Genomic DNA, 65,000 nt, shown 5'->3' with positions numbered 1-65,000 from the left:
CACTTAGTGTTTTAAGGCCGAAAAACACGATGATCCTTCGGTTTTCTACTGAAGAGACTGTCTTGAATATTTCCCTCACTCTAAATACGTTGAGGGAGCAGGAAAGAATAACAGCAAACAATGCCTTCCTGTAACAAGTATGGTCTTTGAAACATGACTGTTTGGCTGAAACAAAACTTTCTTGGCAGAGCACGATGCTGGGTCGGGATTATCGGACTGCAGCTTTCGAGCTGCGGTCTGGTTCGCCGATCTGGAACAAGTTCCGTAAAGAACTTCGTGTTCTCACATCTAATCAGATTTAATTATAATGCTGAACCAAACCTGCGCTGTAAACCTAACCGCCATAACCTCAACGATTGAAAACCTTGCCGATTCGACTCGAGTACTGTGAAATTTAAGGCCGAGCTAAACCTTAACCATCACAGACGCAACCATCGGAAAACTTGCTGGCTCAACTCGAGCACTGTTAAATTTAAGGCTGAATTAACCCACACCCTAACCTTAGCCATCACAGATGCAGCTATCGGAAAACTTGCTGGCTCAACTCAAGTACTGCTAATTTTAAGGCTGAATTATAACACACCTTAAACTTAACCATCACAGACCCAGTGATTGCAGTCTAACGATGACACTTACCGTCTTTGGGACAAGGCAGTCTGGCTGAAACAGGACTTCATGGCGGAACGCGATGCTGGGTCGGGATCGTCGGACTCTGAATTTTGAGCTGTGGTCTGGTGAGTACTGCTAAATTTAAGGCTGAACCAAACCACACCCTAAACTTAACCGTCACAGACCCAGCGGTTTAAAAACCTAGCCGGTTTAATTCTAACACAGCTAAATTTAAGGCTGAACTAAAGCACACCCTAAACTTAACAGTCACAGACCCAGCGGTTTAAAAACCTAGCCGGTTTAATTCTAATACAGCTAAATTTAAGGCTGAACTAAAACACACCCTAAACTTAACCATCATAGACCCAGTGATTATAGTCTAACGATGACACTTACCGTCTTTGGGACAAGGCAGTCTGGCTGAAACAGGACTTCATGGCGGAACGCGATGCGGGGTCCGGATCGTCGGACTCTGAATTTCGAGCTGTGGTCTGGTGAGTACCGCTTCATTTAAGGCTGAACCAAACCACACCCTAAACTTAACCGTCACAGACCCAGCGGTTTAAAAACCTAGCCGGTTTAATTCTAACACAGCTAAATTTAAGGCTGAACTAAAACACACCCTAAACTTAACCGTCACAGACCCAGCGGTTTAAAAACCTAGCCGGTTTAATTCTAACACAGCTAAATTTAAGGCTGAACTAAAACACACCCTAAACTTAACCATCATAGACCCAGTGATTATAGTCTAACGATGACACTTACCGTCCTTGGGGACAAGGCAGTCTGGCTGAAACAGGACTTCATGGCGGAACGCGATGCTGGGTCGCGATCGTCGGACTCTGAATTCCGAGCTGTGGTCTGGTGAGTACTGCTAAATTTAAGGCTGAACCAAACCACACTCTAACTTAATCGTCACAGACCCAGCGGTTTAAAAACCTAGCCGGTTGAACTCAAAACACTGCTAAATTTAAGGCTTAACTAAACCACACACTGTATCTAGCCATCACTGACCCAGCGTTTAAAAAAAAAATAAAAAAAAAAAAAAAAAAAAAAAAAAAAAAAAAAAAAAATTAAAAAAAAAAAAAAAAAAAAAAAAACAAAACACATTGAATCTTTTAATTGGATCACTCCTTCCCGGTTCTCCTTTTCTCCGCCAGGGGAGGAGGAAGAGGCGGGACAGGGGGGCAAACCCAAGCCCAGACAGGCTTGGTGGGAGGTGCATGGCCCAGACAGGCCTAGTCACCTCCTGGTTTGCTTTAAATTGAAACTCTTGGACCTTTAATGGTTTTCTTTCCGGGGGTTTTTATATCTTTATATATTTTTATAGTCTTAATATTTGTTTTTTATTTTTTATTTTTAGATTTATATTTATATGTATGATATTATGGACATGTTAATTTTAACATACTCATACCTTTAGTGGTAAGCTGAAAGATCTTTTCCTATTTTTCTTCCGACTAACTTTAAAATACTGATATTACTAATAGAAAGATAAAGAAAGAGGTATTGGATTACTAATTTTCAAATAGGAAGAGTGTATCTAAAACCCCCTGGGAGTAAGCCTAGAAATGTGTTTGGAGCAGCAATTTTGATACTTATTGAGCTTGATAAAACTTACTTTCAAAATATAGGAAGTACGTGGAGCCAACCGTTTTAATGCCTTCTGATTCACTTCAAGAGGTAACTATTAAACCTTAATTAGTAATGTGTTAATGATTAATAGAGTAATATTAGCATTAGCACGCTAACGTAAGTGAATTAATATTACCTACAGAACAATTAAGTGACAGAGATCAGAATCCAGGCTTTAAATTAATTAAAATGCTATTTAAATCCCCAGAAAAATAGGCCTTGAAACGTTATTGGAGCAGGAATCCGCATATTTAATTAGCTGTCAAAGAAGCTGACTTTAAATGCTAAAAAGAGCTATTTATCAGTGATAATAACCTAAGAAAGCTGTACGGTCGTGTCCGACATATTTGGAGGAGCACAAGATGGGTCTAATCTCAAAAAATATTTTGATCATTTTGAACTCACCACCCTGTAACAGTGTATGCAAAAACACACAAATAGAAGGCTATTGCAACATCTTTCTCTCTCAGAAGTTGTCGCATCCAGCGGTTACCCTTGTGTGAGGGTGATGTCTGATTGGTTTGCCATAACTTTTAGGAGGGAGGTCTGGTAGAAGCTTGATGCCCCGCATCCGCCAGTCTCAACCTTCGACCTTTTAGGAGTATTCTAGGCCAAGTTTTCGATATTTCAGACCTACTTTGGTTTATTATACAGCAGAGTACATATGTTTTTTTCAGTCGCTCTAACATGCACTCCAAATAATTTCAAATCAACAGAATCAAATTAACATCTCTCCTAATCACTGGTTTAAGTGAAAAACCCCTTTTAACTCAATCCAGACCCCAACCATGCAATTGTGGATCTGGTCAGGCCCAAATAGCAATTGGATACAAGACACGCGCTTGGGGCTGATCGTCCAAGCGAGCCGGCCTCAGCGTGAGGGTGTATAGTGTTTAACGGCCGAAACACCCGATGATCCTGAGGTACACTACTGAAGAGGTTGTCTTGAACATTTCCCTCACTCTAACTGTTTTGGGGGAGCAGGAAAGAATAATGACCAAAATGTCCTACTATAACAAATATCGTCCTTGAAACATGGCATTTGCCTGAAACAAAACTTCTTGGCGTGTTCTCACATCTACTCGCAGCCTTCAAAAACCCAACCGGTTCAACTCGGGTACTGTTAAATCTATAGATGGACCAAACCGCGCTCTAAACCTAACCACCATAACCGCAGCATTTAAAAACCTAGCCGGTTCAACTCGAGGACTGCTATTTTTAAGGCTGGACCAAACCACACCCCTAAACTTAACCATCACAGACCCAACGATTATAATTTAACTATGACATTAACCGTCTTTGATAACATGGCAGTCTGGCTGAAACAGGACTTCATGGCGGAACGCGATGCTGGGTCGGGATCGTCGGACTCTGAATTTCGAGCTGTGGTCTGGTGAGTACTGCTAAATTTAAGGCTGAACCAAACCACACCCTAAACTTAACCGTCACAGACCCAGCGGTTTAAAAACCTAGCCGGTTTAATTCTAACACAGCTAAATTTAAGGCTGAACCAAACCACACCCTAAACTTAACCGTCACAGACCCAGCGGTTTACAAACCTAGTCGGTGTAATTCTAACACAGCTAAATTTAAGGCTGAACTAAAACACACCCTAAACTTAACAATCACAGACCCAATGATTATAATTTAACTATGACATTAACCGTCTTTGATAACATGGCAGTCTGGCTGAAACAATACTTTTTGGCAGAGCACGATGCTGGGTCGGGATTACCGGTCTGCGACCTTCGAGTTGTGGTCTGGTTCGCCGATCTGGAACAAGTTCAGTCAAGAACTTTGTGTTCTCATATCTACTTAGATCTAGATTGAGTGCTGGAACAAACTGCACTCTCAAGCTAACCGCCATAACCTCAGCAATTATGAACCCAGCCGGTTCAACTCGAGCACTGTGAAACTTAAGGGTGAAAAAATTCAGAGCCTAAATTTAACCAAAAACATAACTTTCACTTTTTTAGGCCCAATGCTTAGACAAGCACAGCTCCTAGACCGGAGATGATCTCATGCGATATGGTATAGTCTGACAAGCGTGGGCCCGTGCACCTTTCCCTCAGTCTCCCTATCCCAAACCGGCCTAGACGAGGGCTAGGTTGGGGGGAGCTGTTGTACTTTTCCAAACCTAACCCAAGCCAGAGCCATCGGACTAGACATACCATCTTACGTAAAAGATCCTATTATGGGCCTCTGTCATTGTTCTAATTGAATATCTTTGATTGAATCACTCCTTCCCGTGCCTCCTTTTCTCCGCCATTGGGAGAGGAGGAGATGGGACAGGGGGCAAACCCAGGCCCAGACAGGCTTGGTGGGAGGTGTGTGGCCCAGACAGGCCTAGTCACCTCCTGGTTTGCTTTAAATTGAAACTCTTAAACCTTGAGTAGTAATCTTTTGAGGGGTTTTTGTATTTTATTTATTTATTTATTATTATTATTATTATTATTATTATTATCTTTACATATTATATTTTTAGGTACATGATTATTAACATGCTAATTTTAACATACTGGTACCTTTAAATATAAATCTGTTAAATAGTTCATTCTATTTAATATTTACAGTTTTTTTCTATTTTTGATCTATATTATTAGCATGCTAACTTCAATGTACCAATATCTTTAAATAGTCATCTGTTAGCTTATTTAATTTTTTAGGATATTATCAAAATACTCGTTTTAACATATGATACCTTTTAATAGTAAACTTTAAAGATTTTGATATTTATTTCACAATATATATATATGTGTTTTATATTTTAAGTAATTTTAAACTAAGAAAAGTATACATAAAACCCCATGAAAGTAAGACTAGAAACGTGTTTGAAGCAGCAAATTTGCACACTTAGTGTTTTAAGGCCGAAAAACACGATGATCCTTCGGTTTTCTACTGAAGAGACTGTCTTGAATATTTCCCTCACTCTAAATACGTTGAGGGAGCAGGAAAGAATAACAGCAAACAATGCCTTCCTGTAACAAGTATGGTCTTTGAAACATGACTGTTTGGCTGAAACAAAACTTTCTTGGCAGAGCACGATGCTGGGTCGGGATTATCGGACTGCAGCTTTCGAGCTGCGGTCTGGTTCGCCGATCTGGAACAAGTTCCGTAAAGAACTTCGTGTTCTCACATCTAATCAGATTTAATTATAATGCTGAACCAAACCTGCGCTGTAAACCTAACCGCCATAACCTCAACGATTGAAAACCTTGCCGATTCGACTCGAGTACTGTGAAATTTAAGGCCGAGCTAAACCTTAACCATCACAGACGCAACCATCGGAAAACTTGCTGGCTCAACTCGAGCACTGTTAAATTTAAGGCTGAATTAACCCACACCCTAACCTTAGCCATCACAGATGCAGCTATCGGAAAACTTGCTGGCTCAACTCAAGTACTGCTAATTTTAAGGCTGAATTATAACACACCTTAAACTTAACCATCACAGACCCAGTGATTGCAGTCTAACGATGACACTTACCGTCTTTGGGACAAGGCAGTCTGGCTGAAACAGGACTTCATGGCGGAACGCGATGCTGGGTCGGGATCGTCGGACTCTGAATTTTGAGCTGTGGTCTGGTGAGTACTGCTAAATTTAAGGCTGAACCAAACCACACCCTAAACTTAACCGTCACAGACCCAGCGGTTTAAAAACCTAGCCGGTTTAATTCTAACACAGCTAAATTTAAGGCTGAACTAAAGCACACCCTAAACTTAACAGTCACAGACCCAGCGGTTTAAAAACCTAGCCGGTTTAATTCTAATACAGCTAAATTTAAGGCTGAACTAAAACACACCCTAAACTTAACCATCATAGACCCAGTGATTATAGTCTAACGATGACACTTACCGTCTTTGGGACAAGGCAGTCTGGCTGAAACAGGACTTCATGGCGGAACGCGATGCGGGGTCCGGATCGTCGGACTCTGAATTTCGAGCTGTGGTCTGGTGAGTACCGCTTCATTTAAGGCTGAACCAAACCACACCCTAAACTTAACCGTCACAGACCCAGCGGTTTAAAAACCTAGCCGGTTTAATTCTAACACAGCTAAATTTAAGGCTGAACTAAAACACACCCTAAACTTAACCGTCACAGACCCAGCGGTTTAAAAACCTAGCCGGTTTAATTCTAACACAGCTAAATTTAAGGCTGAACTAAAACACACCCTAAACTTAACCATCATAGACCCAGTGATTATAGTCTAACGATGACACTTACCGTCCTTGGGGACAAGGCAGTCTGGCTGAAACAGGACTTCATGGCGGAACGCGATGCTGGGTCGCGATCGTCGGACTCTGAATTCCGAGCTGTGGTCTGGTGAGTACTGCTAAATTTAAGGCTGAACCAAACCACACTCTAACTTAATCGTCACAGACCCAGCGGTTTAAAAACCTAGCCGGTTGAACTCAAAACACTGCTAAATTTAAGGCTTAACTAAACCACACACTGTATCTAGCCATCACTGACCCAGCGTTTAAAAAAAAAAAAAAAAAAAAAAAAAAAAAAAAAAAAAAAAAAAAAAAAAAAAAAAAAAACAAAACACATTGAATCTTTTAATTGGATCACTCCTTCCCGGTTCTCCTTTTCTCCGCCAGGGGAGGAGGAAGAGGCGGGACAGGGGGGCAAACCCAAGCCCAGACAGGCTTGGTGGGAGGTGCATGGCCCAGACAGGCCTAGTCACCTCCTGGTTTGCTTTAAATTGAAACTCTTGGACCTTTAATGGTTTTCTTTCCGGGGGTTTTTATATCTTTATATATTTTTATAGTCTTAATATTTGTTTTTTATTTTTTATTTTTAGATTTATATTTATATGTATGATATTATGGACATGTTAATTTTAACATACTCATACCTTTAGTGGTAAGCTGAAAGATCTTTTCCTATTTTTCTTCCGACTAACTTTAAAATACTGATATTACTAATAGAAAGATAAAGAAAGAGGTATTGGATTACTAATTTTCAAATAGGAAGAGTGTATCTAAAACCCCCTGGGAGTAAGCCTAGAAATGTGTTTGGAGCAGCAATTTTGATACTTATTGAGCTTGATAAAACTTACTTTCAAAATATAGGAAGTACGTGGAGCCAACCGTTTTAATGCCTTCTGATTCACTTCAAGAGGTAACTATTAAACCTTAATTAGTAATGTGTTAATGATTAATAGAGTAATATTAGCATTAGCACGCTAACGTAAGTGAATTAATATTACCTACAGAACAATTAAGTGACAGAGATCAGAATCCAGGCTTTAAATTAATTAAAATGCTATTTAAATCCCCAGAAAAATAGGCCTTGAAACGTTATTGGAGCAGGAATCCGCATATTTAATTAGCTGTCAAAGAAGCTGACTTTAAATGCTAAAAAGAGCTATTTATCAGTGATAATAACCTAAGAAAGCTGTACGGTCGTGTCCGACATATTTGGAGGAGCACAAGATGGGTCTAATCTCAAAAAATATTTTGATCATTTTGAACTCACCACCCTGTAACAGTGTATGCAAAAACACACAAATAGAAGGCTATTGCAACATCTTTCTCTCTCAGAAGTTGTCGCATCCAGCGGTTACCCTTGTGTGAGGGTGATGTCTGATTGGTTTGCCATAACTTTTAGGAGGGAGGTCTGGTAGAAGCTTGATGCCCCGCATCCGCCAGTCTCAACCTTCGACCTTTTAGGAGTATTCTAGGCCAAGTTTTCGATATTTCAGACCTACTTTGGTTTATTATACAGCAGAGTACATATGTTTTTTTCAGTCGCTCTAACATGCACTCCAAATAATTTCAAATCAACAGAATCAAATTAACATCTCTCCTAATCACTGGTTTAAGTGAAAAACCCCTTTTAACTCAATCCAGACCCCAACCATGCAATTGTGGATCTGGTCAGGCCCAAATAGCAATTGGATACAAGACACGCGCTTGGGGCTGATCGTCCAAGCGAGCCGGCCTCAGCGTGAGGGTGTATAGTGTTTAACGGCCGAAACACCCGATGATCCTGAGGTACACTACTGAAGAGGTTGTCTTGAACATTTCCCTCACTCTAACTGTTTTGGGGGAGCAGGAAAGAATAATGACCAAAATGTCCTACTATAACAAATATCGTCCTTGAAACATGGCATTTGCCTGAAACAAAACTTCTTGGCGTGTTCTCACATCTACTCGCAGCCTTCAAAAACCCAACCGGTTCAACTCGGGTACTGTTAAATCTATAGATGGACCAAACCGCGCTCTAAACCTAACCACCATAACCGCAGCATTTAAAAACCTAGCCGGTTCAACTCGAGGACTGCTATTTTTAAGGCTGGACCAAACCACACCCCTAAACTTAACCATCACAGACCCAACGATTATAATTTAACTATGACATTAACCGTCTTTGATAACATGGCAGTCTGGCTGAAACAGGACTTCATGGCGGAACGCGATGCTGGGTCGGGATCGTCGGACTCTGAATTTCGAGCTGTGGTCTGGTGAGTACTGCTAAATTTAAGGCTGAACCAAACCACACCCTAAACTTAACCGTCACAGACCCAGCGGTTTAAAAACCTAGCCGGTTTAATTCTAACACAGCTAAATTTAAGGCTGAACCAAACCACACCCTAAACTTAACCGTCACAGACCCAGCGGTTTACAAACCTAGTCGGTGTAATTCTAACACAGCTAAATTTAAGGCTGAACTAAAACACACCCTAAACTTAACAATCACAGACCCAATGATTATAATTTAACTATGACATTAACCGTCTTTGATAACATGGCAGTCTGGCTGAAACAATACTTTTTGGCAGAGCACGATGCTGGGTCGGGATTACCGGTCTGCGACCTTCGAGTTGTGGTCTGGTTCGCCGATCTGGAACAAGTTCAGTCAAGAACTTTGTGTTCTCATATCTACTTAGATCTAGATTGAGTGCTGGAACAAACTGCACTCTCAAGCTAACCGCCATAACCTCAGCAATTATGAACCCAGCCGGTTCAACTCGAGCACTGTGAAACTTAAGGGTGAAAAAATTCAGAGCCTAAATTTAACCAAAAACATAACTTTCACTTTTTTAGGCCCAATGCTTAGACAAGCACAGCTCCTAGACCGGAGATGATCTCATGCGATATGGTATAGTCTGACAAGCGTGGGCCCGTGCACCTTTCCCTCAGTCTCCCTATCCCAAACCGGCCTAGACGAGGGCTAGGTTGGGGGGAGCTGTTGTACTTTTCCAAACCTAACCCAAGCCAGAGCCATCGGACTAGACATACCATCTTACGTAAAAGATCCTATTATGGGCCTCTGTCATTGTTCTAATTGAATATCTTTGATTGAATCACTCCTTCCCGTGCCTCCTTTTCTCCGCCATTGGGAGAGGAGGAGATGGGACAGGGGGCAAACCCAGGCCCAGACAGGCTTGGTGGGAGGTGTGTGGCCCAGACAGGCCTAGTCACCTCCTGGTTTGCTTTAAATTGAAACTCTTAAACCTTGAGTAGTAATCTTTTGAGGGGTTTTTGTATTTTATTTATTTATTTATTATTATTATTATTATTATTATTATTATCTTTACATATTATATTTTTAGGTACATGATTATTAACATGCTAATTTTAACATACTGGTACCTTTAAATATAAATCTGTTAAATAGTTCATTCTATTTAATATTTACAGTTTTTTTCTATTTTTGATCTATATTATTAGCATGCTAACTTCAATGTACCAATATCTTTAAATAGTCATCTGTTAGCTTATTTAATTTTTTAGGATATTATCAAAATACTCGTTTTAACATATGATACCTTTTAATAGTAAACTTTAAAGATTTTGATATTTATTTCACAATATATATATATGTGTTTTATATTTTAAGTAATTTTAAACTAAGAAAAGTATACATAAAACCCCATGAAAGTAAGACTAGAAACGTGTTTGAAGCAGCAAATTTGCACACTTAGTGTTTTAAGGCCGAAAAACACGATGATCCTTCGGTTTTCTACTGAAGAGACTGTCTTGAATATTTCCCTCACTCTAAATACGTTGAGGGAGCAGGAAAGAATAACAGCAAACAATGCCTTCCTGTAACAAGTATGGTCTTTGAAACATGACTGTTTGGCTGAAACAAAACTTTCTTGGCAGAGCACGATGCTGGGTCGGGATTATCGGACTGCAGCTTTCGAGCTGCGGTCTGGTTCGCCGATCTGGAACAAGTTCCGTAAAGAACTTCGTGTTCTCACATCTAATCAGATTTAATTATAATGCTGAACCAAACCTGCGCTGTAAACCTAACCGCCATAACCTCAACGATTGAAAACCTTGCCGATTCGACTCGAGTACTGTGAAATTTAAGGCCGAGCTAAACCTTAACCATCACAGACGCAACCATCGGAAAACTTGCTGGCTCAACTCGAGCACTGTTAAATTTAAGGCTGAATTAACCCACACCCTAACCTTAGCCATCACAGATGCAGCTATCGGAAAACTTGCTGGCTCAACTCAAGTACTGCTAATTTTAAGGCTGAATTATAACACACCTTAAACTTAACCATCACAGACCCAGTGATTGCAGTCTAACGATGACACTTACCGTCTTTGGGACAAGGCAGTCTGGCTGAAACAGGACTTCATGGCGGAACGCGATGCTGGGTCGGGATCGTCGGACTCTGAATTTTGAGCTGTGGTCTGGTGAGTACTGCTAAATTTAAGGCTGAACCAAACCACACCCTAAACTTAACCGTCACAGACCCAGCGGTTTAAAAACCTAGCCGGTTTAATTCTAACACAGCTAAATTTAAGGCTGAACTAAAGCACACCCTAAACTTAACAGTCACAGACCCAGCGGTTTAAAAACCTAGCCGGTTTAATTCTAATACAGCTAAATTTAAGGCTGAACTAAAACACACCCTAAACTTAACCATCATAGACCCAGTGATTATAGTCTAACGATGACACTTACCGTCTTTGGGACAAGGCAGTCTGGCTGAAACAGGACTTCATGGCGGAACGCGATGCGGGGTCCGGATCGTCGGACTCTGAATTTCGAGCTGTGGTCTGGTGAGTACCGCTTCATTTAAGGCTGAACCAAACCACACCCTAAACTTAACCGTCACAGACCCAGCGGTTTAAAAACCTAGCCGGTTTAATTCTAACACAGCTAAATTTAAGGCTGAACTAAAACACACCCTAAACTTAACCGTCACAGACCCAGCGGTTTAAAAACCTAGCCGGTTTAATTCTAACACAGCTAAATTTAAGGCTGAACTAAAACACACCCTAAACTTAACCATCATAGACCCAGTGATTATAGTCTAACGATGACACTTACCGTCCTTGGGGACAAGGCAGTCTGGCTGAAACAGGACTTCATGGCGGAACGCGATGCTGGGTCGCGATCGTCGGACTCTGAATTCCGAGCTGTGGTCTGGTGAGTACTGCTAAATTTAAGGCTGAACCAAACCACACTCTAACTTAATCGTCACAGACCCAGCGGTTTAAAAACCTAGCCGGTTGAACTCAAAACACTGCTAAATTTAAGGCTTAACTAAACCACACACTGTATCTAGCCATCACTGACCCAGCGTTTAAAAAAAAAATAAAAAAAAAAAAAAAAAAAAAAAAAAAAAAAAAAAAAAATTAAAAAAAAAAAAAAAAAAAAAAAAACAAAACACATTGAATCTTTTAATTGGATCACTCCTTCCCGGTTCTCCTTTTCTCCGCCAGGGGAGGAGGAAGAGGCGGGACAGGGGGGCAAACCCAAGCCCAGACAGGCTTGGTGGGAGGTGCATGGCCCAGACAGGCCTAGTCACCTCCTGGTTTGCTTTAAATTGAAACTCTTGGACCTTTAATGGTTTTCTTTCCGGGGGTTTTTATATCTTTATATATTTTTATAGTCTTAATATTTGTTTTTTATTTTTTATTTTTAGATTTATATTTATATGTATGATATTATGGACATGTTAATTTTAACATACTCATACCTTTAGTGGTAAGCTGAAAGATCTTTTCCTATTTTTCTTCCGACTAACTTTAAAATACTGATATTACTAATAGAAAGATAAAGAAAGAGGTATTGGATTACTAATTTTCAAATAGGAAGAGTGTATCTAAAACCCCCTGGGAGTAAGCCTAGAAATGTGTTTGGAGCAGCAATTTTGATACTTATTGAGCTTGATAAAACTTACTTTCAAAATATAGGAAGTACGTGGAGCCAACCGTTTTAATGCCTTCTGATTCACTTCAAGAGGTAACTATTAAACCTTAATTAGTAATGTGTTAATGATTAATAGAGTAATATTAGCATTAGCACGCTAACGTAAGTGAATTAATATTACCTACAGAACAATTAAGTGACAGAGATCAGAATCCAGGCTTTAAATTAATTAAAATGCTATTTAAATCCCCAGAAAAATAGGCCTTGAAACGTTATTGGAGCAGGAATCCGCATATTTAATTAGCTGTCAAAGAAGCTGACTTTAAATGCTAAAAAGAGCTATTTATCAGTGATAATAACCTAAGAAAGCTGTACGGTCGTGTCCGACATATTTGGAGGAGCACAAGATGGGTCTAATCTCAAAAAATATTTTGATCATTTTGAACTCACCACCCTGTAACAGTGTATGCAAAAACACACAAATAGAAGGCTATTGCAACATCTTTCTCTCTCAGAAGTTGTCGCATCCAGCGGTTACCCTTGTGTGAGGGTGATGTCTGATTGGTTTGCCATAACTTTTAGGAGGGAGGTCTGGTAGAAGCTTGATGCCCCGCATCCGCCAGTCTCAACCTTCGACCTTTTAGGAGTATTCTAGGCCAAGTTTTCGATATTTCAGACCTACTTTGGTTTATTATACAGCAGAGTACATATGTTTTTTTCAGTCGCTCTAACATGCACTCCAAATAATTTCAAATCAACAGAATCAAATTAACATCTCTCCTAATCACTGGTTTAAGTGAAAAACCCCTTTTAACTCAATCCAGACCCCAACCATGCAATTGTGGATCTGGTCAGGCCCAAATAGCAATTGGATACAAGACACGCGCTTGGGGCTGATCGTCCAAGCGAGCCGGCCTCAGCGTGAGGGTGTATAGTGTTTAACGGCCGAAACACCCGATGATCCTGAGGTACACTACTGAAGAGGTTGTCTTGAACATTTCCCTCACTCTAACTGTTTTGGGGGAGCAGGAAAGAATAATGACCAAAATGTCCTACTATAACAAATATCGTCCTTGAAACATGGCATTTGCCTGAAACAAAACTTCTTGGCGTGTTCTCACATCTACTCGCAGCCTTCAAAAACCCAACCGGTTCAACTCGGGTACTGTTAAATCTATAGATGGACCAAACCGCGCTCTAAACCTAACCACCATAACCGCAGCATTTAAAAACCTAGCCGGTTCAACTCGAGGACTGCTATTTTTAAGGCTGGACCAAACCACACCCCTAAACTTAACCATCACAGACCCAACGATTATAATTTAACTATGACATTAACCGTCTTTGATAACATGGCAGTCTGGCTGAAACAGGACTTCATGGCGGAACGCGATGCTGGGTCGGGATCGTCGGACTCTGAATTTCGAGCTGTGGTCTGGTGAGTACTGCTAAATTTAAGGCTGAACCAAACCACACCCTAAACTTAACCGTCACAGACCCAGCGGTTTAAAAACCTAGCCGGTTTAATTCTAACACAGCTAAATTTAAGGCTGAACCAAACCACACCCTAAACTTAACCGTCACAGACCCAGCGGTTTACAAACCTAGTCGGTGTAATTCTAACACAGCTAAATTTAAGGCTGAACTAAAACACACCCTAAACTTAACAATCACAGACCCAATGATTATAATTTAACTATGACATTAACCGTCTTTGATAACATGGCAGTCTGGCTGAAACAATACTTTTTGGCAGAGCACGATGCTGGGTCGGGATTACCGGTCTGCGACCTTCGAGTTGTGGTCTGGTTCGCCGATCTGGAACAAGTTCAGTCAAGAACTTTGTGTTCTCATATCTACTTAGATCTAGATTGAGTGCTGGAACAAACTGCACTCTCAAGCTAACCGCCATAACCTCAGCAATTATGAACCCAGCCGGTTCAACTCGAGCACTGTGAAACTTAAGGGTGAAAAAATTCAGAGCCTAAATTTAACCAAAAACATAACTTTCACTTTTTTAGGCCCAATGCTTAGACAAGCACAGCTCCTAGACCGGAGATGATCTCATGCGATATGGTATAGTCTGACAAGCGTGGGCCCGTGCACCTTTCCCTCAGTCTCCCTATCCCAAACCGGCCTAGACGAGGGCTAGGTTGGGGGGAGCTGTTGTACTTTTCCAAACCTAACCCAAGCCAGAGCCATCGGACTAGACATACCATCTTACGTAAAAGATCCTATTATGGGCCTCTGTCATTGTTCTAATTGAATATCTTTGATTGAATCACTCCTTCCCGTGCCTCCTTTTCTCCGCCATTGGGAGAGGAGGAGATGGGACAGGGGGCAAACCCAGGCCCAGACAGGCTTGGTGGGAGGTGTGTGGCCCAGACAGGCCTAGTCACCTCCTGGTTTGCTTTAAATTGAAACTCTTAAACCTTGAGTAGTAATCTTTTGAGGGGTTTTTGTATTTTATTTATTTATTTATTATTATTATTATTATTATTATTATTATCTTTACATATTATATTTTTAGGTACATGATTATTAACATGCTAATTTTAACATACTGGTACCTTTAAATATAAATCTGTTAAATAGTTCATTCTATTTAATATTTACAGTTTTTTTCTATTTTTGATCTATATTATTAGCATGCTAACTTCAATGTACCAATATCTTTAAATAGTCATCTGTTAGCTTATTTAATTTTTTAGGATATTATCAAAATACTCGTTTTAACATATGATACCTTTTAATAGTAAACTTTAAAGATTTTGATATTTATTTCACAATATATATATATGTGTTTTATATTTTAAGTAATTTTAAACTAAGAAAAGTATACATAAAACCCCATGAAAGTAAGACTAGAAACGTGTTTGAAGCAGCAAATTTGCACACTTAGTGTTTTAAGGCCGAAAAACACGATGATCCTTCGGTTTTCTACTGAAGAGACTGTCTTGAATATTTCCCTCACTCTAAATACGTTGAGGGAGCAGGAAAGAATAACAGCAAACAATGCCTTCCTGTAACAAGTATGGTCTTTGAAACATGACTGTTTGGCTGAAACAAAACTTTCTTGGCAGAGCACGATGCTGGGTCGGGATTATCGGACTGCAGCTTTCGAGCTGCGGTCTGGTTCGCCGATCTGGAACAAGTTCCGTAAAGAACTTCGTGTTCTCACATCTAATCAGATTTAATTATAATGCTGAACCAAACCTGCGCTGTAAACCTAACCGCCATAACCTCAACGATTGAAAACCTTGCCGATTCGACTCGAGTACTGTGAAATTTAAGGCCGAGCTAAACCTTAACCATCACAGACGCAACCATCGGAAAACTTGCTGGCTCAACTCGAGCACTGTTAAATTTAAGGCTGAATTAACCCACACCCTAACCTTAGCCATCACAGATGCAGCTATCGGAAAACTTGCTGGCTCAACTCAAGTACTGCTAATTTTAAGGCTGAATTATAACACACCTTAAACTTAACCATCACAGACCCAGTGATTGCAGTCTAACGATGACACTTACCGTCTTTGGGACAAGGCAGTCTGGCTGAAACAGGACTTCATGGCGGAACGCGATGCTGGGTCGGGATCGTCGGACTCTGAATTTTGAGCTGTGGTCTGGTGAGTACTGCTAAATTTAAGGCTGAACCAAACCACACCCTAAACTTAACCGTCACAGACCCAGCGGTTTAAAAACCTAGCCGGTTTAATTCTAACACAGCTAAATTTAAGGCTGAACTAAAGCACACCCTAAACTTAACAGTCACAGACCCAGCGGTTTAAAAACCTAGCCGGTTTAATTCTAATACAGCTAAATTTAAGGCTGAACTAAAACACACCCTAAACTTAACCATCATAGACCCAGTGATTATAGTCTAACGATGACACTTACCGTCTTTGGGACAAGGCAGTCTGGCTGAAACAGGACTTCATGGCGGAACGCGATGCGGGGTCCGGATCGTCGGACTCTGAATTTCGAGCTGTGGTCTGGTGAGTACCGCTTCATTTAAGGCTGAACCAAACCACACCCTAAACTTAACCGTCACAGACCCAGCGGTTTAAAAACCTAGCCGGTTTAATTCTAACACAGCTAAATTTAAGGCTGAACTAAAACACACCCTAAACTTAACCGTCACAGACCCAGCGGTTTAAAAACCTAGCCGGTTTAATTCTAACACAGCTAAATTTAAGGCTGAACTAAAACACACCCTAAACTTAACCATCATAGACCCAGTGATTATAGTCTAACGATGACACTTACCGTCCTTGGGGACAAGGCAGTCTGGCTGAAACAGGACTTCATGGCGGAACGCGATGCTGGGTCGCGATCGTCGGACTCTGAATTCCGAGCTGTGGTCTGGTGAGTACTGCTAAATTTAAGGCTGAACCAAACCACACTCTAACTTAATCGTCACAGACCCAGCGGTTTAAAAACCTAGCCGGTTGAACTCAAAACACTGCTAAATTTAAGGCTTAACTAAACCACACACTGTATCTAGCCATCACTGACCCAGCGTTTAAAAAAAAAAAAAAAAAAAAAAAAAAAAAAAAAAAAAAAAAAAAAAAAAAAAAAAAAAACAAAACACATTGAATCTTTTAATTGGATCACTCCTTCCCGGTTCTCCTTTTCTCCGCCAGGGGAGGAGGAAGAGGCGGGACAGGGGGGCAAACCCAAGCCCAGACAGGCTTGGTGGGAGGTGCATGGCCCAGACAGGCCTAGTCACCTCCTGGTTTGCTTTAAATTGAAACTCTTGGACCTTTAATGGTTTTCTTTCCGGGGGTTTTTATATCTTTATATATTTTTATAGTCTTAATATTTGTTTTTTATTTTTTATTTTTAGATTTATATTTATATGTATGATATTATGGACATGTTAATTTTAACATACTCATACCTTTAGTGGTAAGCTGAAAGATCTTTTCCTATTTTTCTTCCGACTAACTTTAAAATACTGATATTACTAATAGAAAGATAAAGAAAGAGGTATTGGATTACTAATTTTCAAATAGGAAGAGTGTATCTAAAACCCCCTGGGAGTAAGCCTAGAAATGTGTTTGGAGCAGCAATTTTGATACTTATTGAGCTTGATAAAACTTACTTTCAAAATATAGGAAGTACGTGGAGCCAACCGTTTTAATGCCTTCTGATTCACTTCAAGAGGTAACTATTAAACCTTAATTAGTAATGTGTTAATGATTAATAGAGTAATATTAGCATTAGCACGCTAACGTAAGTGAATTAATATTACCTACAGAACAATTAAGTGACAGAGATCAGAATCCAGGCTTTAAATTAATTAAAATGCTATTTAAATCCCCAGAAAAATAGGCCTTGAAACGTTATTGGAGCAGGAATCCGCATATTTAATTAGCTGTCAAAGAAGCTGACTTTAAATGCTAAAAAGAGCTATTTATCAGTGATAATAACCTAAGAAAGCTGTACGGTCGTGTCCGACATATTTGGAGGAGCACAAGATGGGTCTAATCTCAAAAAATATTTTGATCATTTTGAACTCACCACCCTGTAACAGTGTATGCAAAAACACACAAATAGAAGGCTATTGCAACATCTTTCTCTCTCAGAAGTTGTCGCATCCAGCGGTTACCCTTGTGTGAGGGTGATGTCTGATTGGTTTGCCATAACTTTTAGGAGGGAGGTCTGGTAGAAGCTTGATGCCCCGCATCCGCCAGTCTCAACCTTCGACCTTTTAGGAGTATTCTAGGCCAAGTTTTCGATATTTCAGACCTACTTTGGTTTATTATACAGCAGAGTACATATGTTTTTTTCAGTCGCTCTAACATGCACTCCAAATAATTTCAAATCAACAGAATCAAATTAACATCTCTCCTAATCACTGGTTTAAGTGAAAAACCCCTTTTAACTCAATCCAGACCCCAACCATGCAATTGTGGATCTGGTCAGGCCCAAATAGCAATTGGATACAAGACACGCGCTTGGGGCTGATCGTCCAAGCGAGCCGGCCTCAGCGTGAGGGTGTATAGTGTTTAACGGCCGAAACACCCGATGATCCTGAGGTACACTACTGAAGAGGTTGTCTTGAACATTTCCCTCACTCTAACTGTTTTGGGGGAGCAGGAAAGAATAATGACCAAAATGTCCTACTATAACAAATATCGTCCTTGAAACATGGCATTTGCCTGAAACAAAACTTCTTGGCGTGTTCTCACATCTACTCGCAGCCTTCAAAAACCCAACCGGTTCAACTCGGGTACTGTTAAATCTATAGATGGACCAAACCGCGCTCTAAACCTAACCACCATAACCGCAGCATTTAAAAACCTAGCCGGTTCAACTCGAGGACTGCTATTTTTAAGGCTGGACCAAACCACACCCCTAAACTTAACCATCACAGACCCAACGATTATAATTTAACTATGACATTAACCGTCTTTGATAACATGGCAGTCTGGCTGAAACAGGACTTCATGGCGGAACGCGATGCTGGGTCGGGATCGTCGGACTCTGAATTTCGAGCTGTGGTCTGGTGAGTACTGCTAAATTTAAGGCTGAACCAAACCACACCCTAAACTTAACCGTCACAGACCCAGCGGTTTAAAAACCTAGCCGGTTTAATTCTAACACAGCTAAATTTAAGGCTGAACCAAACCACACCCTAAACTTAACCGTCACAGACCCAGCGGTTTACAAACCTAGTCGGTGTAATTCTAACACAGCTAAATTTAAGGCTGAACTAAAACACACCCTAAACTTAACAATCACAGACCCAATGATTATAATTTAACTATGACATTAACCGTCTTTGATAACATGGCAGTCTGGCTGAAACAATACTTTTTGGCAGAGCACGATGCTGGGTCGGGATTACCGGTCTGCGACCTTCGAGTTGTGGTCTGGTTCGCCGATCTGGAACAAGTTCAGTCAAGAACTTTGTGTTCTCATATCTACTTAGATCTAGATTGAGTGCTGGAACAAACTGCACTCTCAAGCTAACCGCCATAACCTCAGCAATTATGAACCCAGCCGGTTCAACTCGAGCACTGTGAAACTTAAGGGTGAAAAAATTCAGAGCCTAAATTTAACCAAAAACATAACTTTCACTTTTTTAGGCCCAATGCTTAGACAAGCACAGCTCCTAGACCGGAGATGATCTCATGCGATATGGTATAGTCTGACAAGCGTGGGCCCGTGCACCTTTCCCTCAGTCTCCCTATCCCAAACCGGCCTAGACGAGGGCTAGGTTGGGGGGAGCTGTTGTACTTTTCCAAACCTAACCCAAGCCAGAGCCATCGGACTAGACATACCATCTTACGTAAAAGATCCTATTATGGGCCTCTGTCATTGTTCTAATTGAATATCTTTGATTGAATCACTCCTTCCCGTGCCTCCTTTTCTCCGCCATTGGGAGAGGAGGAGATGGGACAGGGGGCAAACCCAGGCCCAGACAGGCTTGGTGGGAGGTGTGTGGCCCAGACAGGCCTAGTCACCTCCTGGTTTGCTTTAAATTGAAACTCTTAAACCTTGAGTAGTAATCTTTTGAGGGGTTTTTGTATTTTATTTATTTATTTATTATTATTATTATTATTATTATTATTATCTTTACATATTATATTTTTAGGTACATGATTATTAACATGCTAATTTTAACATACTGGTACCTTTAAATATAAATCTGTTAAATAGTTCATTCTATTTAATATTTACAGTTTTTTTCTATTTTTGATCTATATTATTAGCATGCTAACTTCAATGTACCAATATCTTTAAATAGTCATCTGTTAGCTTATTTAATTTTTTAGGATATTATCAAAATACTCGTTTTAACATATGATACCTTTTAATAGTAAACTTTAAAGATTTTGATATTTATTTCACAATATATATATATGTGTTTTATATTTTAAGTAATTTTAAACTAAGAAAAGTATACATAAAACCCCATGAAAGTAAGACTAGAAACGTGTTTGAAGCAGCAAATTTGCACACTTAGTGTTTTAAGGCCGAAAAACACGATGATCCTTCGGTTTTCTACTGAAGAGACTGTCTTGAATATTTCCCTCACTCTAAATACGTTGAGGGAGCAGGAAAGAATAACAGCAAACAATGCCTTCCTGTAACAAGTATGGTCTTTGAAACATGACTGTTTGGCTGAAACAAAACTTTCTTGGCAGAGCACGATGCTGGGTCGGGATTATCGGACTGCAGCTTTCGAGCTGCGGTCTGGTTCGCCGATCTGGAACAAGTTCCGTAAAGAACTTCGTGTTCTCACATCTAATCAGATTTAATTATAATGCTGAACCAAACCTGCGCTGTAAACCTAACCGCCATAACCTCAACGATTGAAAACCTTGCCGATTCGACTCGAGTACTGTGAAATTTAAGGCCGAGCTAAACCTTAACCATCACAGACGCAACCATCGGAAAACTTGCTGGCTCAACTCGAGCACTGTTAAATTTAAGGCTGAATTAACCCACACCCTAACCTTAGCCATCACAGATGCAGCTATCGGAAAACTTGCTGGCTCAACTCAAGTACTGCTAATTTTAAGGCTGAATTATAACACACCTTAAACTTAACCATCACAGACCCAGTGATTGCAGTCTAACGATGACACTTACCGTCTTTGGGACAAGGCAGTCTGGCTGAAACAGGACTTCATGGCGGAACGCGATGCTGGGTCGGGATCGTCGGACTCTGAATTTTGAGCTGTGGTCTGGTGAGTACTGCTAAATTTAAGGCTGAACCAAACCACACCCTAAACTTAACCGTCACAGACCCAGCGGTTTAAAAACCTAGCCGGTTTAATTCTAACACAGCTAAATTTAAGGCTGAACTAAAGCACACCCTAAACTTAACAGTCACAGACCCAGCGGTTTAAAAACCTAGCCGGTTTAATTCTAATACAGCTAAATTTAAGGCTGAACTAAAACACACCCTAAACTTAACCATCATAGACCCAGTGATTATAGTCTAACGATGACACTTACCGTCTTTGGGACAAGGCAGTCTGGCTGAAACAGGACTTCATGGCGGAACGCGATGCGGGGTCCGGATCGTCGGACTCTGAATTTCGAGCTGTGGTCTGGTGAGTACCGCTTCATTTAAGGCTGAACCAAACCACACCCTAAACTTAACCGTCACAGACCCAGCGGTTTAAAAACCTAGCCGGTTTAATTCTAACACAGCTAAATTTAAGGCTGAACTAAAACACACCCTAAACTTAACCGTCACAGACCCAGCGGTTTAAAAACCTAGCCGGTTTAATTCTAACACAGCTAAATTTAAGGCTGAACTAAAACACACCCTAAACTTAACCATCATAGACCCAGTGATTATAGTCTAACGATGACACTTACCGTCCTTGGGGACAAGGCAGTCTGGCTGAAACAGGACTTCATGGCGGAACGCGATGCTGGGTCGCGATCGTCGGACTCTGAATTCCGAGCTGTGGTCTGGTGAGTACTGCTAAATTTAAGGCTGAACCAAACCACACTCTAACTTAATCGTCACAGACCCAGCGGTTTAAAAACCTAGCCGGTTGAACTCAAAACACTGCTAAATTTAAGGCTTAACTAAACCACACACTGTATCTAGCCATCACTGACCCAGCGTTTAAAAAAAAAATAAAAAAAAAAAAAAAAAAAAAAAAAAAAAAAAAAAAAAAATTAAAAACAAAACACATTGAATCTTTTAATTGGATCACTCCTTCCCGGTTCTCCTTTTCTCCGCCAGGGGAGGAGGAAGAGGCGGGACAGGGGGGCAAACCCAAGCCCAGACAGGCTTGGTGGGAGGTGCATGGCCCAGACAGGCCTAGTCACCTCCTGGTTTGCTTTAAATTGAAACTCTTGGACCTTTAATGGTTTTCTTTCCGGGGGTTTTTATATCTTTATATATTTTTATAGTCTTAATATTTGTTTTTTATTTTTTATTTTTAGATTTATATTTATATGTATGATATTATGGACATGTTAATTTTAACATACTCATACCTTTAGTGGTAAGCTGAAAGATCTTTTCCTATTTTTCTTCCGACTAACTTTAAAATACTGATATTACTAATAGAAAGATAAAGAAAGAGGTATTGGATTACTAATTTTCAAATAGGAAGAGTGTATCTAAAACCCCCTGGGAGTAAGCCTAGAAATGTGTTTGGAGCAGCAATTTTGATACTTATTGAGCTTGATAAAACTTACTTTCAAAATATAGGAAGTACGTGGAGCCAACCGTTTTAATGCCTTCTGATTCACTTCAAGAGGTAACTATTAAACCTTAATTAGTAATGTGTTAATGATTAATAGAGTAATATTAGCATTAGCACGCTAACGTAAGTGAATTAATATTACCTACAGAACAATTAAGTGACAGAGATCAGAATCCAGGCTTTAAATTAATTAAAATGCTATTTAAATCCCCAGAAAAATAGGCCTTGAAACGTTATTGGAGCAGGAATCCGCATATTTAATTAGCTGTCAAAGAAGCTGACTTTAAATGCTAAAAAGAGCTATTTATCAGTGATAATAACCTAAGAAAGCTGTACGGTCGTGTCCGACATATTTGGAGGAGCACAAGATGGGTCTAATCTCAAAAAATATTTTGATCATTTTGAACTCACCACCCTGTAACAGTGTATGCAAAAACACACAAATAGAAGGCTATTGCAACATCTTTCTCTCTCAGAAGTTGTCGCATCCAGCGGTTACCCTTGTGTGAGGGTGATGTCTGATTGGTTTGCCATAACTTTTAGGAGGGAGGTCTGGTAGAAGCTTGATGCCCCGCATCCGCCAGTCTCAACCTTCGACCTTTTAGGAGTATTCTAGGCCAAGTTTTCGATATTTCAGACCTACTTTGGTTTATTATACAGCAGAGTACATATGTTTTTTTCAGTCGCTCTAACATGCACTCCAAATAATTTCAAATCAACAGAATCAAATTAACATCTCTCCTAATCACTGGTTTAAGTGAAAAACCCCTTTTAACTCAATCCAGACCCCAACCATGCAATTGTGGATCTGGTCAGGCCCAAATAGCAATTGGATACAAGACACGCGCTTGGGGCTGATCGTCCAAGCGAGCCGGCCTCAGCGTGAGGGTGTATAGTGTTTAACGGCCGAAACACCCGATGATCCTGAGGTACACTACTGAAGAGGTTGTCTTGAACATTTCCCTCACTCTAACTGTTTTGGGGGAGCAGGAAAGAATAATGACCAAAATGTCCTACTATAACAAATATCGTCCTTGAAACATGGCATTTGCCTGAAACAAAACTTCTTGGCGTGTTCTCACATCTACTCGCAGCCTTCAAAAACCCAACCGGTTCAACTCGGGTACTGTTAAATCTATAGATGGACCAAACCGCGCTCTAAACCTAACCACCATAACCGCAGCATTTAAAAACCTAGCCGGTTCAACTCGAGGACTGCTATTTTTAAGGCTGGACCAAACCACACCCCTAAACTTAACCATCACAGACCCAACGATTATAATTTAACTATGACATTAACCGTCTTTGATAACATGGCAGTCTGGCTGAAACAGGACTTCATGGCGGAACGCGATGCTGGGTCGGGATCGTCGGACTCTGAATTTCGAGCTGTGGTCTGGTGAGTACTGCTAAATTTAAGGCTGAACCAAACCACACCCTAAACTTAACCGTCACAGACCCAGCGGTTTAAAAACCTAGCCGGTTTAATTCTAACACAGCTAAATTTAAGGCTGAACCAAACCACACCCTAAACTTAACCGTCACAGACCCAGCGGTTTACAAACCTAGTCGGTGTAATTCTAACACAGCTAAATTTAAGGCTGAACTAAAACACACCCTAAACTTAACAATCACAGACCCAATGATTATAATTTAACTATGACATTAACCGTCTTTGATAACATGGCAGTCTGGCTGAAACAATACTTTTTGGCAGAGCACGATGCTGGGTCGGGATTACCGGTCTGCGACCTTCGAGTTGTGGTCTGGTTCGCCGATCTGGAACAAGTTCAGTCAAGAACTTTGTGTTCTCATATCTACTTAGATCTAGATTGAGTGCTGGAACAAACTGCACTCTCAAGCTAACCGCCATAACCTCAGCAATTATGAACCCAGCCGGTTCAACTCGAGCACTGTGAAACTTAAGGGTGAAAAAATTCAGAGCCTAAATTTAACCAAAAACATAACTTTCACTTTTTTAGGCCCAATGCTTAGACAAGCACAGCTCCTAGACCGGAGATGATCTCATGCGATATGGTATAGTCTGACAAGCGTGGGCCCGTGCACCTTTCCCTCAGTCTCCCTATCCCAAACCGGCCTAGACGAGGGCTAGGTTGGGGGGAGCTGTTGTACTTTTCCAAACCTAACCTAACCCTAACCCTAACCTAACCCTAACCTAACCTAACCTAATCCTAACCTAACTCTAACCCTAACCCGGCCTAGACGAGGGCTAGGTTGGGGGGAGCTGTTGTATTTTTCCAAACCTAACCCTAACCCTAACCTAACCCTAACCTAACTAACCCTAACCCTAACCCGAAACCTACCCTTTCCACCCCCCGACGTATCATTTGACCCCACCCATCCTAACCCTACCCGTTCTACCCCTAATAAATTACATGGAGAAGTATTACTCATAAGTATTAATAAATAATATAAAAACCTTAATAAATAGCACTACTATTATTAAAAAACAATACTCATTCATACGTTTAGAAATCTCACTATCTGTGGTTCAACGATAAAAAGACCAAATATATTGGTGGTGCAGCGATGGGCCTAGGCCGTGGGGGCAGGCCTCGGCTGAGTCGGGAGAGCGGCCAGAAGGAGTATTGAAGGACTGCGCATTATTGATTTTTTCTAATTCTAACCTAACCTAACCCTAACCCTATCTGTAAATACAAAAAATTCTGATCTGGACTCTTCCACTAGCCCTAACTCCCTCTATATCCTCCCTCCCCACCCCTGGTGCAACCAACAGACTAAGCAAATGAATCATCCCCGTAGAAGACTGGGCTCCAATTAAGGCCTGTTAGCCCCAGGCCACCTGCCCTGCGTGCTGTCCAAGTGGACCCAGGGAGGCTGGATACTCACTGTGCAAGTGACCCTTAGTTAACACCGCAAGGTATCCAGGTCACCTGAAAACAAGGCTTGTAGGAATCCCAATACCAAACTTAAAACCTCCTGCTCATCTCTGTTTGGCCGAGAGCGTGAGACTGGCGGGTGCACATTTCTGAACACCAAGCTTCTACCAGTCCAGCCCTCTTCAAAGTTTGTGCATTTTAGAACTGAACAGACATCATCCTTTCCAGGATAACCGTCAGATGTCACAAACCTTTGCCCAAATGTCCCTCGTCTCTTTCATGCACCCCATACCTTGTCCTAGTCACCTCTCCCATGGTGACCACAGAAAAACTTTATAAAAACACAATCCTGCAATGATTGGGACACGAACCTGGGTCCCCTCGACCTAAGTCCATCACTCTACCACTGATCCAACCAGCTCCACACAAATCTGTCTTCTTAAGTGAGGGCTATTACCTGCCTTTCATTTTATGAGGAGTAATATTAGAGTGTGAATTGGTTCAGGGCTAGTATCTGTCCTTTTATAAAACAATAGAAAACACAACCCTGCAATGATCAGGAGACCAACCTGGGTCCCTCGTCTCTTTCATGCACCCCATACCTTGTCCTAGTCACCTCTCCCATGGTAACCACAGAAAAACTTTATAAAAACAAAATCCTGCAATGATCAGGACACGAACCTGGGTCCCCTCGACCTAATTCCATCACTCTACCACTGATCCAACCAGCCCCACACAAATCTGTTTTCTTAAGTGAGGGCTATTACCTGCCTTTCATTCTATAATGGGTAATATTAGATTGTGAATTGGTTCCGGGCTAGTATCTGTCCTTTTATAAAACAATAGAAAACACAACCCTGCAATGATCTGGAGACGAACCTGTGTCCCCTCCACCTAAAGCCCATCACACTACCACTGAGCCAACCAGAAATTATTCAAGGCTGCATCCTGCCTGTCGTTCCATGAGGGTTAGGATAAGAGTATGTATTAGATTTAGGTTTGGTTAGGTTTGTTTAGTTTAGGTTATTTTAGGGGTAGGGTAGGGGTAGGGGTAGGGGTAGGGGTAGGGGTAGGGTTAGGGGTAGGGGTAGGGGTAGGGTTTGGGGTTGGGGGCTTGGGTAGGGTTAGGGTTAGGGTTAGGGTTTAGGGTTAGGGTTGAGGGTTGAGGGTTTGGTATTAGTTAAGTTTACCATATGGTCTTCAAAAGTAATGTATTAAAGATTAGTTGACTAATATTAACATTATTACGCTAACATAATTAAATTACCAAGGGATCATTTTAGGCAACAGGAATCAGAAAACAGGGTTTAAACTATGAAAGATACACTTATATCCCCAGAAATTTAATTGGACTAGGAATCCGTATTTTGAATTTGTCAAGAATGCTGATTTTATACATTAAATATAGCTGTTTATTACTAAAAAAATCATGAGAACCTATATAGTCTTGTCATACATATTTGGAGAAGCACAAGATGAGTATAATCTTTAAAATAACTTAAATTACCATCATGTGAAAGTTCTAGGAGGGAGGTTTGGTAGAAGTGTGATGCCCTACATTTTTCTTTCCTGCTACCTCAAATCATCTAGATTGAGGGAAATGTTCAAGACAACCTCTTCAGTAGTGTACCTAAGAATCAAAGAGTGTTTTGGCCTTTAAAACTATACACCCTCGCGCTGGGGCCAGGGGCCTGTTCATCATACGTCGCTAACTCAGTTAGCTGGATTTGAATGTTGACGATTTGGCGTGATCTTGGATCATTTGGTTCTTCCAAGCTCATCCCGGAGCTACTGTTATAGCATCAGGGGCCTGTTCTTCGTACGTCGCTTATTACATCCGAGATCAAATGACACATCCAGATTGATATCATCGTGCTAATCCTGAATTGGCTAATTGGGTTCTTCGAACACACCTGTTGTGTATGATTAGTATCGCTGGATTGAGTTATCTGAGATAATTGCGCATTCATGTTTTGGCTTAAAAGGGGTTATGTATCGATACTCAAAACCATGATCAGCAGTGTAGCGATTGGCTGGTGGCAAGACGGCAATGTAATGACGTCATATAATTTAAAACAACACCTGAAGAAAAAGTTGACAAATTTCTGGACTTTTATAAGGAAACAGCCAAGCAAACAAAACTACATAAATGTTATAATAGATACATTAAAACAGATAATAAATACATATTTTTAGTTTATTATAATTTTTTTCATGATTCCCAATTATTTAGATTGGCAATTTATAATAGTTGTGCAGTCTTTACATTTTTATTTCAATGTAGAAATTATCTATTCATTTCATATTTGGACAGATTTGTTACGTGACAGCATTAATTAAAGTTTCTTAAGGGTCGATATCATGTTATCTGCATCTCCTGCGCTCCATCAAGCCACTCTTATAATAGCAGTCATCACTCAAAATAATACATGACTCTATTATCTGTATAGCATATGTGTAAGACTCTAATACAATTATGAAGTAATAATTTTATGACAAATAAATATTTCAGTGAGTAAAACTGGCTGTGTCTATATTAGGCTGTTATGGACTACACAGCATTTTAAAATTATTTTAAAATATTTGTTTAAATGATTATTATTTTACATTAATGTCCCTGGATCAGTATGATACTCTTGTAATAAAGTAGCGGTGGTAGCAGACATATGCCTCCCGAACAATGTTAGGTAGGTTATTCCAGAGTTTAGGCGCCAAATAGGAAAAGGACCTGCCGCCCGCAGTTGATTTTAATATTCTAGGTATTATCAAATTGCCTGAGTTTTGAGAACGTAGCGGACGTAGAGGAGTATAATGTAATAGGAGCTCATTCAAATACTGAGGTGCTAAACCATTCAGGGCTTTATAAGTAATAAGCAATATTTTAAAATCTATACGATGTTTGATAGCGAGCCAGTGCAGCGATGACAGGACTGGGCTAATATGGTCATACTTCCTGGTTCTAGTAAGAACTCTTGCTGCTGCATTTTGGACTAGCTGTAGTTTGTTTACTAAGCGTGCAGAACAACCACCCAATAAAGCATTATGCATATAAATGCATGGATTAACATTTCTGCATTTGACATTGAGATCATAGGCCGTAATTTAGATATAGTTTTGAGATGGAAAAATGCAGTTTTACAAATGCTAGAAAAGTGGCTTTCTAAGGAAAGATTGCAATCAAATAGCACACCTAGGTTCCTAACTGAGGATGAAGAATTGACAGAGCAACCATCAAGTCTTAGACAGTGTTCTAGGTTATTACAAGCAGAGTTTTTAGGTCCTATAATTAACACCTCTGTTTTTTTCTGAATTTAGCAGTAAGAAATTACTCGTCATCCAATTTTTTATATCGACTATTCATTCCATTAGTTTTTCAAATTGTTGTGTTTCACCGGGCCATGAAGAAATATAGAGCTGAGTATCATCAGCATTACAGTGAAAGCTAACACCATGTTTCCTGATGATATCTCCCAAGGGTAACATATAAAGCGTGAAGAGTAGCGGCCCTAGTACTGAGCCTTGAGGTACTCCATACTGCACTTGTGATCCATATGATACATCTTCATTCACTGCTACGAACTGATGGCGGTCATATAAGTACGATTTAAACCATGCTAATGCACTTCCACTGATGCCAACAAAGTGTTCAAGTCTATGCAAAAGAATGTTGTGGTCAATTGTGTCAAATGCAGCACTAAGATCCAATAAAACTAATAGAAAGATACACCCACGATCAGATGATAAGAGCAGATCATTTGTAACTCTAAGGAGAGCAGTCTCAGTACTATGATACGGTCTAAATCCTGACTGGAAATCCTCACATATACCATTTTTCTCTAAGAAGGAATATAGTTGTGACGATACCACCTTTTCTAGTATCTTGGACAGAAAAGGGAGATTCGAGATTGGTCTATAATTAACTAGTTCTTTGGAGTCAAGTTGTGGTTTTATTTATGAGAGGCTTAATAACAGCCAGTTTGAAAGTTTTGGGGAAAAATCCTAATGACAACGAGGAATTAATAATAGTCAAAAAAGGATCTATGACTTCTGGAAGCACCTCTTTTAAGAGCTTAGATGGTATAGGGTCTAACATACATGTTGTTGGTTTAGATGATTTAACAAGTTTATACAATTCTTCCTCTCCTATAGTAGAGAATGAGTGGAACTGTTCCTCAGGGGGTCTATAGTGCACTGTCTGATTTGATACTGTAGCTGACGGCTGAATGGTTGCAATTTTATCTCTAATAGTATCGATTTTAGAAGTAAAGTAGTTCATAAAGTCATTACTGCTGTGGTGTTGGGAAATGTCAACACTTGTTGAGGCTTTATTTTTCGTTAATTTAGCCACTGTATTGAATAAATACCTGGGGTTATGTTTGTTTTCTTCTAAAAGAGAAGAAAAGTAATCAGATCTAGCAGTTTTTAATGCTTTTCTGTAGGACATGTTACTTTCCCGCCAAGCAATAGGGTTAGGGTTAGGGTTAGAAATACCTCTAGTTTTGTTTTCAACCAGCTGCGCTCTATTTTTCGGGCTGCTCTCTTTAGGGTGCGAGTATGCTCATTATACCATGGTGTCAAACTGTTTTCCTTAACCTTCCTTAAGCGTAAAGGAGCAACTGTATTTAAAGTGCTAGAAAAGAGAGAGTCCATAGTTTCTGTTACATCATCAAGTTGTTCTGAGGTTTTGGATATGCTAAGGAATTTGGATACATCAAGAAGATAGCTTAAAAAGCAGTCTTTTGTGGTAGAAGTGATGGTTCTTCCACACTTGTAACAACAAGTAGAATTTACAATTTTGGCTATATGAAGTTTACACAGAACTAAATAATGATCTGAGATATCATCACTTGGCTGAATAATTTCAACACTATCAACATCAATTCCATGTGACAGTATTAAATCTAGAGTATGATTTCGACAATGAGTAGGTCCTGAAACGTTGTCTAACACCAATAGAGTTCAGAATGTCTATAAATGCTGATCCCAATGAATCTTTTTCATTATCGACATGGATATTAGAGGTGCTCCGATCACGATCGGCCGATCGTTATGCGCATCTCGTCAGTAAAGCCGGTTAACTAATCAGCGGTTAATTCCATCAGGTGCGTGATTTCACATAGAGCAGCTGTTACTACAAAGTGGATTCGAGCATCTTCTCTATTAACAACGGCTCTTTGTAGTAACAGCTGCTCTATGTGAAATCACGCACCTGATGGAATTAACCGCTGATTAGTTAACCGGCTTTACTGACGAGATGCGCATAACGATCGGCCGATCGTGATCGGAGCACCCCTAATGGATATTAAAATCAACAACTATTAAAACTTTATCTGCAGCCAGAACTAACTCGGATGTAAAATCACCAAACTCTTTAATAAAGTCTGTATTGTGGCCTGGTGGCCTGTATACAGTAGCCAGTACAAACATAACAGGGATTTATCATTAACATTGGTTTCTCTGGATAATGTTATATGAAGCACCATTACTTCAAACGAGTTATACTTGAAGCCTGCCCTCTGAGAAATCCTGTAAACGTTGTTATAAATTGAAGCAACACCTCCACCTTTGCCTTTTAGACGTGGCTCGTGTTTATAACAATAATCTTGGGGGGTGGACTCATTTAAAATAATATAATCATCAGGTTTTAGCCAGGTTTCTGTCAGACAGAGCACATCTATATTATGATAAGTTATCATATTATTTACAAAAAGTGTTTTCGTAGAAAGGGATCTGATATTCAATAAGCCAATCTTTATCATTTGTTTATCCATATTGCATTTGTTTTTTATTTGTTGAACCTCAATTAAATTGTTAACCTTAACTTGGTTTGGACGTTTTTTGTATTTTCTAGTTCGGGGAACAGACACAGAGACTTTTTCACCTAGATATCACACTATAGAGACTATGTGCTGAGAATTAACTGACCTCTGTGACGGGAGGCAGCTAGCAGACGGTCGGTTTAGCCAGTCTGTCTGCTTCCTGACCTGGGCCCCAGTTAGTCAAGAATAAACACTAAGACTATTTGCCATATTTCTAGACAGAAGAGTGGCGCCACCCCAGGAGGGATGAAGACCATCTCTTTTCAACAGATCAGGTCTGCCCCAAAAGCTCATCCAATTGTCTATGAAACCTATGTTATTCTGTGGGCACCACTTAGACATCCAGCCATTGAGTGATGACAATCTGCTATGCATCTCGTCACCACGGTAAGCAGGGAGGGGACCAGAGCATATTACAGTGTCTGACATCGTGCTTGCAAGTTCACACACCTCTTTAAATTTATTTTTAGTGATCTCAGACTGGCGAAGTCGAACATCATTAGCGCCGGCATGAATAACAATCTTACTGTATTTATGTTTAGCATTAGACAGCACTTTTAAATTTGCCAAGATGTCAGGCGCTCTGGCTCCCGGTAAACATTTGACTATGGTGGCTGGTGTCTCTATATTCACGTTCCGTACAATAGAATCACCAATAACTAGAGCACTTTCATCAGGTTTCTCAGTGGGTGCGTCACTGAGTGGGGAGAACCTGTTTAATGTTTTGATCGGAACAGAAGAGCGGTGTTTTGACCCACGACTACGCTGCCTCACCGTCACCCAGTTGCCCTGCTGCAGGGGCTCTGCTGGAACCGGACAATGTACAGGAATCCCTGAGCTAGACGCATCCAAAGCCGTATCTAGAGCCCTAACATTCTTACTGTCCTCAATTAAAGTTTGGATGCGCGTCTCTAATTCTGAAATCTTCGCTGTCAGCCTAACTGTTTCCCTGCATTTATCACATGTGAATCCCTCATCAGCGACAGAGATAGATAAACTGTACATGTGGCAAGAGGTGCAAATAACGATAGCAGGAGAAGCCATTACTCACCGTGCTTGATGAAATTTTCTTACTGCGGTTGTTTGATGAACTTGTGAAAAACTGGTGTTACGAATGACTAACTAAAAGGTCTACTCAAAGACCTAATAAAAGTAACCCGTAACAATTAACAGGGATCCCTCTAGGAAAGATCCCTGGGGTCCCCGCTCTCATCCCCGTTAATCTCAACCACCACACAGGAATTAAAGAGTAAATAATAAATTTATTCACTTAGATAAACAAAAGAAACATAACTTCGGGAGGGGCAATATGCCAAAGTAAATTACAATAAACAAAACTAATTTTATATTCAAACTAACCTGAAAATCAAATAAGAAATGAAACACAAATGCTTACCTCCCTGCCAACATAAACAGGAGAAAACGAACATAACAAACAGGCAGCCACCTCCCTACCAAGCGCCACTTAAACATGGAGGGGGAGCGAAACACCGGACATAAAACAATATAACAATCAAGCCACTATTTGAGTGAATGGTTGACAACAAATGTCTACAACAGTGATCTATCGCTAACACGGATCACACCGCAAGATCAACTATGAAAACGCCAGGAGAGCGGGGAGCCAACGTTTCCTTCCGCCGGGTGGCTTAAATACTGCCGCGATCCTTCCAGTCACCAACCAGCTCAGTCCCAATCAGCGACACCTACAATCAATTAAAGAGACAGCGGGAGAGAGAGAGAGAGAGAGAGAGACAGGGAGACACAGACAGGAAGATAACCTACACACACGCTGCGGATTACCCTGACAACATGCGAATCTATTCGTAACACCTCCACACCAAAAAGATACAAACAAAAAGTTTGTATCACAATACAAAATCTTACACTTCAGCACCATGAACTCTGGACAGCGCATCGGCAACAATATTCTGCGAGCCCTTCTTGTGTCGGATATCCAAAAAAAACTCTTGCACCATTAATGACCAACGCATTAATCATTTATTCGAATTACACATTCTAGCCAAGAAAACCAGAGGATTGTGATCAGTGTAAACAACAATTGGAGAAACACTTCCACTCAAATACACCTCAAACTGCTGCAATGCTAAAAGTAACACAAGAGCTTCCTTCTCGATCGTACTATACCTGCACTGACAGGGCGTAAACTTCTTCGAGAAGTAACACACTGGATGTTCAATTCCGAGTTCACTCTCTTGGATGAGAACGGCACCTGCCCCAGTAGCAGACGCGTCTACTTCCAACTTGAACGGGTGTCCAAAATCCGGCGCTGAGAGGATAGGAGCGTTACACAGCAAATCTTTAGCTGCCCGAAAAGCTTGCTCGCAAGCAGGAATCCACACAAAAACTCGAGCTGTGCTGAGAAGATCCGTTAACGGGGGAAACAACACTGGCGAAATTACGGCAAAAACCTCTATAATACCCTGCCATACCTAAAAATCTGCGCAGTTCTCTTTTATTTCTAGGGACAGGAAATTCCATAATAGCCGAAATTTTTGCATCAACTGGGCGTACTTGACCTTGTCCTACCATCTTTCCCAAATACACTACCGTAGCCTTAGCAAACTCGCATTTGGCCAGATTCAGTGTCAGGGAAGCATTGGCCAAGCGTGAAAACACTTCACGTAGAGAACTCACATGTTCTTCCCAACTAGAAGAATAGATCACAATATCGTACAAGTACGCTTCACAATTCTTAACTCCATTCAATACAATTCTCATCAATCTTTGAAATGTCGATGGTGCATTGCACATCCCGAACGCCATGACGGAATACTGCATGAAATCGTCAGGAGTCACAAAAGCAGAAATCTCAGAAGCACGCTGAGTAAGGGGCACTTGCCAGTATCCCTTTAAAAGATCTAACTTCGTTACAAATCTTGCTTGACCAACACGATCAATGCAGTCTTCCATACGGGGAAGTGGGAAAGAATCAGGTTTCGTTACTGCATTAACTTTACGATAGTCTGTGCAAAAGCGCACCGATGAATCAGACTTGGGGACTAACAAGCAAGGCGAACTCCACGCACTTTGGCTGGGACTCGCAAAATTGTTCTGACATAAATACTCAACCTCTGCTTTCATCAACTCACGTTTCTTGGGATTAAGCCGATAAGGATGCTGCTTTATAGGCTGCGCATCGCCAACATCGATATCATGCTGCAGAACTGTAGTCTGTGACGGAATATCACCAAAGAGTGAATGTGACTCTGCAATCAATGCAACAATATCCGCTCTTTGATTCGGAGCTAGATGGCTTAACTGAACACTTAAATCCTTCAAGGCTATAGAGTTCGACAAACGACCAGAAGACACGGTAAACCCGCGTTCGACATCATCAATATCTACCACAGACGGGAATGCAACAACAGCACTCGGTTTCACTGCAAGAGCAGCTGACGCAACATCATCCTTCACATAAGGCTTAATCATATTGACATGAACCAAACGCGTCTTTCTCCGACGATCAGGCGTACAGATTAAATAATTTGTGTCGGACAACTTCTTCGTCACTGTATAAGGACCAGAAAATTTGGGATTCAAAGCAGAACCTGGGGCAGCCAGTAACAGCAAAACTGACTCGCCTGGCTGAAACGAACGAGCGACAGATTTACGGTCATAATACTCCTTCATATCAGCCTGAGACTCTGCTAAATTCCTTTTCGCTCTCTCACATACCTTGCGAAGTCGTTCACGAAATGACGTAACATATTCGGACACAGGAACCAGCGGAACGTTATCAGCAACCAATTGTTCACTCAATAACTTCAACGGCCCACGAACCGTGTGGCCAAATATGAGTTCTGCAGGACTGTAACCCAATGACTCTTGGACGGTTTCTCTAATCGCAAATAAGAGAAAAGGAAGATCATCAGCCCAGTCCCTACCAGATTCAACACAGTGAGCACGCATCATGGATTTGAGTGTCTGGTGAAATCGTTCGAGAGCGCCCTGTGATTGGGGATGGTAAGCGCTTGACACTACGTGACTCACAGAAATTCCATTCAACAATTGTTCAAACACTTTAGATTTAAAATTTGTACCTTGATCTGTCTGAACCACGCGAGGCAGACCAAATGTTGAACAAAATTTAATCAGCTCTTTCAATGGCACTGCCTCAGGGAAACGTGTTGTTGCGCACATTAACGTTAGGATATACTGGTAACCAGCTCTTGACTTTGGCAAAGGGCCAACACAGTCTAAAATAAGACGCTCAAATGGCTCTCCCATCACCGGAATAGGCTGCAAGGGAGCCGGTTTAATAATTTGATTGGGCTTACCAGCGAGTTGACAACTATAACATGAACGACAGTATCTTGACACAGCTGATCTTAAACCAGGCCAATAAAAATACTTAGCCACACGCTTGAATGTTTTATTACTGCCCAAATGACCAGATAATAAATGATCGTGAGCAAGTTTAAGAACTGTAGCTCGATAACCTGTAGGTAAAACAATCTGGTAGTCCGCACTTAAACCAAATTCCTTAGCATCCTGAGACAACCACTTACGCATCAGTACACCTCTATCCCAAAAATACTGCACCTCATCTGCATTCTCTCCTTCCCCTTTCTTTGCAGCCTCAAGACAACGTGTCAGGGAAGCGTCAGCTTTCTGGGCAATACCAAGTTGGTTTCTTCCCATCACCAAGGAAGATCCCTTATCAGTAGACTTACTCTTACTATCGACTTCAACAACAGTGGGGTGTACAGATAGAGTCAGTTCAACAGGGGAATCTGGAGAAGCAAGAAAAGTGTCAGACAAATCAATTACATCCTCATTTTTGCGTGCTTGTGCACGAGTAACGACGCACACTGGAAATGTTGCCGGGAATTGACTAACAAGCTCCCTATCACAAACAGGAGTACTTGTCACAATCGGACAAGGAAACACCTTGCCACCAGCCAGGTCGTTTCCTAAAATTAAACTCACACCTTCTACAGGTAGTCTTGAACGTACTCCCACTTTTACAGGACCTGAAACTAGATCAGACGTCAGGAACACAGTATGAAGTGGGACCTTTAAACAGTTCAACTCTATTCCATGGACCAAAACATCCGTCCCTGTATAGGTCTCATTTGAAAAAGGTAACGCACCTTCAAGGATGAAAATCAAATAAGAAATGAAACACATATGCTTACCTCCCTGCCAACATAAACAGGAGAAAATGAACATAACAAACAGGCAGCCACCTCCCTACCAAGCGCCACTTAAACAAGGAGGGGGAGCGAAACACCGGACATAAAACAATATAACAATCAAGCCACTATTTGAGTGAATGGTTGACAACAAATGTCTACAACAGTGATCTATCGCTAACACGGATCACACCGCAAGATCAACTATGAAAACGCCAGGAGAGCGGGGAGCCAACGTTTCCTTCCGCCGGGTGGCTTAAATACTGCCGCGATCCTTCCAGTCACCAACCAGCTCAGTCCCAATCAGCGACACCTACAATCAATTAAAGAGACAGCGGGAGAGAGAGAGAGAGAGACAGGGAGACACAGACAGGAAGATAACCTACACACACGCTGCGGATTACCCTGACAACATGCGAATCTATTCGTAACACTGGAGCGAGAGAGAAGAGAGGAGAAAAGAAAACGCTAATGACAAGCTAACAAGTGCTAACGCTTTGCAGGTGTACTGCACTCACGGAAAAGTGAACGATCAAAGTTAATCTGATAAGATTGATCAATAATATCAGAAATATGGTGTGAATTAAGTTATATTTTACCACTTTAAAAAACAAACAAACAGACAGTGATAGTAAGATAAAGATTCTAGAGAAAAAATAAAATAAAAACAGCTACACAGAGCTACGATTAGCTACAGAAGGATAACAGGAAGTAGAGATAACACTGTCCAACAGCGACACCCGCAGGAAGATCCCCTGTAAAGACCTTGTCTCAGAGGAGCACCAGGACAAGACCACAGGAAACAGATGATTCTTCTGCACAATCTGACTTTGCTGCAGTCTGGAATTGAACTACTGGTTTCGTCTGGTCAGAGGAGAACTGACCCCAACTGAGCCTGGTTTCTCCCAAGGTTTTTTTCTCCATTCTGTCGCTGATGGAGTTTCGGTTCCTCGCTGCTTTCGTCTCTGGCTTGCTTAGTTGGGGTCACTTCATTTACAGCGATATCGTTGACTTGATTGCAAATGATTGCACAGATACTATTTAAGCTGAACTGAAATGACATCTCTGAATTCAACGATGAACTGCCTTTAACTGGAAAATTAAGTGTTAACTACTGTCCTTGTACTATTGACTTTAAATATTTTAATATTTGATTCTGTAAAGCTGCTTTGTCACAATGTGTATGGTTAATAATGCTACCCAAATGAAGGTGACAAAAAAAAAAAAAAAAAAAGTCAAAAGTCACACTAGCAGGATGCAACAATTCTCCCGAGGCTCATATTAAAGTGATTTTTTTTTTTTAAAGTTAGAACAAAAGAACAGAAGGATTAATATCGGTCTTATTTGCATTAACCCACCAATAAGCTTCAATACCACACATCCAAAGATGACTTGTTTAAAATTGCATTAAAGAAATCAAATGGTCACAATTAGTCTGTAAATGTTAATATTGATAAATAAGTTCACAACATCAGTGTTTGTTTTTCCCCATGTTTTATTAAGAGATATATTACAAATGTCTAGACGCCACGAGGGGTCTTGAAGTTCATGCCAACCGGAGGCTGAGTCACCTGAAGATTGGACAGGCTGCCGAAGTCCTGAGAGAGAGAGAGAGAGAAACAGCATTAGCGAGGAGAGACCTACCGACTGACAAGTCAGAGCCGCTCAGTGTTTAAGCCTATGAAAACAGTGCTCAAACGAACTGCTCACACTGCTGGCCAGAAAACAAGCCAATGCAGTCCAGTGTTTGTTTAAAGTTCAGTTTATATAAACAGGTGTCCAGCCCTGTTTCTGGAGATTTAGCTTCCTCAACCTTGTTGAAACACAGGATCCTCAGGAGCGCTTGATAATTACAGACAGCAGTGTTTTGATCAGGGCTGCAGCTGAACTCTGCAGGACGCTACAGCTACGCCCAGACGCCCAGGCAGCGGATTTTGCAGGCAGCATAAGGCACCTCATGAAACTGACTTCAGAGAGTCTTCTGCGGTAGCGTAACGGTTTCATGATTTACAACAAAATAGCCAACGAGCTTTGGTGAAAACTAAATTAATAATTGCCATATTATTGATTCCTCACAAAAAGTAACATTAAAAGTGCAAAAACTTAGAAATATACAGGTGCATCTCAAATTAAAAATGTTATGGAAAAGTTCAGAAATTCAACTCATGTTGTGAAACTTGTTTTAAATTCATTGCACACTAGTGTTGGGCGATATGGTCATTTTTAAAATCGTCATATAGTCAGCCCATGAGATCGATGATACACGATATTAGCGTGCATGAGTGGAGCAAGAGAGTCTCTTTGTTGTGTTTTAAACTGCGAACGGCGTGCGAGAGAGAGAGCCTATGGAATTACCAATAATCTATAAAAAAAAATACTTTCAAATAGGGATACAACGATACCATTTTTTCTGAACCGATCCCGAAAATTCTGAGTATCTGTCGATATCGATCCAATCCCAGAAGTTTTTTTTATTTTTTTTTTAAATTCAATATAGAATTTCTATACTTCTGTGATGACCTGATCATCACTGACCACGTTTACATGCAGCAAATAACCCGTTCAAAACCGGGATATTAGCAATAACCCGGTCGTGCACGGCCATGTAAACACCGGCAAAAACCCGGATATGCTCATATCACGGTTTTTAAAAACCGGGATATTATACTTGGGGTACCCCTTTTCTAACCCGAATATTTGGTCTTGTAAACGCGTATCGGCATATCCCCATCAAAATGTGTGTTCTGTGCATGTTCTATTCGCAAGGAATCTTGGTCTTTGGATACAGGAAGAAGAATCGGAAATGACGCATATTGCGTCTTACGTCCAGACGCTAACCGTGCATCGCTGTTTACATCGGGATATTGGCGACTGATTACACATTCCATGTATACAGGAGTAACTCTCTCTGCTCACGCATGTAAACGGGTTATCGCGAATGTTTCAGAAACCCAAATAGTGACCTTAACCCGACCATAACCCGAATTTTAACAGCTTGTAAACTTAGTCAATCATGTTAAATCACAATCTACTACATATACACAACTTGGTTGGTAGATAATTCATCAGCAAAAGATACCCTAGATTCTAGAAAAAAATGAAAATAAATCACAGGAGCAAAATCTCAAATCTGGTAAAATGTTACACATAAGCTTAATGTACCATACATGTCTCTTATTGAAATATGTAATAGAAAACCCTTGAAAGATGTATTTTCAAAAAAAAAAATAAGTTTTTATACATTTTCGTCTATAGGGGGCGCAATTATTTATTCTGGTGACGTAAAATGGTTGCACTCTGTGAGCTACTGCCGCTATCTGATTTTACCAAAACACAAGTCAGAATAAACGACTGGAAAAATAAAATATTGATATGATGACTACAGCTACTGAAAGAGCTTACAGGTGGTGATGGATTTAAGAACTAGGGCTGCACGATTAATCGCATGCGAGTCTTGCCGTTTGTAAGCGGTTTCAGTATCTGAGGTCCACTAGGGCTGAAGTGGAGAGAAAAAAAAGTTGATATTTGGAGTAAAATTGAATTTAACTGATGCATCAGTCATACAGTGCTACTGACCTCATGCCTCAAGACGAGCTCGATGCACCGCTACAGAAAAAAGAGTGAGATGCATTCCCACATAACGGTGGCATTAAACTCAGTTAGTGAGGGCACGTTTAAAATATTGCACATATATAGGTTGTTCAGACTACTTGTTAAAGTGCAATGAAATACCTTAAATCTGCAGACAATGTACGTCTGTTTGTGGATGGAGACTTCTTCACCGGCTATAGGCTCTAATCCTCATTTGCGCTGTATGTGTGTGTGTGTGTGTGTGTAATGCAGTGCTGAAGTGAAATTGCTGGGTAGTTTGATAGCAGAATTATAATAGGCCGTCCAATTAAAAAAAATATATATTAATAGGAGAATGAGGCTAATATAGTCTAGACCCCCCTTCCTTAAATCTTGCCCTGGAGGTCCAATGCGCTGCAGAGTTTAGCTCCAACCCTGATCAAAGTCACCTGCCTGTGATTTTCTAATGATCCCAAAGACATTCATTGGCATTGATTAGCATGCTCAGGTGTGTTTAGGAGATAGATCTAAACTCTGCAGGAAAATGGATCTCGAGGTCCAGATTTGAGGAACCCTGGTCTAGACTATCGACAGAGACATCTGCTATCGTAGGGTTAAAACTTGCTCTCATCAGAAAAGAGGACTTTGAACCACAGGGCAACAGTCCAGTTCTTCGTCACCTTAGTCCACGTAAGACGCCTCTGACGTTGTCGGTCAAATTCTTTAATGGATTTTGCTTAAAAATCCTCATAAGGATGCATTCTCTCGGTTGGTTGTGCATCTTTATCCTTCCACTCAACTTTCTGTTAACATGCTTGGATACAGCACTCTGTGGACAGCCAGCTTCTTTGGCAATGAATGTTTGTGGTTTACCATCCACGTGAAGGGTGTCAATGATTGTCTTCTGGACAACTGTCAGATCAGCAGTCTTCCCCATGACTGTGTAGCCTATTTGAAGGCTCAGGAAACCTTTGCAGGTGTGTTGAGTTGATTAGCATGTCACCATTTTCTAATTCGTGAGATAGTGAATTGTTTTTTTTTTTTTTGTTAAATGTGAACCAAAATCACCACAATTGAAAGAACCAAAAGACTTAAACTACTTCAGTCTGTGTGCATTGAATTTAATACCCAACTTTCACAATTTGAGTTGAATTACTGAAATAAATGAACTTTTCCACAACATTCTAACTTGAGATGCACCTGTAATGCTGTGTTCACACCAAACGTGAATAGAGCGTCTGGCGCGAATGATTTCAATGTTAAGTCAATGCAAAGGCGCGTTTCCGCGCGTCTGGAGGTCTCGCGGCGCGAATGGGGCGTTAAGCGCGGCGCGGAAGACGCGAATTCGCCTCATTCGCGCGTCTAGTTCGCGCGAATGACGCGCGAATAGAGCGTATCGCGCGAAACGCGCGTTAAGCGCGAATAGTGCTTTTTGTGCATTTAGCGTTTGCCGCGAATTCGCGTCTGCCGCCCGAGTTGAAAAATTTGAACTTTGGCGTCAATTCGCGCCGCGTTAACCAATCAGGAGCTGCTAGGAGTCACTCATTCAACAGTATGTTCCTGCAGCCTCCGGTTGTGCAGGAATAGCCTTCTCCACTCATTCAACAAGGAGGAACGACTGATGTTGTCAGTGAGCAGTCAACCGGAGCTATATGACAAAAGTTCATATTTCTATAGAGACAGGAATAAAAAGGACCTATATATATATATATATATATATATATATATATATATATATATATATATATATATATATATATATATATATATAAACATATTAATAGATAAATTGAATAAAGGCCAAAGATAAGAAACGTTTCATTTTACCCCAAACGAATTATATTTTATCTTGAACCACTAAAGAGACATCAGAGCCAGCGGCCAATGTCAGAACATCTAGCCGAGGTAAGGCTACTCTCGGCGGATACATGATGACGGAGCTCCCGCTGATCGCATGGAGCTCATCTCCGAGATCGGCGAAACACATTTTTTAAATAGACGCTGTCATTATAAATAAACCGCATATTTGAGTTTAAAACAACTACATTCTAGCCTGAAATACTTTTAAAACTACATTTCATGACACAATAACAGCAATATTTTGAAAATTATCCAAATAAAAATGGCGGTTGAAAATGCTGCTTGAACTCAGCTTGCAGAAGCCCCCCCATGACGCGAATTCGCGTCTGTTGTGAAGTTAATTTCACGCGCGAATGAAGCGAATTACTCGCGCGAATGAAGCGAATGATCTCAAAATGGTCAAGCGGCAAACTAGACGCGGTAGACGCGAATTTGACGCTCTATTCGCGTTTGGTGTGAACACAGCATAAAGCACACACAAACTGACCAACGTAATTTTCAGACACCCTCTTTTTTTCCCCCCAAGCTCAGTCACGGAATGGAGTGCACAGGATTGTGGGATATCAAAGGCAGCAAAGGATACATCTATGCTGCCAACAAAATTTGATCAGAAGAAGGTACCTCCAGACACATAAAGCAGGATTAGGATTTGGACGTGCCTCCCTGTCTTGGAGTGCTGCCTCCGAAGGAAGTGTTTGAGAGCTTTTGGACACAGCTGGACACCACTGCTCCAAATAACCCCAGAAGCCCAATGACATTGATTCACTCTGTCTAAGGCCTCCGAGTCAGAATCAAAATACGATTCATAACGAAACATGAGTTAATCACAGCAGTGTGTTCAACTCAGAAAGTTCTCTGCTCCAATGAAGTCATGTAATTAATAATGTAATTCACTCAAAAATAGTGTTTCACTGTTAGCTCACGTCTAACAGCCTCTAAACTCAAGGCAAAAGCTGCACGGTCATATGAGCAATCATCAATGCTTCAATAATGCTATGCTGAGTCGATTCATCAACGTAATCATTAGCTGCTGCACTACAAATAAGAATAAACAAAAACAAGACTGTGTGAAAGATTCAGGGTTTGTGAGGAACAGGATCCAGCAAACACGGGAAAGTCTTTCAATTGCTCTTCCTGTTCTATCAATGACCTGGAGACCAGTCACTCCACAGTCACTTTCGACACAGGACTGACGAGCGACTGAACAATTCTCACCAGAAGTTTGAGCATTTCCTTGGTGTCTGTGTCGACCTCGATGATTTCCTGATCCAGAGCCGAGACCTGCAGAAACACAACATCAGAGACACAGTCTGGGGTCAAAGATCAGATCAAACCATATCAAAACATCACATGCACTCCTCTCAAACATCAGAACCAGGTTCACTTTAAGACTGTGTGAAAGATTCAGGGTTTGTGAGGAACAGGATCCAGCAAACACGGGAAAGTCTTTCACTTGCTCTTCCTGTTCTATCAATGACCTGGAGACCAGAGTCACTCCACAGTCACTTTCGACACAGGTTCACACACACACACACACACACACACACACCTCGGGCACGTAGTTGTCCCTGCGCTCTCGCTCCTCCTCCTGCAGCTTGATGGAGATTCCTCTGACTGGACCTCTCTGGATGCGCTTCATCAGGTGTGTGACGTACCTGCAGAGACACACTCGTCACTCACACGCTTTACACTAAAACACACCTGTGTCCCTGCAGCACAGAAGCAGTCATCAGTAGCACAGATATATTTGGAGCAATAGACAACAATACATTGTATGGGTCAAAATTATATTATAATAATTTTATATTATATTATATTATATATATAAGAATTTATATATAAAATTATATTTTTCTTTTATGCCAAAAATCATTAGAATATTAAGATCATGTTCCATGAAGATATTTAGTAAAACTCCTACAGTGAACATATGAAAAAACTTAATGTTTGATCAGTAATACACATTGCTAAGAACTTCATTTGAACAACTTTGCTCCCTCAGATTCCAGATTTTCAAATAGTTGTATGGTTTGTTAGGAGAACAATATTTGTCTGAGATACATCAAATGGAGAGATGATTTATTCAGCTCTTCGATGTAGAAATCTGACCCTCGTGACTGGTCTTGTGCTCCAGGGTCACACATCACATTTGGTGCTAGTGAGGCCAGCAGGGGGCGCTCACCCTGTGCTCTGTGTGGGTCCTAGCGCCCCAGTGTAGTGATGGGGACACTATACTGTCAACAAGCACCGTCCTTCGGGTGAGACGTTTAACTGAGGTCCTGACTCTCTGTGGTCATTAAAAATCCCAGGATGACCTCGGCATCCTGGACAGATTCACCCATTGGCCTCTGACCATCATGGCCTCCTAACAATCCCCATATCTGCTGATTGGCTTCATCACTCTGTCTCCTCTCCATCAGTAAGCTGGTGTGTGGTGGGCGTTCTGGCGCACTATGGCTGCCGTCGCATCATCCAGGTGGATGCTGCACACTGGTGGTGGATGAGGAGATACCCCCTGTCTATGGAAGCGCTTTGAGTGTCTAGAAAAGCGCTATATAAAATGTAAAGAATTATTATTAATTATTATTAATTATCACTGCGGGGGTCTTTAGCCAGCGCTCCGTTAACAACATTTGTTCATCTGCTTTAATCTTCCTCATCATGATCAACACAGATTTACAGATCAAGCTTATTTGTAGCATGTCTCCAATACAATGATCGTATTAAGCTGTGTTCACTGCTCCAGGTGTGTGTGTGTGTGTTCACTGCTCCGGGGGTGTGTGTTCACAGTGTGTGTGTGTACACTGCTCCGGGGGTATATAACTACAGTATATTGCTAATTTTGCTCTTCATGACAACTGTGAGGGGGGTGAATTTTTTTATAACTCATCCGTTTAAATGATATTGAGCCTTAAAGTTCTGCATAATTAAGTGCATAGCCACTTGAGTGACAGGTGGTTTGCCGCTGCTGACACTGCTGTCGTGCTAGGTGGGTGTGGCTTCAGCAATCAGCTCCCGCCTTTTTGCCCATTTTTGATTGTCCGGGAGTCGCGCGGTGACACGCTGCCAAGATGGCGACGGCCCTCTCTACACACTTTAGGCTTCAAAAACACACTTCAGGAGTCTACGGGTGACGTCACGGACACTACATCCATGTTTTTATACAGTCTATGGTTGTATAGAGTCACGGTTTAGTGAAATCACTGAATGCTCTGCAAAACTTGTGTTGAGTGTCGGTCACAACGGCTATTAATTGATTTTTTTAAATCCAGCATATATTCATTTACAAATTATAAACTCTGATTATGACTAGTGTGGTATAAAAGCTTTGTTTGTCAGATGTATCGATCGAGGCTTTAGTCTTCATTTATGTTGCTTTGTTCAGATTTGCCGGTTGGTCAAGAATTTCCACTAATTCAAAAACATTTAAGCATTTTCTTTTCCTAAATCTTCACAGTCTAACCCTCTAATCCAGGGGTTCCCAAACTTTTCAGACCGCGACCCCCAATATTAGATTGCTGACGACCCGCGACCCCCCCCCCCTCTCTGTGTTTCCCTCTTGTGAGGATTTGCGATTTGGTTACATGCTGACAGAGCTATAACAAAAAGGAACACAATCTCTAAGCCAGGCTATTTTATTAACAAATTATGGACAAAAACAAATACATCCATAACTGTGAAATGCTTACAGACAGAATATGAACAAGCTGCCTATAACACGCATACAACAATAACTTTGTATTCAGAAAAAAACGCCTTACATACATGTATGGATTTCCCAATCATGACCCAGATTTGGTCAATGGGTGGAGCAGAATTTTATATTTTTATAATTTTAATTTCATTTTTAAGATTACAAGTAAACAGCTGATTTACAACGCTAACTTTTGTTGAATTCATGCAAAATCTACAGACGCAAACAGACAAAGTGTAATAAAATAAAGACCTAAATGTGTATTTCAGACTTTTTTTTTCAGCATCTCGCATTATATATATATATATATATATATATATATATTAGGGGTGTAACGGTTCACAAAATTCACGGTTCGGTTCGATACGATACACTGATGTCACGGTTCGGTTCGATACGTTTTAGATACAGCAAAATGTAAAAACATCTCAACTTTTCAGAATGCCGCAAGCGCACCGCGGGTCATGTGACAAGAACTAACCAATCAGCTTCATCCTTTCCCGTAACAACGTTGAGAGCTCAGCCAAGATGAAGGATCAGCTGATCATAGTTGTATATGGATTGCAATTTTGAAATAAATTTAGTAGCAGAGCTACTGCAAGCGATTTTTAGAGCTGCAAATCCATTTATCCTTCGCTGAAATTTCCGCGTCTCATGGAGAGAGCACGTCATTGTTGCTTAGCAAAGACAGACGCCTCATGAGCGCTTCTGCCCGAGCGCTTTGGAAAGGAGGAGAAAGACGCGCTTAGCGTTTTCCATGCGTTTTTAGGCACGATATGTGAACGGCCCCTAAGGCGCTCGCTCACTCAGCACGCGCTGAAGGCTCGTTGCAAAATGTCTAATGCATTTAACAGACCAGAAATATAAGATCCTAAAATAACCAACAGGTCTGGTGTTTGGGTTGGATTCCCTGTAAGCTATAGTTTCTAAATGCTGCAGGGATAGTTTGCTGCGTGCATGTTTCTCCTTTTTTTCGTCTTTTCCCAGATAGTACTGACGCATATATCCCAGATATTCCCGCTGGTGTTTTTTTTTTTTTTTTTTTTTTTATTCCCGCTGGTGTACCCTGTCATGTTGCAGATGCGACATACCGTTGTTTTTTTATCCACCACTCTCTTGCCATCACCATTATAGCTTAAAGGGAATCCAAAGTGCACCCAAACACCAGACCTGTTGGTTATTGGAGGATCTTCTCATTTCTAGTCTGTTAAACGCATTGGCTATTTTGCAACGAGCCTTCAGCGCGTACTGAGTGAGCGAGCGCCTGCTGAGTAGCCTAACATAAACATATAAGATGGTGTTTTTTTCTTCTTCGGGAGTGTCAGGGGCGTTGCCTGTTACGTTGTTTGGGTTATTGGGCTACCTTGTTGAACGCATATCATTATATTTCTCTCTCTCTCTTTTTTTTTTTTTTTTCAAATATAATTAATTACTCCAACGAACCGTTCGGTATACATAATGCGTACCGCGTACCGAACCGAAAGCGTTGTACCGAACGGTTCAATACGAATACGCGTATCGTTACACCCCTAATATATATATATATATATATATATATATATATATATATATATATATATATATATATATATATATATATATATATAAAAAAATTCTGTAAATCATCTCGTGACCCCCCGCTCCGCGACCCCCACTTTGGGAACTACTGCTCTAATCTCACAGGTTTATTTTATTTTTTCTGTCACCGTTTTCACATCTCTTACTGTGGTAAACATGGGAAGGGAAACTAAAGATTTAATAATTTGCTCCCTTATTTCAGTTAAATCATGGGTTATTTGGGGAACACAGTAGTGCAAAAAGGACAGTTGCCACAAATTATTAAGTCGTATGAACTTATTAACAAGTGGCAGGATAGTCTTTCAGTCCTGTGTCCCGCAGCAAAGCGCACAATAAGAAATTACTAAGTTACTACATTTATATTGCTTTCAGTGTTGAATAACGTGTGTTGTTTCAATTTTAATGTACTTTTAAAGTTTAAAATCACATTTAAAGCTTAATTTGTACATTGTGAATGAATGATGTGTTTATATACCATCACTCACGAGCTGCACGCAGCCAAACATTACATCAGTTAACAGACCATCGACAGTTTTAATCAGTCGCATCTCATTGACAATTAACAGATCACTTACATCCCTAGTTTACATGCAGCTCAGTTTTTAATTTGCGTATTATTCATTAAGATGAATCAGATCATTTTTCCAGTTTCATCTAAACATAGACATTAATTGTAGTTTCAGTAAAAGACTGTGTGAAAGATTCAGGGTTTGTGAGGAACAGGATCCAGCAAACACGGGAAAGTCTTTCAATTGCTCTTCCTGTTCTATCAATGACCTGGAGACCAGTCACTCCACAGTCACTTTCGACACAGGACTGACGGTTTTAAAAGACTTTAAGCAAGCCTGGTGGTTTGACTCGCTGCTTGTTAACCCTAACGAGGACAGAGAGCGGATCTGAGCGGTCTACTGTGCGTCTGCAGGTTTATGAAGAGCATGAAAGGCTTCAGAACAAGTAAAGAATATCGGACCTGAATGCAGTGCGACACTTGGTCTCTAAACATAAATGTGTATTAGTGACACTTCAGACTTGCAACAGATCGCCATCTTTTCATTTCAATTTCCAGAAGATAGATATCTGATATTCCAGATTTACATCTGATCAGAACAAATATCTGCCAGTGTGCTCTGAAAAACCAGCTTCACTGAAGGGAAAACAAGTTCTTTCCTCACTGACAGATATTTGCTCTTATTTGAATCATGTGATGTGTCCGAGCGCATCTAACAGTTCGTTAATGATCTAACGAGATGTAGAAACCCTCAGCGAGACACTGAAGAGCTTCACACTGACTTGGAGCGGTGTCCCAGCATGCAGTGCGACGGCTCACCCAGCGATCTTGTTGCGCAGCTTCTTGCTGGGGATGATGGCGATCTCCTCGCACACACGCTTGTTCGTGTGGAAGTCACTGCCCAGCCGGGTGTAGTACTTCTCAATGATGACCCGAGCGGCCTTCTTCACCGTCTTGGTCCTGACGCGGCCCTGCGGAGGAACAGAGCATACACACAACTGCTCAGAAACACTGATTAACACACACACACCCTACTCACAACAATAACTACTGACACTCTTCAGGATCAATATTAAAGTAGTATGATGATAGTCACAGAGAAACACTTCCAGACCTACCGACAGCCAATCAGAATCATCCTGTGGTCACGAGACAGACGCATGTGCGCTGAGAGTAAACATTGTGACTCTAGTTTCTCTTCTAGTGTGAATGGGCTTTAAGGCTAGTCTGCTAGATGCGGTGCATTATGGGCCAAACGGAAGCGCTCTACAGACCTGAACCGGTCAGATCCTCCATATCTGATCAGGAGTATACAACATTACCGTGAAATACGCTCGGAGTGAGAGCATTACCGTGAAACACGCTCGGTGTGAGCATTACCGTGAAACACGCTCGGTGTGAGCATTACCGTGAAACACGCTCGGTGTGAGCATTACCGTGAAACACGCTCGGTGTGAGCATTACCGTGAAACACGCTCGGTGTGAGCATTACCGAGAAACATACAGTGTGTGAGAGCATTATGTGACGTATTACTGTGAAACACACAGTATGAGGTAGTATTACTGAGAAACACACTCAGTGTGAGCATAACTATGAAAAACAGTGATAAAATATTACTGTGAAACACACTCAGTAAGAGTATAACTGAGCGGAGTGGCTCGCGCTGATTTATCGCGTCTGAATCTGTCGCGCCGCTCATCTGCCGCGTCATACTCACACACACGCGCGCCACACAAGCCCCGCATCACACTCCTCTGTCTGCGTTCATGAACCGAGCTGCGAAAGAGCAGGATTACAGAAGATTGTCAAGAGCAAAATAATCAGATACCCACCATGATGATCCGGAGAGCGGAAGAGGAAGAAGAAGAGCACGACCGGAAGTCGAGCCGACGGAGCCGCGCGAGCGCCACGCTCTGACCCCCAGCGGTGGAGGAGCGACACTGCAGCTTCTTCTTCTCCTTTGGGTTTTAATGGCAGGTGGCATCCTTGACGTTGCATTACTGCCATCTTCTGGTTCTAGTTATTTCCCATATACTTCAGTCATCATATTCTTGTCATTAGTCCTGTTTAAGTCGGAAAGCAACTCCTTGTTCACTCCTGCTGCAGTCCACTATACTCTTTACTCCATGTCCTGTTAGTCATATGTTTCCCATGTCTTTTATCATATCTACCCTCTGTAATCCATATTTTCAACAATTAATAAGCACATGTTCTACAGTCTCTGGTATTTGGCACTGATCACAAAACCCAGTAAGATATTTCCCCATTATATGAAGAGTGCTATTTAATTTATTATGCCCTATTCTTAATCTGGTAACTATAGTCTTGTCTCCTGTTTCTTGACTTTTTCTCCACAGTACCAATTTTTTTTTTTTTTTAGTTGAGTATAAATGTCTTCTTTTTTGTTCTTGATCCCACCTTTGTTGCCATTCTTTAATATTTTTTCCCCACACTATACTCTTTCCTTCTGATATTGAAAGGCTCATGACTGCTTCTATACTCTCTTTTTGAAGTGCTTTCTTGGCTATACCTATAAGGCCCTAAATGGTTTAGCTCCTGCGTACCTAACTAGCCTTCTACCACGCTACAACCCATCACGCTCCCTAAGGTCACAAAGTCACAAACTCTCTCTGTTTAAATCTAGATTAAAAACGCATCTCTTTCACCAAGCATACGAATAATGTATCTCTTAAATTGTGAGTGTAGTTGCATCTGATCAAATGTGCATTTTTATTCATTAGCTTGGGTTAAACTAATTTTACTTTGTTGGATCAGCAGCTATGCTAATGATGTCTCTATGTGTTTCTCTGTTTCTGCTGGATCTTCATCCCGTGGTAACTAGGATTTACACAAGCTCCAGTCTGGATCCAGAACACCTGAGAAGAGATGATGCTGACCCTCAGAGGACCTCAGATGATGCTGACCCTGAATCAACAACAGAACTAACAAATATTGCTAAAAGTGTGACTGCATCATATAATAATTATTAATTATAAATATCAATAATGTTCATCGTCTGGCTGAATACGTCTTGTATTAATTTTTCTACAAATCCTGTCAAACGTGCACAAACTGACAGTCACCACTTATAAGCTATTACTAAATATTGTAGAAACATAATTTTCTGTAAAGCTGCTTTGTAACGATTTGTATTGTAAAAAGCGCTATACAAATAAACTTGAATTGAATTGAATTATTTTGTGTACCTTTTCATTTTCTATAATACCTATAAAAGATGGGACCCACATAAATATAACATCACCTCCTTTATTTTTTATTATTAAATAGGCAAACATAATATAATAAAAAACCTCCTAATGATTCTTAACCATACCGGTCTTGAGACTCGTCATCTTCTTCTTTTTCTTCTTCTTGTTTTTCCTCGTGTTTTTGGAGATTGGCAAACCAACTAATGGGTGCTTTACTGCCACCTGCTGCTCTGGAGTGAGGAACAATATCTGGCTGAGACAATAATCATAATTAGGGTAAGAATCAGAATAATAATCAATCAGAATCAACTTTATGAGGAATATGTTGTGGGTTTTTTATAAGGTACTCCTGGTACATGCATACATACACATAGCTTTCTTTAATTTAGACATAGTAAAGTACAGATCAGTATCATTCTCTGTCATATAAATGAAGAGGATCTATGGCTTCTGGAAGCACCTCTTTTAGGAGCTTAGATGGCAGGGCCGTGCACAGACCTTTTGAGGGGCATGTGCTGAAACTGAAAAAGGGCACCCCCCCCCCCCCCTTTTTTATATCAAGATTATTTATTAAGCCTGCATAAAAGGAAGAAATGGTCACATCTTCATGACAAATTCAATAACACAAAATAATAGTCTCAAAAGCTTTAGATTTATTCACGATTAATAACAACCATAATAATAATATTAGATAATTAGATAATATAGATAAACAGGGTTTTAAGGGCTTCTTTAAACCTAATACAACAGCAACCTTCTGTGAGCCATGTATCTGGCAAAAATTTTATACTGTGGTGGACCAGGGATGTTGGTCTCTTGAAGGTCTCTTATTCACTAAACTTTCCCTAAAATAAGCCAGCAATGAAAAAATAAATAAAAATAGTGTGAAAAGTACAGTTGCAGTGAAAAGCATTTCTGAAGGATCACGTGACACTGAAGAGTACTGAACTGGAGTAATGATGCTGAAAATTCAGCTTTGATCACAAAAATAAATTAGGCTACATTTTAAAATATTCAAATAGAAAACAGTTATTTAAAATTGTAAAAATATTACACAATATTACTGATTTTGCTGTATTTTGGATCAAATAAATGAAGACTTGGAATGAATCATGAATTACATTCTGTATGATAAAATATAAAGATTTCAGTGATCTTCTCAAATTTTTTTTTTTATGTTTTACAACATTTTATACAGAGAGTATACAGAGAGTAGGCTATACCATAACATGATTAGCCTAAATGTTAATAAATTAAGTGTATCAGCAATCATAAATCAAAGAATAAATTTCTTAGAAATATGTTATCTAGGTGACGAGGATCACTCGTCGCTGTGTAAGTTCCAGTACGAAACAGCTTAATTTTTTTTTAGTTACTACTACATTACTGTAGTAAAACCATGTTTTACAACATTTTATACAGAGAGTATACAGAGAGTATACCATAACATGATTAGCCTAAATGTTAATAAATTAAGTGTATCAGCAATCATAAATCAAAGAAGAAAGTTCTTAGAAATATGTTATCTAGGTGCCGAGGATCACTCGTCGCTGTGTAAGTTCCAGTCCGAAACAGCGCGGTGGGCGCACCTGTTATGATTTTCCGATGGTAAAAACAAATTATATGTTGTTGTATTACTTATCAATATATCATTTTTGACCAGCGAATGTGTGCAAATGTGATTTTTTTTTCGGTCCGTCATTAAAACAGCGACGGCGCCTGCCGCTGCGGGCATCACATTACATTTTCATCTACAGGTTACAAACTAGTTTTTTTAGCTATATAGACGGAGCGCTCAGTTTTTCCTGTGGTAAAATGCATTTGGCCAAATTAGCATTTTATAAAAGATGAAATGCAACTGTATGCACAGGCTGTGTTGGCTATGTATTGGCAATGACTAGATGGCAAATGCTAGCCCTCTCTTTCAGGCGACGTCCCACATGTCTCAGTCAGTGAGTCAGTCAGACATCAAATAAATAAAATATGAGCCTTTATAGACAATGTTTAGTAGTACTTATTCAAACAACAAGATATTTATTTACCCTTCGCAAAACTGTTCAGCTCAGCTGTTGTCTACTGTGCGGCTGCTGTGGAACTTCAGTTGATTCAATGTATATAGAGGGGGCGGAGTTATCAGCTTACTGACAGTGAAGTGACATTCAGCCAAGTATGGTGACCCATACTCAGAATTTGTGCTCTGCATTTAACCCATCCGAAATGCACACACACAGAGCAGTGAACACACACACACACACTGTGAGCACACACCCGGAGCAGTGGGCAGCCATTTATGCTGCGGCGCCCGGGGAGCAGTTGGGGGTTCGATGCCTTGCTCAAGGGCACCTAAGTCGTGGTATTGAAGGTGGAGAGAGAGCTGTTCATGCACTCCCCTCACCCACAATTCCGTCCGGCCCGAGACTAGAACCCACAACCCTTCGATTGGGAGTCCAACCCTCTAACCATTAGGCCACGACTTCCCAGCTTGAGGATCGAATAAGATTTACACAAGCTCGTTTTATGAACTTTCATTTGGTAAAACAGACAGACAGACGTAAAGGGTGACCAATAGCATTGATAAAAAAAATAAAATAAAAAAAAACACCACCAAAAAAAGGGCACTTCGGAGTGTAAGGGCAAAAAGGGCATGTGCTCTGCACAGGTTGAGCCCTACCTGTGCACGTGCCTGTTAGATGGTATAGGGTCTAACATACATGTTGTTGGTTTAGATGATTTAACAAGTTTATACAATTCTTCCTCTCCTATAGTAGAGAATGAGTGGAACTGTTCCTCAGGGGGTCTATAGTGCACTGTCTGATGTGATACTGTAGCTGACGGCTGAATGGTTGCAATTTTATCTCTAATAGTATCGATTTTAGAAGTAAAGTAGTTTATAAAGTCACTACTGCTGTGGTGTTGGGAAATGTCAACACTTGTTGAGGCTTTATTTTTCGTTAATTTAGCCACTGTATTGAATAAATACCTGGGGTTATGTTTGTTTTCTTCTAAAAGAGAAGAAAAGTAATCGGATCTAACAGTTTTTAATGCTTTTCTGTAGGATATGCTACTTTCCCGCCAAGCAATACGAAATACCTCTAGTTTTGTTTTCCTCCAGCTGCGCTCCATTTTTCGGGCTGCTCTCTTTAGGGTGCGAGTATGCTCATTATACCATGGTGTCAAACTGTTTTCCTTAACCTTCCTTAAGCGTAAAGGAGCAACTGTATTTAAAGTGCTAGAAAAGAGAGAGTCCATAGTTTCTGTTACATCATCAAGTTGTTCTGAGGTTTTGGATATGCTAAGGAATTTGGATACATCAGGAAGATAACTTAAAAAGCAGTCTTTTGTGGTAGAAGTGATGGTTCTTCCATACTTGTAACAACAAGTAGAATTTACAATTTTGGCTATATGAAGTTTGCACAGAACTAAATAATGATCTGAGATATCATCACTTGGCTGAATAATTTCAACACTATCAACATCAATTCCATGTGACAGTATTAAATCTAGAGTATGATTTCGACAATGAGTAGGTCCTGAAACATGTTGTCTAACACCAATAGAGTTCAGAATGTCTATAAATGCTGATCCCAATGCATCTTTTTCATTATCGACATGGATATTAAAATCACCAACTATTAATGCTCCATAGCTGTCTCTAATACCGCAGTAAATCACAGTGAATACAGCTCTGACTCATCTGTCATTAATATGAGTTGATGTGTCTCTAAAATTAACTTTAGCTACATTTCTCTAATTATACTGCCAAATCCAATATAGAAATAATAACAAAAGGACTGTTATGTTAAAATATATTAAAATTAGCCTTTTTATTATGGTTGGGCGATACTATTTTGGTTTTTGATATGATATGTTACTTTTAAATTTGACAGTTTTTAACACTCAACTCCAGTTAATTGCAACAAATCAAGTTATATTTTTGTTTACACATGGTTGAAATGTTTACTGTAGTGGTAAGCATGTAAATCTAAAAACACTAGAGTTAAACTGCGGACACTTCAGTAAAACCATGGTTCATCTTCTCAAGACTGCCAATAACAGACTGTCGCATCGCATGCATAAAATACAACCTCTTCATTCTGAGTGTAGGCTACGATTTATATTAATAAAAGAATAGAACAGGGGAAATATGAACTTGTAACATTCAAATTTAAATAAATGTTCTGCACAAAGTAGGGTACAATTTCAACAGGTTTATTGTGAAAGAACTCAAAATGTTTTTCTGCGCTGTTGTGTTGTTCTCGAACATCACTGTGGTGTGGTCACTCTTGAGAAACACTGCTCTGTCTGCGAGTGACCGCTCGGTAGATGGAGTCTGTCCTGCATCATGTGTTCAGGAAAACACCTGCCACACCATTACTTACCAAGTGCTAACATAGGTTATTCATTCAGTTTAATGAAAATTGTATGGATTATTTTTTGCTTAAAAAAAAAAATCTGGTAAACAAAAACCCCTTAGTATAGACACGTTTTATCAATACTCATAATCATACATCTATACTTCATCCCTACTTTTTAAATTACTATTATTTAGGAAGTGAAAAGTTTTCCCCTCGCTCCATCAGAGATGCTTTGTAATCACAAACTGAAGCTTTTAACCACATTAAACAATTGAACTGTATATACCAGAGATAATTACAAGTCAGTGTATTCCAGTGCTTTGCACTAAACAGCTGTGTGTGCAGATATAAAGGCTTGAGTCTTGTGTAAATAACATTAACATGAGCGATTTAATGAAAGCCAATGCCACAGTCAGCCTTCACAAGACATGCAGGAACCAAGAGAAGACCATAATAGCTATTTGTCATGCGACATCTCCATCTAGCATCAAGATCATGATCTAAAGTAATATATATTCATCCTCAAGACTCTTTATTCCTGGATGCATCACAATACTGAACTCCTAAGAGTCAAAGACTGAACCCTCGAGGGCTTGTTAAACACACATCGGTCATCAGATCAGGTTTAGTCTCACTCTGTAGAGATCGGAACAACAACTCTGAAAAATCATTTTATTAAACCTCTGTACAAAACCAGCGAGACATCCATTAAAAGTATTTACAAAGATTTACACTAAAAATACTCAAGCATCAATGAAACATGTAAACTGAAGATCAAGAGATCAATCCTCTTCCTCATCTTCATCAATGATGGGTCTGGACCTGAAACACAGAACACGACTCAGTCCCGACTCAAACCAACACAGCAGACAGGAAGAGGAAGTCCTCCCAGCACTCACTTCCTGGGCACTTTAGCCACGCCGCTGCCGCCCGCCTCTTCTTCATCTTCATCATCAGGCGCGGGGTGAAGGTTCTCCTTCTCTGGTTTCCGACTGGGGCCACCGAAGAAGTCTCCGATGCCCTTCTGCCACGAGGGAGTGGGCCGCGGACACACAGGGTTACCCCCCGCGTACTTACTCTTAGCTGGAGCACACACACACACACGTGAACACCAGAACACTCACGTCACTGAAGCTAACACAGCTGTCACTATTCGCTTGTTAAGTCTGACGTCACATAGCAGTGCTTCCGTGTCCAAACACTATCAGTTACCACGAGAAAACAACAAACGGTGCTAATATAAACTCACAATGTGATAGAATACTAGCGATAAAGTTATAATCTTAACCTTTAACTCCATACCGAAGTCCCAGATATGCAGACAAAGAAGATATAAATATAAAAAAGTTAATATTATTTGTGTTTGGGACGCTGTGAGCACGGAGACTGTAGTGTATACCGTAAGTTTGAAAGCATTTAGCTTAAATGATTAATATGAATAAACAGTGCTCATAAACGGCTGCTGAGGTCGTATTCTCAAGTGAAGCAAGTTGAGGCTTGGACCCGGAAACAGCGCTTCTTACGTCATCACTTAACCGAAATGATCCCTTCACAGCAGAACTGAGCTGGTTAAAGCTACTGTGACAGTCTACAGAGATCAGATCGGGTTATCCTTCTCACACGGTCTTCACCGGCAGGAAAACAACACGACTGATCCTAACTGTAAAACTGACAGAACGAGTCTCATTTACACGACAGAGAGGTTTGCGTGCGCGCACTCACCAGGCGTGCCCGACTGCGCGCCGCTGCTGTGCGCGTTCACGGAGCCGGAAGCGCCGAGGGATTTTCGAGGCGCAGAGGCAGCAACAGCTGAAACAAAAACACAGCAAATTATTTATCAACAATTAATAAACCCAGCACAACACAACACGAGTCACGCAGTGAGAAATAATGTAGTTCCGCTTCCGGAGCGCTTCATCGCGACGCGGATGAAAGTGGCGCCATTTCATTTGGTCCAAATTAAACTCAATTTAAAACAAACATCGCTGGCATTTACTAGCTTTTAGAGTTCAAACAATAATAATGAGATGATTCAGCTGGGAAAATACTCCTTTAATAACTCACCGTGTTATATTAATAGTAGTATCAGTGTTTAACTCCAATGATTGCTAGTCAACAAACAACGGCGGTCAATGTTTACTGATTAATATAGTTCATATCGGTATAAAAGAGTTTCCCCTCACAAACACAAAATACAGTTACTGAATTAACCGAGTGTTGATGTTTGAGTCGCGTCAGATTGGCGGGAGATGATGAAGACATAAACAAACGCGCTGCGAATATTTACAGCATCGACAGAAAGAGCAGTGTGTGATTTCTCTCACCTTTCCTGTACGCGCCGGGAACGCTATCAGCTTTAGTTCGCACCATCGCGCGGTTTTCTGCGAATGAACGCGGGACAGAACGCTCTTCTCAGCAGAACCGAAGAAATAAAGAGAGCGATTCCCGCCGTCTTTTTAAAAAGGCAGCCAGGTCGCGTGACGTCACGGAACGCCGGCCAATGGGTGGGCGCTAATCAGGGACACGTGACTGTGGTTTACGCGCTCTCATGTTACAGGACTGAAACGCTTCCATGGTAACAGTAGTGTCTCGAGGCCTGGACGAGTTCTGAAGTCTGAGACAGTAAAGTGTTAACAAACAACGACGAAGTGATGAAGTGATGAAGTGTAGGCGATCTCGGTGTGAGACGGGCCCAATGGTCAGAATATATCGACAAAAGAATAATTATTAGTAGCAGTTCAGAGTCAAGTATCATGTTTTAATACAACATAACTATAATCAATGCTTTATGGAAGTGTGAATGTGTCATAGTCTGAAAACTTTAGCATGATGTGAGAAAAATACTGGAGTCTTATTTTATTAGTTTTCATTTCTTTTATTAAACTGGATAAATTTACACCTTTATATCTTATGTGGTGTGATGATTTACTTTTGATAAAAACAAAGGTTTATTATTCTATGTTCTTTTGGCATTTCATTTATTGTATATCCTTTATATTCACTTATTCAAAGAACAACAGCAGCAGAATGGTGCTTCAATTTGGTGCTTCAATTAAACAGTGATATGGACTGGTGTCTGTGAATATTAATCCACAGAAACACTGTTTAAATACATATACTGTGTTCTCTGTGTCTCTGTGAGTGAATGAAGCAGATGCATGGTTTTGGGTATTACACACACACACACACACACACACACACTGAAGAGTGTGACGCTCGTGGTCACAATCTGCTCTGAGAGTCACTTCATGAGCATTTTGACCGTTTCATTTCACCAAAACTAGCCTCATATCATATACACACAGAATCTTAAAGGTATCGGAATCGAGGCAATCTGTCAAAAAAGTTTGGATATCTTGATGCCACTGTGCCAGAAATACATTACTACTGTTTAATGGGATGCACACGCAACTACTACTACTAATAAAATAATTCAAACTTTATTTTACTCAAAGGAATAATCACACAAGTTAGTGAGTGAGTTTATGTAGCACATTTTTATACAACAGAGTGTTGAACAAAGCAGTGGCGGTTTTACATTGAAATACACCCTGGGCGAGACCCTTTCGAGCGCCCCCCACACACACAAAAATAACAAACAAAGTTCTGCACAAACAGTTATATTTTATTATAACAACATAAGTGGTAATTTCTCAATTGCACAAATCCTTCATTAGAAAGCCAGACTTAAGAGAATTAAGTTATTAACTATTGCAATTTAAACAGCAAACACACTTTTTAAGGTGCACAATTTCCACCTCCAACATTGCCAAAGGACAATGAACACCATTCTGCACAAAATATGAGTATAAGTTATCAGAACTTAAATAAATATACACTATATTAATATGCAAAAAATGTATACAATCAGATATATAAAAAGTAACAAAAGCAGAGAGCAACAATATTATTATCAACAAAAAATATTAAGAATATTATACAAATAAAATATAGAATAAATATTCTAAATAACACAAATTCTTCATCACACAAATGTGAAAAAACACTAAAGAGGGCATAGGCCCAGAACAGAAAACAAACTAAAGAACAGAAAACAAACCTGACCTTTCTTGCCTTCCTTGATGCAAAATCATCAATGATGTCATTGTGTGCAATCTGCTCCCCTATTAAGTGATTGATACTGATGACGGCAAGCCCAGTGAGCCGATGCTGGGACATGGTGGACCTCAGGTATGACTTGATCAGCTTCTCTCTCTGCTTGAGCCACAGTGACTGGCAGAGTAAGTGCAATCCTGAGAGCAGTCCAAAAGTTGGGGTAGATCTCCGATAGATCCTTATCTTCCATAAAAGTGATAAGCTCAAGGAGGCTCATGGTCTTTGATGGCAGGTCAGGGAAGTTCTTAATTTCCTGCACAAGCTCTTTACTGTCCAGATCAGAGTGCCCCTTAAAGTGCAGTGTGGTGGCAAGTGCCTCGCATTGATCTGTCAGCTCCACGTCTGCAAGACTTGGGAAATTTGTCAAAACTCTGAATTTCTTTCCCACATTTTCCAATGTGGAAAATCTCACTTTGATGGCTGACGTGGCTGCATCAACGACAACACTGAAGAATTCAACCTCCAACTTCCTAAGTGCATCACTGAAAGGCTCATCATATGATTCATATGAGAAGTGGCGCTTTGTGGACCTCAGCCTTTTTTGTTTTAATACAGCCTCCGCATTCATATCTTCACAAATCTCTTTGGCCACCATCTGTGCAGTCACAAAGCCAGTTGCTCTGTAGCTCTGTAGATCTCGCTCAGTCTTCTTCAAGAGACTCACGGCTAGGTCCACATGCATGTTAGGAGACTGCATGAGTTTGCTGGCATGCTGTATTGCAGATAGCATGTCATACCAAACGACCGTGCAGATACTGAAGCGGTACGACCCCACCTCCTCAAATGAAGACTGGGCCTCAGCCTTTATAGCAGGGTCTTTGGTGTGGACTCTCACCTCAATTAAAGCCTCTCTCACGGCAGCTCCCTGGTACCACATGGGCTCGATGCTCTTGACCTTGCTCTCCCACCCTGTTTCTGCCCACATCTTTAAGGTGATGCTCACATGGTTCTTTAGTATGGCCCATCTTTAGGTGGAGGCGGAAAATAATGTGTACAGCTTTTGCAGGACACCAAAGTAACTTAAAGCATCAACAGATCCCTTAGCAGCATCACACACAACTAAATTCAATGTATGTGCCCCACATGGCACAAACAGAGCTCGGGGATTCTTTTCTGGCTTGAACTCTCTTATTTTTGCCTTTCGTGTTTGCCCCGTTGTCATATGACTGTCCTCTGCAATCTTCAAAAGGAATTCCCAACTCCTCAAGTCTCGTCGGGATCATGGATGCCAAGTGCTGGCCTGTGGACTCCTCTGCCTCCAAAAATCCCATAAAATGTTCCCTGATATGGGGCTTCTCCATCAGTGACACCACTCTAATGACCACTGACAACTGTTCTGTGAGGATTATATCTGGGGTGCAATCCTAAATTATTGAAAAAACTTTGCCTGCTTGATGTCATCCACTATAGCAGATATGATTTTGCTGCTCAACAAATCAATCAGCTCATTCTGCACATGACGGCCTATGTAGCTGTTATGACTTGCTGTTCCTCTTTCAACACGGTTAAGGTGATCTTTCATGATGGGATCAAACCTGGCCATAAGTTCAACCTCTTTGAGGAAGGTCCCATTTGATGGTGTGAACAGTGTTTCTGTGTGTCCCCTTAAAGCCCAATTTCGAATGGCCAGTGACTGCACGATAGAAGTGAGACGTGTCAGCACTGCTCTCCATCTCACCCTTTCAGCCTCCAGAAGTGCCATCTCCTGCTTATCAATAGTTGTCCCACTTTTTAACCTCACTGACAGTTCCTTCCATGCTTTCATGCAATTGAGGTGTTCTGTACTGTTTTCATGTGATGTGAGATCATTGCTTGCATGTTTCCAATTTGCCATTCCTGCACTTGTTAATTTGATGTTCCTTTTGGATTTGCAGCAGAAGCAAAAGAGGCTGTTGTTCTTAATTGAATAAATCAGCTAACTTCTTGCCATCTTTTCACCACTTACTAATGTCTTCTTAAAATATTAGTGGTGGCAACTTCTCCCATCACTCTCATTCCTACGGAAAACAAAGCCAGGTGGCACCTTACTTGGTCCTCTGTGAACCAGCTCAGTCCGAATCCTGTCAGTCAGATGTGAGGGCCAGTGGGGCTCAGTGGGGGTTCAGCTCCAGGCATTTCTATCAGACAGTATATTGGCATATTACTCAAAACACATAGCAGTGAAAAAACATAGTCCTACTCATAAATGATCAGAAATATTAAAATTACATTAAATTGCAGTTGTCCAGTTGTCTTGTAGCCTACACAGACACGATATGCACACCTGAAAGCTCATGCTGGGTAGAAGTAGAGGCAAAGAGGTCTTCATCCTCAATATCAGATATTTGTGGAGACATATGTGTAGCGGAGGAGGTGGTTGGCTCATCCTGACCAGTGGTAGAGGATTCTCCAAAATATTTTAGAAGTGCCCCTGAAATTGCAATTGAATTGCATTTGAAATCAAAAGAGCATAGGATAATGTTTTATAAAGCTAAAACAGCCTGGGGTCAATTTGACTCAAAACATAATAGAAGGGTTACATAAACATGTTCTTACTTGCTCCAGATGACCTGGCCTCCACAGTCACCGGACCTGAACCCACTCCAGATGGTTTAGGGGTGAGCTGGACCGCAGACAGAAGGCAAAAGGGCCAACAAGTGCTAAGCATCTCTCGGGGAACTCCTTCAAGACTGTTGAAGACCATTTCAGGTGACTACCTCTTGAAGCTCATCAAGAGAAAGCCAACAGTGTGCAAAGCAGTAATCAAAGCAAAAGCTGGCTACTTTGAAGAACCTACAATATGACATATTTTCAGTTGTTTCACACTTTTTTGTTATGTATATAATTCCATATATAATTACACATGTGTTAATTCATAGTTTTGATGCCTTCAGTGTGAATCTACAATTTTTTATAGTCATGAAAATAAAGAAAACTCTTTGAATGAGAAGGTGTGTCCAAACTTTTGGTCTGTACTGTATATATATATATATATAAAATGTTGTATGTTAAACATTAATCTTACAATTTGCATAGTTGATCACTGAATTTAGGGGCTATGTGCGCTATATGCCTACAGACTGATTTACAACACGTGAATTCATTCATTAATCCCAAAAGAAATGGAAGTGACATGATTGCCTCGGAAAGAGGGAAAAAATTGAATAGCCTATATTTTTTTATAGCCAAATGGTTTGCAATGATTCATTTTAAATCTAGATTAAATCAAGGTTTATCTAATAATTTTGTTGCAGTAAACTTTAAACATTAAAAAATAAGTATTAACCATTACTAAATCCTTGGACAAACAGCCAAGTGTGGTGACGCATACTCAGAATTCATGCTCTGCATTTAACCCATCCAAAGTACACACACACACACACACACACACACACACACAAACAGACATACACGCATACACAGACACAAACACACATACACGCACGCACAGACACACACACACACACACACACACACACACACACACACAAACACACACAGTGTGTGTCCAGGCGGCAGGATCCATAAGCCCATTTGTTCACAATTGTGTTTTTATTTTTGTTTTATTTTTGTTTATTTAACTGAATTTACTGTACTGTAAAATATACTACTGTAATGTAAATGATTTAGAAATCAGTATTTCATTTTTTGGTTGTTGTGAAAACATTGCCCTCTGTGGAACTGAACAAAAACAATGAAAACAAAAGACTGCAGTTTTTTATATAAAGGAGACCAGTGTGCTGATCTGAAAGTGTATATGATGCAAGTGAGTATCATTTTGTCAACAGAGCGACATTTTGACAAAGGATTGTTGGGTTTTGATAGCAGAGTTTCAATGTGACATAGATGTGAATAGTTTATTTCCCAGTCAAGTCAAGTCAAGTCACCTTTATTTATATAGTGCTTTAAACAAAATACATTGCGTCAAAGCAACTGAACAACATTCATTAGGAAAACAGTGTGTCAATAATGCAGAATGATAGTTAAAGGCAGTTCATCATTGAATTCAGTGATGTCATCTTTATTTGCAATCAAGTCAATGATATCACTGTAGATGAAGTGACCCCAACTAAGCAAGCCAGAGGCGACAGCGGCAAGGAACCGAAACTCCATCGGTGACAGAATGGAGAAAAAAACCTTGGGAGAAACCAGGCTCAGTTGGGGTCAGTTCTCCTCTGACCAGACGAAACCAGTAGTTCAATTCCAGGCTGCAGCAAAGTCAGATTGATTTTAGATATATTTTTGAGATGGAAAATGCAGTTTTACAAATGCTAGAAACGTGGCTTTCTAAGGAAAGATTGTGATCAAATAGCACACCTAGGTTCCTAACTGGTGACAAAAATATTGACAGAGCAACCATCAAAGAAGTTACTTCTGCTCATTAAAGGTAAATAATAAAAAAAGAGATTAAAAATAGTTTTGTAATTTAAAGTAAATGAAAGCTTTAGCCTAAGTTCTGCCAGGAAGACTCAATTACTTCGTCACTTATTACCTTCATCATTATCCAATCACGTCTTTATACTTATGTGATGTGCAGCTGTATTTTCATCTTCAGAAATCAGAATAATATGATGATTTACTGCTCAAGAAACTACATGATATTTTTCGGAAAACTGTGATACATTTTATTTTTCAGGATTCACAGATGAAGAGAAAGTTCAAAAGAACAGCATTTATTTGAAATAGAAATCTTCTGTAACATTATAAATGTCATTTACAGGTCCTAAAAAATTAGCATATTGTGATAAAGTTCATTATTTTCCATAATGTAATGATAAAAATTAAACTTTCATATATTTTAGATTCATTGCACACCAACTGAAATATTTCAGGTCTTTTATTGTTTTAATACTGATGATTTTGGCATACAGCTCATGAAAACCCAAAATTCCTATCTAAAAAAAATAGCATATTTCATCCGACCAATAAAAGAAAAGTGTTTTTAATACAAAAAAAAGTAAACCTTCAAATAATTATGTTCAGTTATGCACTCAATATTTGGTGGGGAATCCTTTTGCAGAAATGAGTGCTTCAATGCGGCGTGGCATGGAGGCAATCAGCCTGTGGCACTGCTGAGGTGTTATGGAGGCCCAGGATGCTTCGATACCAGCCTTAAGCTCATCCAGAGTGTTGGGTCTTGCGTCTCTCAACTTTCTCTTCACAATATCCCACAGATTCTCTATGGGGTTCAGGTCAGGAGAGTTGGCAGGCCAATTGAGCACATTAATACCATGGTCAGTAAACCATTTACCAGTGGTTTTGGCACTGTGAGCAGGTGCCAGGTCGTGCTGAAAAACGAAATCTTCATCTCCATAAAGCTTTTCAGCAGATGGAAGCATGAAGTGCTCCAAAATCTCCTGATAGTTAGCTGCATTGACCCTGCCCTTGATAAAACACAGTGGACCAACACCAGCAGCTGACATGGCACCCCAGACCATCACTGACTGTGGGTACTTGATACTGGACTTCAGGCATTTTGGCATTTCCTTCTCCCCAGTCTTCCTCCAGACTCTGGCACCTTGATTTCCGAATGACATGCAAAATTTGCTTTCATCCGAAAAAAGTACTTTGGACCACTGAGCAACAGTCCAGTGCTGCTTCTCTGTAGCCCATTTCCTGCACACGCCTGTGCACGGTGGCTCTGATTTGTTTCTACTCCAGACTCAGTCCACTGTTTCCGCAGGTCGCCCGAGGTCTGGAATCGTTCCTTCTCCACAATCTTCCTCAGGGTC

General features: G+C 40.5%; 2 protein-coding genes, 1 long non-coding RNA gene and 3 other non-coding genes across 7 annotated transcripts; 1 reads left to right on the top strand and 5 right to left on the bottom strand.

The window, feature by feature from the left end:
- The first annotated feature begins 327 nt into the window (after nt 1-327).
- Nucleotides 328-16,960, top strand: LOC128014689 (uncharacterized). Of its 2 annotated transcripts, XR_008183628.1 has the most exons (4): nt 328-734; nt 5,698-5,828; nt 10,774-10,904; nt 15,868-16,960. It is a non-coding gene; the product is annotated as an uncharacterized LOC128014689 (long non-coding RNA). The 2 variants fall into 2 exon arrangements; XR_008183627.1 differs by lacking the exon at nt 328-734 and having other exon boundaries at nt 5,422-5,828.
- A 20,915-nt stretch (nt 16,961-37,875) lies between these two features.
- On the bottom strand, nt 37,876-49,589 carry zgc:114188 (40S ribosomal protein S17-like). Its single transcript, XM_052598385.1, has 5 exons — nt 49,442-49,589; nt 48,428-48,579; nt 43,378-43,483; nt 43,044-43,109; nt 37,876-37,996 (listed from the first exon to the last, which is right to left on the bottom strand). The coding sequence occupies exons 1-5, from the start codon at nt 49,442-49,444 to the stop codon at nt 37,919-37,921; spliced, it is 405 nt and encodes a 134-aa protein (XP_052454345.1). The 5' UTR covers nt 49,445-49,589; the 3' UTR covers nt 37,876-37,918.
- Nucleotides 42,893-43,017, bottom strand: LOC128014787 (small nucleolar RNA SNORA71). Its single transcript, XR_008183671.1, has one exon. It is a non-coding gene; the product is annotated as a small nucleolar RNA SNORA71 (small nucleolar RNA).
- LOC128014788 (small nucleolar RNA SNORA71) lies at nt 43,221-43,347 on the bottom strand. Its single transcript, XR_008183672.1, has one exon. It is a non-coding gene; the product is annotated as a small nucleolar RNA SNORA71 (small nucleolar RNA).
- Nucleotides 47,792-47,916, bottom strand: LOC128014786 (small nucleolar RNA SNORA71). Its single transcript, XR_008183670.1, has one exon. It is a non-coding gene; the product is annotated as a small nucleolar RNA SNORA71 (small nucleolar RNA).
- A 6,242-nt stretch (nt 49,590-55,831) lies between the features above and the next one.
- On the bottom strand, nt 55,832-57,665 carry pclaf (PCNA clamp associated factor). Its single transcript, XM_052598387.1, has 4 exons — nt 57,498-57,665; nt 56,896-56,982; nt 56,073-56,256; nt 55,832-55,995 (listed from the first exon to the last, which is right to left on the bottom strand). The coding sequence occupies exons 1-4, from the start codon at nt 57,541-57,543 to the stop codon at nt 55,956-55,958; spliced, it is 357 nt and encodes a 118-aa protein (XP_052454347.1). The 5' UTR covers nt 57,544-57,665; the 3' UTR covers nt 55,832-55,955.
- Between the last annotated feature and the right edge of the window lie 7,335 nt (nt 57,666-65,000).

The sequence above is a fragment of the Carassius gibelio genome, chromosome B25, assembly GCF_023724105.1.
Source record: "Carassius gibelio isolate Cgi1373 ecotype wild population from Czech Republic chromosome B25, carGib1.2-hapl.c, whole genome shotgun sequence".
In the NCBI taxonomy this organism is placed as follows: Eukaryota; Metazoa; Chordata; class Actinopteri; order Cypriniformes; family Cyprinidae; genus Carassius; species Carassius gibelio.
Note: the sequence above shows the minus strand (reverse complement) of the source record. Positions and strands in the feature narration are given on the sequence as shown.

Bases quoted from the DNA above. Each gene is read 5' to 3' on its own strand.
- zgc:114188 (XM_052598385.1), bottom strand. The intron at 43,484-48,427 runs GTGAGCCGTCGC...GTGTCTCTGCAG, and splicing joins CTGCGCAACAAGATCGCTGG to GTACGTCACACACCTGATGA. The intron at 43,110-43,377 runs GTGTGTGTGTGT...GTGTTTCTGCAG, and splicing joins GGGACAACTACGTGCCCGAG to GTCTCGGCTCTGGATCAGGA.
- pclaf (XM_052598387.1), bottom strand. From the start codon at position 57,543: ATGGTGCGAACTAAAGCTGATAGCGTTCCCGGCGCGTACAGGAAAG. The intron at 56,983-57,497 runs GTGAGAGAAATC...TTTTTGTTTCAG, and splicing joins TCCCGGCGCGTACAGGAAAG to CTGTTGCTGCCTCTGCGCCT. The intron at 55,996-56,072 runs GTGAGTGCTGGG...TCTGTGTTTCAG, and splicing joins GTGGCTAAAGTGCCCAGGAA to GTCCAGACCCATCATTGATG.